Genomic DNA, 72,089 nt, shown 5'->3' on the forward strand with positions numbered 1-72,089 from the left:
TAATTTTTGCTGGTTTTTCAATTCTCTTGGGCTTTACGTTTACAATAGTTATAAACAATTTTTCTATCTAACTTCTGACAATCTGGTTCATGATTATGTTGTCGGCTACTTCTAGATATTGTAAAAGTTGCACAAATAGTAAAAAATTTCGCACTACAAGTTGTTTTATCGTCCAAAATACTTCTTCACTTTTTAAAACTTTCACTTTATAAAAAATAAAATTTTCAAATACCAATACCGCGTAAGGTTTACCGCTTTCACTTTCTATTAAGCATTCCATTTTTGTCAAAATTCCAACTGTGCCTAAAAATAAAATACTATAATTAATTAATTAATTATTATAATTATAGGTACCTACTGTAATTTAATAGTAGATAAATAATTCAATTGAATGCCTTTTAGTAAAATCTACCTGAAATAACCATTTTGGTCTTGGTGAGGAAAATACCTGTGGGATTATGACATACCCTTATAAACGCAGGCAAAAGATTATTTTGGTGAGGAAATCACACCCGTCGATATTGGCTGCGTTCACCAGAAATAATCGGTTTAAGTTTCAACTAAACAGCTATGTTGCAGCGCTTTAAAACTACGTTTAGTCTGGTGAATGGTATTTTTCTGTTTGACACTTTCATAGTTGGTTTTTTTGTGTTCCCACCTGTTCTATGCTATGTATGAACCTAACCTAAAACGAGATTCGTTGTTTTTGTTGATTTATTATTTATCGTTCAACGATAAATTGGACGTATCTTAAACAAATTTAATTCAAAAATGGATAATATACTACCTTTATTGATGTTTGATAATGAAATGAACAAGAAATAATTTTTGGTGCTGCTGGCTGTGCTGGACTTGCCAGAGCAGAACCATTGGATGAACCACCATAAATAAATAATAATTATCACGTAAATATGAGTTATGTTGAAAATATTGTTCCTTAATACACAGATTTACAATTTCGTGAGCATATACAATTATGTATCTCCTAAGTTTCAATTACTTTATAATTAAAACTATTGTAAAATAAATATTTTCAAATAATCGCGCCATTACAATATATTTCTTAAACACGTTCAATATTGAAGCGATACAAATACTACGTTCAATAAAATGGCGACCGCTTCGTCAACACGTTGAAGTTTAGCCTAAATTGACATGACGTTCACCCGAAAAATCTTAAACAGTTTCAGAGCGTTGACGTAGCGCACTGGTCTGGTGAACGTACCCATTGTTTCATTCATCATTCAGGCAACCTGCGGCTCTGTTTGCTCTGTTACTTATCTTCCACTTCTGTTTCTAGCTTTCCGTAGCGAGATAGGGTGATGTCCAGAGATTTAAACTATATAATCTGTCCCTCCAGCTCTAATTTACATCTTATTAGTATATTTGCTGTTTGTGGGGAAATTAACATGATAAATTTTCTGTTGCATAAATTGATGGGGGGGGGGGCGCCCAGGGCCTACATGCCCTGTTGAGCAAAATAAATAAATAAATTGATGGAGCATGCGTTCTAAATCATCTTCATTTTGACTTTGAGAGATTAGTATTGCATCGTATGCACAGCAGATTATTTTAAGTTATTTTTCTCTCATTTAGTTTCTTTTTTTAGTTCTTACTTTTTTTTATTATTTTATCCATAATCAGGTTGAACAACAGTGGACCCATGGAATCCCCCTGTCTTATCCCATTACCAACTTAAATTGGGTCAGTTAGTTCTTCGTTTACGTTGATTGTGTTGTTCTGTTAGATATTTTCGTTAGTTTTAAATATATCAACCTGGCTAATTGGCTGTGCCAAAGCCATTCTTTAGAAAAAAAATATATATCAACTAAACAGTTTAGTTTGTTAGTTACTAACAAATTATATACCAAGAAATTGTCGTTATTTCAGTTAGCAGTACATTATATTAAATTAATAACATATTACTTACTAATTTTATCATATTAGTAACCGTATTAGTTTATTACCATATTAGTTACTAATTAGGTACTTATAATATATTGCATAATCTGATTACCTAATGGTAAAAATTATAATTTAATATAATACACAGCAAAAGGTGAAATGGATATTGTGCATGTGCATTCCTTAACCCTAGTAGAACTTTTAACAAACAGGTAAAAAGGGATTTATTGCGCCACTTCCCAAAAACTAACAAAGGGACAAACACAACCGCTACTACCTGACTACATCAGACCAGAGCTCGTGCCAAATAATGATATACGAGGATATGTCACGTAGATATATGTGACAGCGACATACGCTAGGGGGCCTTTTACTATGAAGGGTCATTTAGTTCCTAGAAACGAGCGCAAAGGTAACTATTACCTGACTTAGGTGTGTGATTTTAGAGAACGTATGTGTTTTTTAATTCGATTAATATTTTTTATTTGAATCAGTGACGTAGCTATGGAAGGTGTCCACAGAGTCCGGACACTCGCTGATATAGTATAAAATTGATGATTTTAAAATTCAATAAAATACGTAAAAAAATATTGCACAATGTTACTTGGAATTTAACAAATATTTTGATTTTTCTGATTATTGTGAAAATGCAAATCGAATACGACATAATATTTATTCTATTCACAAAACCTTTTTTATTAGTAAGTAATGCCTCTTAAACTATTTTGAATAGTGTCCAAATACTGGTTTTCGACAGTATTTGGATACATTTTCAAATTGTGTATTTGATTGTGCGCTTAAATTTAACCCTTTTTTAATCTTTTAAATATACAAACATAGTAAAAGTATAATAATAATAATCTTTAAAAACTGATCCGATCTCCAAAAAATGAAAATCCCATTTGACTTTAAATTGATGGAAGTCAATTGAAAAACGTAATGGTAGGGAAGCCCAAGCGGGGATTTTTGCAGTAACTCGAGCGCGTCAGATTATCATATAGGGAGAAAAACCTGGTAACCTGTAGATGTACCTCGACCGGCTCTAAGGAAAGTTCGTTAAGGCGGGGGGCCGAAAAAAAAAATCTATCCTTAGAAAAACTCAAAATCGTCAGATTAAGATAAGGTGGGTTAAATACATGCAAAACAGTGTATATTTCAAAAATCTTACGTTTTGGGCGAGGCGTTAGGAAATAATTGAGTTACAAATTTCACAAGAAAAAAGCGAATATTTCGCGAAAAAATCTATCAAATGATACTAAACATGACTCCCCACGGGGAGGAGTGGGGGTAAATTTAACATTTTAAATACTAATCCCGCGACATTTCGCATAATGAACATCAGATCGAAAAACTGAAAAATACATTTATTCAATATGTTTAAAAAATCGGACTTTATTAAGTTGGAGGGTCCGAGAAGTTAGCCACATTAGATTTTCATAGAACGTTGAATTGAAGTTTGACAGTGTTGCCATGTGATTATAATGTATATAATGTATAATATATTGCACGCTTCAAATATACAGAGAAAGTTTGGAAAAGTACCTTTTTACATTATTCTATTGATTTTGATATTTTTTAATTTATGTAAAATGCGAACGAATAAATATTGTTTGTTTGTTTAGATATTAATTGCAGTTAATTACTAGAAATTTTTTTGTGGCAATTGCCCTGATAGATTCCTGGAGAGATTTGGCCACAGAGTCAGAACGTTTAAATTTGCATTTGTCAGATTGCACAGATGTTCCGCAGATATACATTTATGACTTTCTTTTTATTATATTGTGATATACTAGGTTTTAAGTTATTCGTATTTCGCGCGGTGTCACTGCCCATTGTTGACAGCAGTGACCATCCCACTACTCTGTAACAGTATATAAGACAATAATTGTAACCTGTATTCGACCTCTTGTATGTTACTTCAGCTATACAATAAAAATAGTCCGTTCATGTCCGGCTTTTATTTAAAGTTTAACGTCTCGAGCACGTGTCAGCTGAATAGGTAGTGCTGATACATTACAATATTATATATTTCTTTTTATTATTTGGAATTAATGTACCTGAATACTGAAATGCTCTTAGTTACTGAAAAGTGTTCACTTCGTCAGTACGCTATTTTTGTGTTTATTTTGTATTTTTTTAAATATTAAGATGCCTACAGCTATATTGTATCACGTGAAAGTCCTTTTACCCATATAAATAGCTACAACTTCCATTTTAGACAAATTATTTTTCCTAATAGTACTGTGGACTGTGGTAGATACCTAATAGTATATCTGTATTTTCAGTTGCATAATATGCAAGAATATATTATATTCTGGAGCCTGTTACTATCACAGCTTTCTAATATTTCTGTGGACTTGTATATCTGTGTTTTCAGTTGCATATATTCTGGAGTCTGTTATTATTTACATTATATTTAATATTTCTATCTTTAATCAATATTTAGAGTTTCTTCGATTGCGTTTCGAGTTCAGGTGAAAAGATAATATGTAATTATATTACTAGATAATCTGTAATAATTATTGTATAGGGCTTTTCATTCACAGTCATTTGTTTCGAGCTTCTGTCATGTGTCACATAATATTAATATATCTACGTCATACGTTATTGATAATACCAATGATACAAATCACAGACGTATGTCGTAGATATATTAATATTATGTGACACATGACAGAAGCTCGAAACAAATGACAATCGATGAAAAGCCCTATTGGCGACCTTATTATTTATACAAAGCTTATTTTTATATAGATAATAATAAACTAAAAGTATATACCTAGTAATAAAATCTTAAAACAGAATTTTACTTATTTTACACTTTTTAATTAGAGAAATTTAAAAATTTTTCTCGTCATTTTATCTACATAGTTAATGTTTTCCATGTTAATAAATAAATTAATGAAATTATATCACATGCTCTTTTCCGATTTATTTTAAGAACACATGGCAACACTGTCACGCCTTCATTTCCTTATATCTGTAGGTAACTTCTCGGACCCTCCAGTTTAATGTTGTGCAAAAAATCTATCGAATGGCGAGTTCTGGATAAATGGCGATATAGTCGAAAAAAAAAAACAATTTGTGGAAATGGAAAATTAAATTAAAAATGGAAAGTCCCCACTAAAATGGAAGACTTTACTTAACTTTTTTTGGTTTTAGAACCTACTCTTCACAACCCAATGGGTCCCCAAGGGACCGTTCAAGTATTACGTAACGCAAGTGGTGGGGTGGGGGTTAAAAAAATATTCAAAAATTGCGTTACGCAATAGTTAAACGCCCATTAGAGTGCGTTACGTAGGGGGGGAAGGGGGGTCAAAAATCTTCAAAAATCGCGTTACGTAATACTTGAACGCTCCCCAAAGCGCTCGAGAGACTGCACATTTAGCATACTTTCCTCTCCTACTATAAAGTCAGAAAATACCTATCCAAGAATACTAATATATTATTCTGAATCAATTAAAACAAACGTATATTTAGGCCGCGTAAGCGATTACTTAAGATACTTTGAACATGTTATGAGAGCACATACGGAAAGCATGGAAATACTTGCTTTTTCAAGGAAATGTATAAGGCCGAACATCACGAGAAAGATCCCTACAAGATGGATCGACCAAATTATAAGGATATTCAAGAGATATAGGCATGAAAATGATTCTAACATGCTGAAAAGGTTTCTATAGAAATTTAGTTTCAACTGTAGAAAATTCTAATAAGTTATACTCCAACCAAGAAGATATTCATGAAGTTTATAGAAAGTATCTTAAACACACCAGCTTAAACAACACTATCTAAAATGTTATTATCCTTATACCAAAGATTCTCAGCTACAAAACGACAAATGCAGATATGTACGTAGAAACCATCCGTCTTAGAGCCCCCGCAGACTGCAGACTTTTTATCGGCCGATAGTTTGGTCGACGTCTTAATCAGTGTATACAGTGTATATCACAGTGTATATCAGTATACAGTGTATATCAGTGTATAGAGAGAGCTATGCAGATGCGCACATTACACCGATTCAGTATCGGCCGATAAAAAAGTTTGATGAGCTTCCCGATTGCCTTTAAACTAATTTGTCGGCCAACTATCGACCGACGGTTTAATCAGTGTTGGCTAACTAGGACTTGCGCAAACAAAACGGTTGTTTATAGGCCGATAGTTCAATTCTCTCCTAGTTTTGGTGTCCTTAATTATAGAGTCTTGCGTGGTCCAATTAGCATAACTAGTTCATTGAAGCTGGCTATGATCATCCGATAAAAGGCGAAAAATTTTTTTGGGTAATCAAGTAATTTAGAATACATTGTGTAGAATTTTCCACTAATAGTGGAATAACTTCAATTATAAGTAATCTATCACTGGGAATTCATCATTAACAGCTATTGCATCCTCCGTCTGAAGTAATCCCTTAGGTGTATCCATTCATTTCTGTTTGTTGTTTTTGGGTCCATTTCTGGCCAGCCATTCACTTGATGTCATCAGTCCATCTTGTTTGAGGTCTGCCTCTACTCCTTTTGCTTATACTTGGTCGCCCTTCAAGAATTCGATTCGTCCAACGGTTGTCTTCCATTCTTCATTTGTGTCCTGTCCAGTTTCATTTCTGGCCAGCCATTCACTTGATGTCATCAGTCCATCTTGTTTGAGGTCTGCCTCTACTCCTTTTGCTTATACTTGGTCGCCCTTCAAGAATTCGATTCGTCCAACGGTTGTCTTCCATTCTTCATTTGTGTCCTGTCCAGTTTCATTTTAACATGGCAATCTTCTGGATCATATCTGTTACTTTTGATTGCCTTCTTATTTCTTCCACAGTGAGTTGGATGCACTCATTACCCTCGAAATCTCTTATTGGTTTTCCTCCTCCGTTGTATGAGAGTGGTGATAACATTTCTGGATAATTTTTGCATTGTGAGACCACACTTCAACAGTAAAATACGAACTTAAGCACTAAATCGTTCTGAGAATAATCGGTTGGCTGTTGCTAGTCTGCGCAGTCTTCACCAACCCGACTGTTTAGTTGGCTCGGTATGCGCACTAACAGCTCAACCCGACTAAACTATCGGCCGATAAAATGTCTGCAGTCTGCGGGGGCTCTTACTGGGAGCTGTCAGAAATTTGCTGCATAAACGGTATAGGTTAGTAAGAAAGGTACTCTACTAAGAGAAAGCTAAAAGTCTGAAACTTGTCAAAACCAATCTTCTCCCTTATTATTATCAATGATTCAAGGACCTCAGGATATGCCATCATTTCAGTATAATTTTTGCTACATTAAAGAAAATCATTTCAGTATTATGGCCTGTAAAGACTTTCGAATATTTGGTACCTGAATGCCTCTTCTATCAGCATCATGTCCTGTACAATTTAGCCAATACACCCTCAATGTAACAAAAGTCCGTACTGTAAGGATTGCCCTAGAAGCCAATTTATTATTGCCTTTATCCCTATATCAGGCTGTTCATTCTTTATACGCGATTAACTGACAATGTAAAATAAAAAATATAGAGCAAACAATTTTACAAAAAAATAGAAGACAAATTTCAAAATAAAGAATAGTTTTTTCAATTAAGAAATAAAACAAATTCAACAGAGATACCAAAGCTTATACTATATCGATAAAAAACAATAAAAAAGAGTTAATTAGCGAATCAAAAGAAACAATGAAGATTTGGAAACGGTAAGGGTCCAATGAGAAAAGTTACTAAACTGACAACAAAATTTGGTGGATGCGTCAGTAAACACACACCATTTTTTATATAATAGAAATTCGGAAGTTGATGATTTCAAAAAACTAGCTTTTTTGGATTTTTAAAGTGCCAAATGAACCAACATCATTTATTTACTGTAAAAGAACGGAAAAACAGCTACATGACAAAAATGTATTTTTCCCAATGAACTGCCAATTCTGTCCCATTCAAATAGTGAAGCGAGATTACCACCAACATACAAGAGAGAGGTCCTAGAGAGAGACAGAGAATGTGCTGGAAAATTTGACAGGCCGTGTAATTTCAGTTGCCTATATCAACTTAAATCGGAGAAATGGACCTCATATTTTTTAACTTGGTATCAGGGCTGATAGTCAGTATTTAAAAATTAAGTTAAGTTAATAAAATTTAAAAAATATGAGGTCCATTACCCCGATTTAAGTTGATATAGGCAACTGAAATTACACGGCCTGTCAAATTTTCCAGCACATTCTCTGTCTCTCTCTAGGACCTCTCTCTTGTATCGTGGCCGCATTAATTTTCTTCGTGCCCATTCCATCCGTATTGACAGTTCATTGATTTTTCCACCTACCTCTACCGAAAGTATACTTTTCCGGACCTGATTGTAGGGAGCAAAGTTGTACTTTTCCTCACTAGAGAGGAAAAGTAAAAGTGACGTCATGGTATTTCATTCATGAAATATAACTTGACGACCTGTACAATATCTATTTTCTATTACGTAAGTATCTATACATTTTGACGTTTATTTATAAAACACCCTGTATTTTGCAGAATGGTAAAAAACACTAAATTGTTATTTTGATTTAACAATGTTTACATCGATAATTTGACTTATATTTGACAGTTGACAGTTATATTGTAGGTACCTACTTGTTAGTTTTAGTTCTAATAAATTTTGTTGGTTAGTTACATAAATAAATGAAGTAAATATTATTAGTTACAGTTATTTGAGGAAGGTGGAAAAACCATATGTATAACATGGGAGTAAAGTGCCTTTTCCTCCCTTGAATAATTACTGCCCTCCGCTACGCGTCGGGCAGTAAACTTCATTCTCGGGAGGAAAAGTAGCACTTTCCCTCCCTTGTTATACAAATAGCTATTTCAAAACTTATATTCAATACTTATATTCAACTCGAACAAAATAACAAATCGAGCCCGAATGCCTCCTCGATCTAGATATTATATGTTTGCTATCTATCTTTCCTGGACTATTATTCCGTGTCAGCATACTTTGTTTAATACGAATGAACCATAATTTTAATTTCAATCACGTATTCTGACACCAATTTATGAAAGTGTAAATATAGAACCTTATAACTATTTTCAGTGAAAAAAAAACACAACATGCATAATCTTGTAATGAGGAAAACTATTAAAGAGCAAATGAAAAACGTTATAGAAAACCATCTAAGAGTAACATCCAGAAATAACAGAGTTGAATAACAGAACAGATTTTACAATTAAAGGACAAACGAAAAGAATCCAAAGGAAAAGATAACAAGAACGGAAAAAACAGAAAGACAAAAAAAATGTGTCAACCGAACTGACAAGAACCGTGGTTTATTCCAGCAAGGAAACCATGTTGCTATTTACGTATATAGGGTGTCAATTTGAAAAGTTGCCGCCCCCTATAATTTGGTTCCATGACATCTCGTAACGCGACAGTTCGTAACCGGACAGTTGGTACCGGACAATTCGTAACAGCGACAATTCGTAACGGCGACATTTCGTAACGGCGATAGTTCGTAACTATTCAAAATCGTAACGGACAATTCGTAACCTCCAAATTGAATTATTCTGTTTATTGTTGTTAACGTGGAAACTAACTGTTATTACAGTTATAAATGAAATTATGTTTATCAATTTAACGAATCAGTATCAAGATAAACATTTTTAAGGCATTTCATATTTCGTGTTTCAGAATATACTTAATAAAAGTAGTTAAATCAAGTATTAAAGTATTACAAGCCATCCCTCTTCTCTTATCAACTATAACCGTTGATTGAATGCCCCAAAGCTATTACCAATCACAAGGTTTATTATAATAAGAGGTAATTATAATCTTTCCTTTACAAAATGTTCATTTAAAAAGTTTGGAATGTCTAAAGACGGTTGACAGATTAAAGATTTCAGGAATTTAGTACTTCATTGTTCCTTTGTCTAGGTTAGGTATATGCAAATTTAAGGAACAGTAGGAGTGATAAAATTTTAAAAATAATGTTAAAAGTTTCTATGTATTTAAATATATTATTTGTATGTGTTTAAACACTTTTAAATATTCTGAAACACGAAATATAAAATGTGTTAAACATGTTTATCCGTACTGATTCGTTAAATTGATAAACATAATTTTAATTATAACTGTAATAACAGTTAGTTTCCTTGTTAACAAAAATAAACATAATAATCCAATTTGGACGTTACGAATTGTCCGTTACGAATTTGTATGGTTACGAACTGTAGCCGTTACGAAGTGTCGCCGTTACGAACTGTCGCTGTTACGAATTGTCCGTTACCAACTGTCCGGATACGAGCTGTCGCGTTACGAGGTGTCTGGTCACGTATAATTTGGTCCCTAGAGAAAATCTAAAAATATACAAAAACACGTCAAATTTATTTGTGAGGGGGACATTTTATAGACCAGTTTTCAACCAAATTACACTAACCCTTTGTTTTTTTGTATTGTCTTTAAATATTAAACTAATTTTAGAAAGAACAAAAAGAATACCAAAAATAAAAAAAAGGATATGATTTTGTCAGGATTCGAACAGGGGACCTCTCGAACTCTAGGCGAATGCTCTACCGATCAGCTACCACCGGTTTTGTATTCAGTCGATCATTTCTCGGACATAATTACAATCACGTTGACAGATACATTAATTGAAAATAAACATTTCCAATATTACTTATTAGGAGGAAGACAAATCCACAGACATAAAAATTATAATAAATATATTTACTTAAAACACTAATAATTTATATTCTTTTCACGCACACCTTATTTGCGCTACATAACTTAAAAGATGTAGCGACTAATACCATACTGTCGGTATGCGCATGCGCCAGGGAATGTAAAAATTTACCCTCGTGCCTAAAGAAGTATAACTTCAAAAATGTTTTTCCGACAAATATGTTGAGCATTTTATAAGTCCGACACGTAGAACATGTCAAATGACAGGATATTATATTGGTGGTAAATAGCAGTTTGATTTTTGCATGAGAATTTAATGAAAGTTCAGTTCGGCAAAATACATGGGAAGTAGTCTGACGTTCGAAACCTGTTACCTGTTCCACAATTAAAACTTCACCTGTTCCAGTGTTCCCGTACATCAAAGTTTGTCCGACTAGACACCGTTAAGCTATTAACAAATTTTCAGCTTACTGTTAATAACCTTTTTTTGGTACGCGGGATCCAGACCTACATATATTATTTAATAAAAAAAGTAAATACAATTTAGCGCTTAAATTGGAAAATCCTTTTGACACCCCCTCGTATTTTTATTCTAAACCGTTGGAAGGACCAAAAATTCACTCGAAAGATTTGTTGTGTTTGTTTAAAAATAGGTATTTGTTTAGTATTGAAATAATAAAAAATAAAGTTTTAAAAATAAATCCAGGAAGAAGAAAATAATATATAGTTGTGTGTTAAATGAAAAAGATCCAAGATGCGACGGACTATTCTGAGAGCGAGTTGTTGATGAAGATTCTCGAATCTGGAGAAAGAAGGGGTTGGCGTTTTGTTTAGCGAAATAAGAAAAACGTAAAAAAAGAGAGATTGTGTATGAAGGGTGAAAAAGAAGGGCGGCCTCGTTAAAAAGAAAACCCGCTCCTCGGCGTAGATGATTTCTTAGTGCATTTATGCAAAACAGAGAGAGAGCGCCGTCGTCTACCGCTCCTTTTTTCAAGTAATTAGTGGTCGTCAAGTCGGAGAGAGAGGGTAGAGAAGCGTGTGTGATTCTAAGTATACGCCGCCCCTTAATTTATGTCTAAGGGTAAAACAGTAAGAGTAAAGAAGTTGGAGGGGGGTGAGTCTTACATGAGGGGAAGTCGAGCGCAAGCGTTCTACCCTCTTAGTAGGCTTTGTCTAATCGGATTCATTAACAGCGATCCAGGAATTATGCGTCCATTGCTAGTCGGCATATTTTTGAAAGCAGTCGGAACCGGTTACCCTCGAAGAAAACGTTCTTCTGATGACAGGTGCGCGAAAACATCCTCAACTCTTATTTTCGAATGTGTCATGTGCATGTGTGGCGAATATGCGCCTTATATATATTATATATCTCTCTCTTAGTCTACACTCACAGCTTTTACTCGTAGTTTCCGTGTGTGGCTGCAGTGTGTGTTTCCAACTCTCCTCAACAACTCCCGCTCCCAACTTCCTGCTGATATTTTTGAGTTTCGCGCTACGACACAACAATGTGCTACTTTGCAATAATATTTCGAAGCTCGCGCGCTCATTGGCTCAAAGTTTCTGAACGGCACGTGTCTACTTTATTTTGTTATGTGCGGAAAACTTCCTGACGGAAGTTGCTTCATAACAAACACCAAAATTGCCGCCGGTATCACGTAAACATCAGCTGTAAGTAACGTTTTGTCATCTAACCAACTTGAAGACCAACTAGAACATCTCCGATAATCAATCAACAATAAAATTATTTAAATAATTAATCATAGACAAATTAAATCATTACTCAATAATGAGATGCCAATAGTTGTAATGGGTTTTTAAAAACAAATTATTAACAATCTCTTAATTTCTTAATTAATCAATCTACAGCATCTTTAGGAAACAAATCTGCTTTTCATCTTTTGACTTAGAAGAAAAATATTTTCTTTCATCATTTTAAGGTTATAAAATATTTTTAAAACTGTTTTAATAGAAAAAATTAGCTCAAAGTATATTCTGAGTTCATTTGCTTAACGTATTATTGTTGCTTTTCCTTAAGATCGCCATACAGGATTATTAAATATTTTGGTTATCTCTTTTAGCCTACTTTGAGTGTAAACAAATTGTTTAGTATAAAAATTTTGTAACATGTATTTTTTTTTATTTCTATAAATTAGAAGTCAAATTCTTCTAATAAATTTATATTTATTACACATTCTTTACATTACACATTTTTCAATCAAACACAATTTATATATTTTGTTAGTAAAATTATATGTTAAGTAACGTTTTGTCATCTAACCAACTAGATCATCTACGATATAGATCAACAATTAATCAAATATAATTAATCATATACAAATTAAATACTAATTAATAACAGTACTCAATAATGGGCTGTGAAACGTTGTCAAAAACTAATTATTAACTATTTTTTTAATTAATCAAACTGCAGCACCCTTAGGAAGATTATCTTTTGACTAAGAAGTATTTACAGTTCCTTCATTATTTTTTATTTAAATTCGTTAAGCTTATAAAATATTAAACAGATATTTTATAATAAAAAAAACATGTTCAAACACATTCTTAGATCATTTGGTTAACATTATTGTTGCTTTTTATTCAGATGTCCATCAAGGATTATACTTTGTTTATATATTGTAACCTATTCGAATGTCAAAAAGATTGTTTAAGAGGCTAGTTTGAAATACATTCTTTTTTTTTTTCGAATCCCGAGAAAAATAACAAGTAATTAATATGAGAAAAATTGTAATTTGTTATTATAAAAAAAATTTTTTTTGGGCTCTGTCAATTGGAAGTCAAATTCTTCTAATAAATTTATATTTATAATTATTACACCTTTATTAATAAATCAAACATACTCTATACATGTTTTATATCATGTTTCTATCAGTTGTAAGTGACATTTTATCACCTAATCAACTAGAACAACTAGATCATCTCCAATCAACAATTATTAAAATTATTAATCACGGAAAAATAAATAATTACTCAATAATGGGTTGTCATGCGTTTTCAAAAACAAATAATTAACTCTTTTTTAATTAATCAAACTACATCAATTTAAGAACATAATATCTGGTTTTATCTTTTGACTTTGTACAGTTCTCTCATCATTCTAAGCTTCAAAAATAGATTAAAAGTAGTTTTAATCGAAAAATATGTACTTAAAGTATATTTTAGAATCGCTTGGTATATTACTATTGCTTTTCATTCAGATGTCCATGAAAAAATATTAAATCTGTTTGTTTTTTAAATTACTTCTAGTACAAAAAAAAATTGTTTAGTATGAGAATTTTTGTAAAAAAAAAACTTAAAACCAGCCTGACATTTGAATTTAAGTTCATGAGTTTAAATTCTTTAATCTGTTATCTTATATATTTTATCATTGTCATTTAGTTTAATTTAATTACTAAATTTTAATCAGATATTTAATACCAAAAATCATCTGGCCCCCTCACTCCTTATTGTTTTATTGCAGTATCATTAATGACCGATTCTGATACATATATTATGGTTTAATCATAATTTGTGCTTTTTGCACAGATAAGTTTTTTTGTACATTGATACCACCATTATTTTGACTTCTTTTAATTTATTGTTTACCACCTACCACAATTTAAAACAAATTACTTTCAGCTTGTTTTAAATTTGTAAGATTGTGAATATTTTGTTAAATGTATATTTATTACACATTTATTAATAAATCAAACACACTTCATAGAGACTTGCTATTGGGCTTTTCTGAAAGATACATTCCTGAGATGACCTTATTATTTGATCACATGAATTTAACTTTATTTTGTGGTAATTACTATCACTAAACAATACTAACATTATTCTGTAATAATGCTACGCAATTCATTATAATTAATTATGATGACCAACCATGAAAAACTAGGGAAATCCTATTAATGTAGGCACCAAACCTAATTTTTTATTGCTATTTTCCAATTATAATAGTCCTAAATGATTTACCATCGATGTTTGTTTCTCTTGTTTCGTCAATCACTTCCCCGTTTTGAATATTAAGAAATTTCTTAAATACCACTCGTTAAGTCACACTATTATCTTCCGAGATGTTTACTACACTATTCATCAGTTACAAGGTAAAAAAGCTTCGTGGTTTTTTCAAAAAGTTTGAAATAAGTTTTAAACACCTTCTAGTTCTCATTATTTGAGCATTTTTGATTCAAATTTATTGAATTTGGAAACGGACATATACTAAAATACACTAAAATTTTCCAAAATATGCCCATATAATATTATATGCACATATTTTTTGCAAAAATATGCATAATTTTTATTTAGACATGCAAAATTTTTTTATAAAAACATCAATAATATAAATTACAACTAAATCAAAGATGAATGTCAGTCAGTAGTTGCATTAAAAACATTTACAAATAAATAACATTTTATTCGCTTAATCCTATTTAAATAAACATTTTGTATAAAATCATAAAATTTATCACAATTTTGAAATAGCTATTTGTATAACAAGGGAGGAAAGTGCTACTTTTCCTCCCGAGAATGAAGTTTACTGCCCGACGCGTAGCGAAGGGCAGTAATCATTCAAGGGAGGAAAAGGCACTTTACTCCCATGTTATACATATGGTTTTTCCACCTTCCTCAAATAACAAGTAATTTTTTCATTTGTACTTAATTTATTTATGTAACTAACCAACAAAATTTATTAGAACTAAAACTAACAAGTAAGTACAATATAACTGTCAACTGTCAAATATAAGTCAAATTATTAATGTAAACATTGTTAAATCAGAATAACAATTTACTGTTTTTTACCATTCTGCAAAATACAGAGTGTTTTTAAATAAACGTTAAAATGTATAGATACTTACGTAAAAGAAAATAGATATTGTACAGGGCGTCAATAAGTTATATTTCATGAATGAAATACCATGACGTCACTTTTACTTTTCCTCCCTAGGGAGGAAAAATATTTTCCTCCCTAGGGAGGAAAAGTACAACTTTGCTCCCTACAATCAGGTCCGGAAAAGTATACTTTCGGTAGAGGTAGGTGGAAAAATACTTTTCTACGTTAAATATATTGATATTACTTGTGCATATCTCAGGGTACTAATGAACTCAAATCTAAATTAACAGTGACACTGAGATTACAATTTAAAATTTTATCCACGTCTATTAACAGTGAATAACCAATATTTTGATTTAAATATATCGTTACATTTTTTAACAATTATTGTAGTAATATTCCCTTTTATTCTGTTTATTTCATTTTTAAATCTCTCAACCAGTTCTACAGATCCACTAAGTTGCATTCCTTGAATCTTCTAATTTGGACTTTATTGAAGCTTTTTTATTAAAATCTCGTTGACACTTTTCATGGCAATGTTAGATTCTTCGTAAAAATCCATTATTAATTTTTTTACTAAAACGAAATGATTAGAATAAAAATGGTAGCCATGTAACCCATCGTGTAATTACCGGTTCGTATGGCAGAGGAAATTTGGTAACTTTTCCCTATACATTTGAATTCTCAAAGGAACTTTAAGAAAAAGATTATTGCAATTATTTATTAACGAATTGTCATCGGAAAATTAGACTCGTATTTCTTCTACCACACTTTAGTTCTTGACCTGCTTTAACTATTTCAGGAAAAAGTCATCAAAGTTTTGTTTAAAAACATAAAATTGTAACATTGTTAATATTGTCCAGTTGCTTTCATTTGATTTTATTTTCTTTTCCAGCATTTGATTTTGTCTGATTTGATTTCATATTTTTATTTTCTAACCCATATCCCAACGCCTCCACCTCTTTTTGAAGTCGTGGGTGTAGTTTTAGTCCACTATCAAGGGAAACATAATAATTTACCAGTCAAGTATCTCCCGTGATTCTGACTAACAAATTATATTTATGAATATTCTCAAAGTTTTTAATATCTAAAGCCAGTTCACTTTTCTTGACAAGATTTCGTGACATTTTCGCTGTTTTAATTTCTAAAATTTTTGTAGACAGCTGATTGTGTTATTTTGTTGTGATTTTGTTTTTGTTTACAAAGGTAATTCCCATCGTTTTTGCTAGTACTGGGTGCTAAATTTGTTAATATAGTTTTTGTAAAAATTTTAACGTTCAGTTTTTGTTTTTGACAGGCCGGTTTTATTGGGACCGTGCAAGTTCGGAAAAGCGACACCTGATTTCATAGCTCGGCAACATTTTTAGCAGTTCTAATTATATTGGCCAATTTTATTAGTCCTAGTTACTGGATAATTGTCAAGGCCATAGCCTAAAAAAGAATAAGAAGAAAAAGTAAATTTGAGGTTATGTTATTAAAAGGTAAACATTGTACTACAAGCAAAATACCATTAATTAAATTCACTTTCATAATTGCATATCATATCAATATTGTGGAGCAACATATAATTTTTACAATTTATAACACATCATTTGCGAAATCCCATTTTCTTCAATGACAGTAGGCATGAAATATACGTCAATTTGACAATTTCAATTAACAATGTGAATTATTTAAGAAATATATGTTAAGAAAGTTGCAAGATTTGTCCGCTATACGCGCACGATCGTTTCTCGTGTCCCCTCTAAGTACTTGCACACAGCGAATATGGTTAACTGTATTTATTTTATTTCTATTTAACAATTTACATTTCTATTTAATTTGAACAATTTATAATTACATTAATTAAATCGTTCTTTTGTTTAAAGATATAGATAAATAATTTTGGATTAAACTTACCGTTATTTAAAAAATCCTCAATGACATCATAGATGCCGTTATAGGGAATTAATACATTCTAGTAAAAAGTCTGCTGAGGAAACTTAGTAGCGGAACAGCATTAATAAACAATAAAACAAGCTCAGTTGCTTCTAATCAGATAGCTATCAAAACAGTTAACTATCACAGGCCCCCTTCCATAAAGTTCATAATATTAAAGTTATATTAGAATTTAAACCTCTGAAAAGGTAATAGCAAAACATCAACTACACCTCGTAGACTTTTCGCATAAAAGAGATTGAAACTGCTATCAAAATTTTAAAAATAGGTAAATCTCCTGGATTTGATGACCATCTTACGCAACTAGTCCCTATTCGCTTCTTTAGAAGACCTCTCTTTTTAGGAATCAAATAAATTATCATTCAAGTAAAATTTAAACTGTAACACAGTTTTTTTGGTACATTTCATGTGCATTTGTATTTGACATTTTTGTCGTGGTCGTTACAAAAGAACTTTTTTTAATAAAACTGTTAAAAAACAAGAATCTTATGATTATTGCTATCTGATCATTTACTATGATCAATAAGTTAGTTCTATTTACAAAATATTACAAAAAACTTATCTATGGTCATATTCAGCAATAATTCTTAGGCTCTAATACATATTATTACTACTAGCTAACGTGTACACTTTAGCCACACTTTGCTATGCTTTTTCACTTAACGCACTTATTTAACTTTAGACTAACTCAAGCGGCTTCGTTCTCTTCTGTCTGTTGTCTTCTTATATGGTTGGTGTTGTCTAGGAGTTTGATGGCCTCGAATTCACATGGTTTAAGAGCCTTTGTTCATGACTCGGCAAACTTACTTATTGTCTGGCTAACCGTATCCATCTGTAGGTCTCGATGAAGATCACAATTTCTGAATTACCATGGAGCGTTGACGATGTTCCTTAACACTTTATTCTGATATCGTTATATAATTTAGATGTTACTTTCTTTTCTACAGCCCCATAGCTGTATCCCATATATCCATATCGGTTTAAGGATTTACTTATACAATAGCAATTTGTTATAAGTAGAAAGAGTTGATTTTTCCCATCAACCAGTACATCTTTCTGAACTTAATTTCTACTGTTTCCTTTTTTCGCTTTCCAACGTAGCTTTGAATGTCATACCCAAATATTTTGCCGTATTTGCATAAGGTATTTCGTTTGTGTTTAAACTGACTGGGATATGTTGTTCTATTTTGTTGTTAAAATTGACATGAACAGATTTTGTTTCATTCAATTTGATACGCCATCGCCTGGTCCAGATGTTAATTTGTTCAGCAGAATTTTGTAGCATGGTTGCTGCTTCCTCGTGGTTTTGTCCGACAGCTAGAATGCATGTGTCGTCTGCAAATGTCGCAATTGTGTTACGTTCTAATGTTGGGATGTCGCTGGTGTAGAGCAGGTATAGCCTAGCCCCAGGGCACTTCCTTGTGGAACTCCAGCTTTAACTTCTCTTCAAGTAAAATTTAAACTGTAATACTAATATAGCACAGTTTTTTTGGTACATCTCATTTGCATTTTATGTTGTATTGTATTTGACGTTTGTTGTGGTGGTTATAAAAGAACTTTGTTTCCAATTAATATTCAATATAGCTATTCATTTTTTCAAAATTTTTTCTTTTAAAGTAATTTTCGGCCTGGAAATCGAAATTTTGAATAATATATTCTTCTTCTTCTACTTAGAAAATGCTAAAACTTAACAGAACTCTTCAAATAAGTATTTGATCATATATGTATTTACATCATTAAGAAGACATTTTGTGTTTCTGTTAATGAGAGAATATATTAAAAATTGTAATACACAGTAACATTAGATCCCAAAACATTTGCTAAACGTTTTTAATTATTCTGCTAATTTTCTAAATTCTTTCTATAATCTTTACACAATCGAGACGGAGTAATAAATCAAAATTTTAAAGAAATTGCAGCACGAGAGACTCAAATAAAAATCCCTGTTTTAGAATGTGTCGCTAAAAATGTGAATTTAAGACTTTTACTTGTGCCCACCGTTATTGAAGAAATATACCAAATAGCTGACCCTTATTAATGATAGCCTATTTTTATTTTAATCCCGTTTAAGACTATTTTTTCCTTTTTATAGCCAATACATAATAGACCAGTATACAAGACATAATAGACCAGTAAGGATCTGTGAAAAAACGTCTATTTTTGGATGTGAGAGGTGGCATTCGGATTTTTGCAGATAAAGTTAGATGACACCTTTAGTAATAATAATTGACTTATGCTCCTTCTCAAATATGCCCGGAACATTAATAAAAAAATTAAAATATTTAAAAATTTCGAAAAACGTCGATTTTTTTTCTGCTTTCTTTGCTTATAACTTTAAAACGATTCGTTTTGGAACAAAGTCGTAGAGAAATAAAATAAAAATAATTGAATTTTGTATGATATACGACTGGTCAAAAATGTCTTAACGTATTACCTTTTCTGCAATATAGCAATAAATACAAAATAAGGGGGCAAAATACGCCTGTTTTATTCAATGTTTTTAACCACTTTGGTGGCACTTAGAACCTTAGCAATTCGCTTAGGAAATTATTTGTAACATACTTAAACCGTGTACCAAATTTCATTAAAATCGACCTAATAGATTTTGCATAATAAATTTGCAATCTAAATGTTTTAAAAAGTTGAAATTTTTTAAAATCTTTCTGAACAAAAAGTAGACCATTTAGAAACTGTCTAATTTTTTTACATATAAAGAGGTGCTCTACCTATCTAATACACTTTACAGAATTAAAATCGGATTATTTAAGGGGCCTCAGCAATGTTTTAAACTTTTTAGCAATGTTTTAAACTACAATTTTTTGGCTTATAAACAAATATTTAGCTTTGTTTAATAATAAAAAAATTAATTTTTAGCAATGCAAATAATTATAATAACCGGTATAATTTGACTTAAACTTTCAAATGCTGTCGGCAGAATTGCTATTTTATTTTTTAATCAAAAGTTTTTCGCGTTCAAAAATTGCAATTTTTCGAATGTTGGAAAGTTCCACTGCGCTTATCTCGAAAACTATGCATCCTACGAAAAACTTGTAAGAACATTTTTTGCTTAGAATTACCCAAGAAGTACAAAAAAATGTTTTATTTTGCGAAAAATCGATGTTATGTAATTCCTCAAGTTCTTTGTTTATAACAATATTATCGACATCCGGATCAACTGTTACCCAAAAAAATCGTGTTCTACGGGTCAAAAAATACATAAAAATCTTGGGTAAGTCCATCTAAATAAAGGAGCCCGTAGCACCCCCTCCTGGCCACAGGACTAATTTGTTTATAAGCCAAAAAATTGTTTATAACTTTAAAACATTGCTGAGGCTGCTTAAACAATCCGATTTCAATTCTGTAAAGTGCATTAGATAGGTGGAGTGCTTCTTTATATGTAAAAAAATTGACAAATATTTGTATGTTCTAGTTTTTGTTGTGCAAGATTTTAAAAAATTTTAATTTTTAAAAAAAGGTTAGATTGCAAAATTATTATTCAAAATCTAGTAAGTCAATTTTAATGAAATTTGGTGTACGGTTTTAGCACATTACAAAAATTTTCTAAGCGAATTAGGAAGGTTCCAAGTGTAACCTAAGTGATGGAAAATCATTGAATAAAGACAGGCTTGTTTTGCCCCCTTATTTTATATTTATTGCTATTTTGCAGCAAGTGTGATAAATTAAGACATTTTTAACCAATCGCATCTGATAGAAAATTTAATTATTTTTGTTTTATTCCTATACGACTTTGTTCCAAAATAAATCGTTTTAAAGTTATAAGCAAAAAAATTTGAAAAAAAAAACGAAATTTTTTGAAATTTTTAAATATTTTATTTTTTTTATTAATGTTCCGGGCATAGTTGAGAAGGAGCATAAATCAATTATTATTAACGAAGTTATCACCTAACTTTATCCGCAAAAATCTGAATGCCACCTCTCACATCCACCTAAAAACAGATCCTTACTGGTCTATAACCAATTAACCAGACTATTTTGTATTGACATATCTACAATCAGATGTCGAGATAGCGAAATTAAACTAAAAATGTAACTTATTTTTTTGGTCCTATTTCTCTTTTTTCCTTTTTTATTATCTATTTTTAAACTTTTTTTTGTTTTGTTTTGTAATACTGTTTTTAAAGATTTTACCTTTAGTTATACAGTCTGTTCCAACGAAAATTTGACCCCCTCAGAAACTCAGAAACCAAGAGCTTCTTCAAAATTTAAAAAAACACGTCAATTTTTAATGAAAGGGGGATGAATTTTCATGTAAAATTGCGTAAAATGTATGTAAAATTAATGTAAAAGCAAGTGTGGTCGAGTGTTACATCATTTGAAAGATATTTTTTTTTCTCTAAATGACTCTTATTTTTTTATTTACGTAATAAGTTTGAAGATAATTTTGGACTTAACAAATTTATTATAAATTAGTTAAATCCAAAATTATCTTTAAGGTTATTCCGAAAATTAAAAAAAAATTAGAGGGTCCTGTAGAGAAAATAAATACCTTTCAAATGATGTGCCATTCGACTACACTTGCTATTTAAAAAAAACTTGGGGGCTGATGCGTGGCAGAGAAAGGGTGACGAATTTTTCATGAAAATTCGTCCGCCCCCTTGATACAAATTGACATGTTTTTTTTATATTCTGAAAAAACTCTTGGTTTCTGAGTTACTGGGGTGGGGGTCAAATTTTCGTTGGAACACTCTGTATAGTTAATTACAATATTGGTATAGTTCCCAGATTACTTTCAATTTAATTAATTGTTATTATTAATAATATAGTTAGGAAATTATTTTATTTATATTTTCTAATTAACCTAAAAATATGATAATTGAAGACTTCTGTTTCTAGGGAATTAATTAATTTAAGTGAAATGCGTAGCAGACATTTAGTTTTCGCAAGGCTTCATAAAAATATGCAATATTTTCTTATTGTTTTTCACATTCTAATCGGATGTGTTAAATCTCCATATTTTCCACAGTTACAGTTTGAAGAGTCTAATACAGAGGTGGCAACATTTTAAATGTAAAGAGTGAAATACTAAATTAAAATTCATGGCGGGCGCCAACTATTTTTTGACCTAACAAATATATTAATATAAACGTATAAAAAATATACGTTTTGAATTTTTTGTCTAAATTAATAATAGTTTAAGGGCGCATTAACGTTGCCGACCTCTGGTCTAATACATTCATTTTGTAGTTGCTTAAAGGTGTTCGAGCATGGTTTAACCGTATGTTAATACTAGTAATAGTGAAGAGAAGTATCCATATTACTCAAATGTGGTCTCGAGGTTTTTGTACTTCGTTACGAGTAATAGTTTTTATAAAAATTTTGTTGTGACTCTGAATAAAATCATCTTTTTTCTGAAGAAGTTTGGATTAGCATTATTTAAAGGACGACTCTCTTTCGAATTCCATATAATTTGCTTGCCATTTTAATCTGAGACGATGTTTACTACATAAATCTACATCTGATACCGGTAAAATATGTTTGTTTCCTTTATCCCGGGATTGCCTTTGATCCAAGCAATAGTAACTTATCCAACCTTTGAAACCTCGTAATACAATTTAAAAATATCTATTAAAATATGTTGATTGCTTGGATTTATTTGCTATTCTTTCTAATGCACTTTTACTGTCTGTAAATATTACATAGTCGTTCATTTTCTTTGTCAAAACGTGAGAAAGAGTAAATTTCAATTTTCTACAGCATTTTAGCTGTGTAGATTATGTTTTCATCAGGTATATGATAATGTCAAAATTTTTAGAGTAGCGTTTCTGGGACGATTTTGGAAGAAAGTTCATTGGAGTTTTTTTACGTATTTTACCCTTACACTGCGCAGTGTTATTTTGTTTGTATATGATTTCACACAACATAGCTCAATGAGGCCTTTCATTAAATTGACTCACCAGACACTAAGTAATGAACCATACAGTTCAGAAAAGCCCTCGGTTCTAGTTTTTTTCTAATAAGTCGTTTGTTTCAATGTTAAGTAACCATGCAGATTTTATAACAACTAAAAAATCTACAATTTTTTTTATTTTTTTATTTAAATTTATGTGTCTCGGCAGCAATGGCCATTAACACAAACAATATTGGTTATACAATAATTAATTACAATAAGGACTTAAAACTAATTATTATAACAGTTAATTTCTAAATCTTAAATAACATTAATTGATATACAATCAATTAATTAAAAAAAATTGGATATACAATCATTGGATACTATAGAGACGTACAACTAATTATAAAATTGCTTCGGTCTTCTTGCGATACTTCGGACGTTGTTTAGTCATAGTAGCAGTTGCATATGAACTAGTAAGATTACTGGAAGAATTGGGTCCAGACATGGTGTTGCTAACAGTGGTGAAACATTGATTTAAATTGTTACTCATGTAGTCAAAAGTAACTTGAATTTGTTTATATTAACGCTTTGGTCTGGAAATAGGTGATAACCTTGGATACATCACTGCAATACTGGTTGCCTAACCGTTGGCGTCCGTTGGGACGGGATAGAAACAGTGAAAAACTATTGACAGTTTGACACTGAATGGGTTTAAATTGGAAGATTATTAAGTAAAACATCTCTTACTGACTGAAGTTATAACTTGTTCTTGATGATTAACACGTAACACAATTGTTATTAGTCACTATTTGAGCGAAAACTAATTTTAATTACTAGTATTTAAAGTAATAATTACAAATTTCGGCACCAATTTACAGATACATACACGTTCTGACGTTAGTTTGACAGTCAAATCTACAAATTGTTTTAAAACTGAGGATGCTTTTAAAAGGTATACAGCGAATGTATTCAATTAAATCGATGAAGTAGCTGACTTATTTGCCAACCTAAATGAAGACATAAGTGGATAAAGGTCATTAGTCACATTTTTGAGAAAATTGTTTTATTAGGTTTTTGTTCTTCTAATATGTTTGTTCCTTTTTAAAATTAAAAAAAAACTATTTTTAGCTAAATAAAAATAACAGGAAGGTATTAATAAAGCAATATGTCCCACTAGATTTTCGAATTTCGGTGGATAAAGGTATTATGTCCAAAATCGCATTTGGACATAATACCTTTATCCATGTGAAATGTGTAAATTGGAGAATTTTTTCTACTACAATGAAGATCTACTGACGGACCTCTATTTATGTAAAAAGCAAACAAACACTTCAAATCAAAAGGTTAATTTTCGTGTTACGTAAAATGGATAAGAGTGGACGAATTTGGCTTCTATCTCTATAAGACATATATACCTTAGACTACATGCCATTTCAGCAAGTAGATTTAAGAAAAAAAGGACAGCACATCTGACCACAACTGAATATAGACCAAGAAGACTAGAAAATAAAACTGGTAGTTTGAGTTCGGAAAAACTGGGAAATTTAAAAGACCGAATAAAATTTGTTCCCGAAGAGTATAGATGGTTTTATGAAAACGCGAGAGAGGAAAATAAAGAAAATGCCAAAAAGAAAAGAAGAACCTATTAAAAAAATGTTTTTAAGAATTTTACAGTTTGTATTGCAATTTTTTTTTTTTTTTGACAAATGCCCATTTTTGATACTTAACTCTTTTATCCACTTACTTTAAACCCTAACATTTTTAAATTATAATATTTACTATGTGAATAAAGGTACTGTGTCCTCAAAATTTAAAATATTTGGCTTAAAGTAACTTTTTTTAAATTCAATTTTTCTACAACCGTGTTAAAAATGCAATTTTTAGCACTCCATACGAGAGTTAAAATGCTACTTTAAGGCACTAGTGCTTTAAAAATTTTAAGGCACTGCAGTTCGTATTGACCGTATAGGCAATTTTGATGTTATGTCAAAAAATATAAAATTGGAATGTCAGTCAAGTTCAAGTAAAAGTTTTTGTAGATATTGTCCTGTAATTACGTTTGTAGAAAAAATACTGTATGATATGCGTGTTAAAAAGTACATTTTTAAGGTACTCATGTGAATTGCAGAACTCGCTATCGCTCATTCTGCAAACTTTCACATGCGTGCCTTAAACGTGTACTTGCTTATATCATAAATAACTATTAAAGTGTGAAAAAAGTACCTTCAAATACCTGTTTTAAAAAAAGTAGCAATGCAAATTTATAAAATAAATAACTAATTTGGAACAAAAGACACTAAAATGCTCATTACTCAAAAACATCTTGTGACATATCACCGTTATCCACTTATGTCTTCAAATGACCGTCTAGATCTCAGAATTCACCTGCTGAATATTTTACACTGGAAATTTCGAATGTATTTCTGTCGTCCAATTTTTTAAACATCGTGTCAATAGAAACATGTTCTTTCTTAAAGCATATTATACATAATATCTCATTTCAAACTTATACTCAGGAAGATATTTAGTCTTAGGGTATGTTCTAGATTTATATTGCAACCTTTACTTTACTATTTACACTTTTTCTCTTTTTCAAAACTGACTTTTGACTGAGTTTTGTCTTACTAATATACAATCCCTCACACAATTGGTCGCAAAGGGCCTCCACTGGCTTTTTCAGCAATAAAATTAGAGTGTAAGTTATAAATTGCTTGATTTATACGTTTCGCCATTTTCGCTGTAATACCCAAACTCTTTGCAATCACAAATACTACTATGACAAACTGATTAGAGTATCGTTAATTTGCAACCGGTTTGAGAGTATCGCTAAAGTAAAGACTAAGTATCTCTTATAACAAGTACTTGCTATGAGGGATGCAATAAATATCTACGCTAAATAGCTTCAGAACAATATTAAATAAACATGTGTTTAAATAATCTAAATCATTTCATAACTTTGGCTAATTGTCATGATCTGTACCTAATATTGACCAAACAAGGAAAAACTGCTAGGCAAACAAAAACATTTGCGCGTAATATGTTCATTGCACATGGATTTATGTTAAAAGTATACTGTAAATAACTTCTTATCATGCTGTAAACGAATAATAAAATAATTTTGTTAATTTAATTTAGAAATTACTTCAGTTCATATTTACATTAGTAGAACAATTTACTTAAGTACTTCTTAGGCTCTACAGTAGAGTGGACTATTGGCTGCCGAGTCTCTAGCGATAATCCAAAACAGTCACCAGTTCGTGAAATATACTGTATTTTCATATTTATTCATTTATTCGTTATTATAGTCTGCTGCTTTTTATTCGATCCGTCTTCTTTTTTCAATAAGCTTTTTATATGTTAACTTATATTGACAGATGTTTTATGTTGTTATGTACTACAAGATATTTCTCCAGTATCTAAAATCACTTACTATTTAGTTATTTATTTCTTCCAGGCCTATGTTTTCTAACTTTCGAAAGTCATAGTTTGTCTCGTTTTAAAAAATGGTCGTTTATACAATATAGCTTATGATCTTACGAAACAATACAAATATTTTGTTTATGTGTTCAAATAAAACAAAATCGGAACTTTTCGACATGACCGTATTACGTGATAAGCTCCAAAAATAAACTCAACTAACAATATATTCGCCGAAAATATCTAACCCATACACCAAAACAAATAAACAAAATCGGAGGAAAGTATGTATTCGTATTAAGATAATGTTAAATAGGTAAATACAGAAGTAAATAGTTAATATCTAGAAAGTTTCGGGCGGGTTGTTTACTGTTCAAATCAGTTATGTATCTGTTAAGCGTCGTTTAAACACAACGATAAGTCACAGCAACTAGTTGTGATGACAAGTTGAAACGCTGTTTAGACGCTGCGATTCAATGCGATACCACCTTCAACCCAACTCCAACTTTGATAAGTTGTGCGATGCACCGTTTACACACAGTGATAAGTTGCAACAACTCGATTGACCTTGATAAGTTGTTTGATAAATCGCTGTGTTTAAACGATCCTTTATATTACGCGTGATGACTATTTGAGCTGTCAGTTTTTGATTGTTTTTTGGATATTTGTTAGAACAGGAGTCGTAAGTTATATAATTTAAGGATTGATTTTTTTTAGGGTTTATAGTACTGTATTTATATTTTTTAAATTTTTAATGTATTCATATCCTGAAGTGGAAACCGTTTTCTAAGTGATAATTAAGTTAGCTGCAAAAGCTTTTATGTGATCAGCATTTTTATACAGGGTGTAACAAAAATGCAGGTCATAAATTAAATCACATTCTGGGACCAAAAATAGTTCGATCGAACCTAATTTACCTTAGTACAAATGTGCACATAAAAAAAGTTAAAGCTCTTTGAAGTTACAAAAGGAAAATCGATTTTTTCCAATATATCGAAAACTAGTACAGATTTTTTATTGAAAATGGACATGTGGTATTCTTATGGTAGTGACATCTCAAAAAAATAATAACAGTGAAATTTGTACACCCCATAAAAATTTTATGGGGGTTTGGTTCCCTTAAACCCCCCCAAACTTTCGTGTACGTTCCAATTAAATTATTACTGAGGTACCATCAGTTAAACACAATGTTTTTAAATTTTTTTGCCTCTTATTATTTTTTCGATAAGCTAGTTGTTATCGAGATGCGGCTTCTTTTTTAGTATGTTTACATAAAAATTTTATGGGGGTTTTGTTCCCTTAAACGCCCCAAATAATTGTGTACGTTCCAATTAAATTATTATTGTGTTACCATTAGTCAAACACAATGTTTTTAAAACTTTTTTGCCTCTTAATATTTTATCGATAAACGATTTTTTATCGAGATATTAATATGTTTCAAAATATACTTAAAAAATATTAATTTACAATAAATTTTCATATTATTACCAGGTCTCGATAATCTTAGTTACCAGGTAAACATTTGTGTTGGTTTTTACAAATGTTCAAAATATTTTGATAAAAACTGACTTATTGAAAAATTACAAAGAGAAAAAAAAGTCTTAGAAACATTTTGTTTAACTAATGGTACCACAATAATAATTTAATTGGAACGTACACAAATATTTGGGATTGTTTAAGGAAACAAAGCCCCATAAATTTTTATGGGGTTCACAAATTTCACTTTTATTCTTTTTTAAAGATGCTCCTGCCATAAGAATACCACATGTCCATTTTCAATAGAAAATCTCTAATAGTTTCCAATATATTGGAAAAAATCTATTTTAATTTTGTAACTTCAAGGGGCTATAACTTTTTTTATGTACACATTTGTACTGAGGTAAGTTAGGTTCAATCGAACTATTGTTGGTCCCAGAACATGTGATTTAATTTATGACCTGTATTTTTGTTACACCCTGTATATCGGAAGAAATATTTTGTTTTTTATTTCAATTGAGTTTTTTTACGCATTTTTTCCAGTTTTTTTTAACGTAATTTATAGTTATCGATAATTTTGCATTCATAATATATTCCATGTTGTGGTACTCCTACGTTAAGTTAAGGTTTAAGTACAGAATATACATATTAATTATCACCTAGATATATTCTCTGAAGAAATGTTTTTATATTTCTTACTTTTACTATATTATTATTTATTACAAATAGATTTAGTGTTTTTATCATTGGTCCATCAAATTAAGAGCTTATTCTAAGGCGCCTCTTACCTAAACTAACAAAGTAATGCTATATTATAGATATAATACATATACGCCCAACAAGTATTATATTCAACAATTTTGTCTTTTTCAGTATTATTTAGCCCAATAGTATCGAGGAGCTGCATTCCGTCATTATTCTCGCACCTATATAGTCGTGATTTACTTCTCTTGATGAGTCTGTATCCTCTTCCTTCATTGAGGCTCTTTATGACTTCATCCTAAATTAGATGATTAAATAATTAGATTGAAATCATAATGATCACATAGCACTTGGTAAATCTCCTTATTTTATTCTGTTGCATGAATCTATAGTTTCCATAAGTTGTCCATCTATTCTCACTTCCATCTTATTGTTTATCAAAACAACCATTTTCAGTTGTTTAATATCCACCGGGATTTCTTTATTATATAAGAGATTTATTTATCTCTGTTTTTGTCAAATGCCTCTTCAAGTTGATAAAACATAGGAATGCCGATGTATTGTATTTTAATAGTTTTTCTGTCATCTGTTTTATGGCGAATATTGCATCTGTACACGACAACCCTCCTACACACACGAAAACCTTGCTGATCTGATAAGTTTATAAACTGATTGTTTTGTTCTTGCAAAATTTTAGTTCAGTGTATTAAAAATTACATGAAACATATCTTAAAAGACTCGTAACTTACTAGACGACAAATGCAGAAGATGTCAACAATTTCTAAAGACAATAGACCACATCACTAGATGATGTAATTCCTGGCTGTTATAGACTGCAGTGCCGGCAAAAAAATCTTTACATTGCCAAGTAAATCACCAAATGTGAAGACAATTTGCATGCGTTCTGTCTGCGCTTGGGGGGAGGGTAGGGGAGGGGGGCGCATACTTGCGACGGCAATTATCTGTAGTTTAAGGACCACTTGGCTTATTTAGGGTATTCTGCGCGTTTGCATTGTAAACAGTTGGCTTTGTGTAAGTAGTCAGTGTTAAACTTCGTCTCATTTACCTCATAAAGTTTGAGATCGTCAAATTCTAAATTGAACTGACAAATATGGGTCAAAAGAAACTCGTGAAGAAAGAAAGAAGACTCTGTAATTACCGTAGCACGTGATATTGGTGCTTCAAAAGGGGCTATTTATGAACTGAAACTTTCGGCGGCAAGGTTTCAGTTGATAAATAGCCTCTCTTGAAGCACCAATATCACGTTCTACGGTAATTACAGAGTCCCCTTTCTTCAGTAATGTTAAACCACGAACCTTCTCCTCTTTTGTGAGTTTCTTTCGACCCGTATTTGTCAGTTCAATTTAGAATTTGACGATCTCAAACTTTACGCAGTAAATGAGACGAAGTTTAACACTGACTACTCACACAACAAAGCCAACTGTTTACAGTGCAAATGCGCAGAATACCCTAAATAAGCCAAGGGGTCCGTAAACTACAGATAATTGCCGCCGCAAGTATGCTATCCCCCCTCCCCTCCAAGCGCAGACAGAACGCATGCAAATTGTCTTCACATTTGGTGATTTATTTGGCAATGTAAAGATTTTTTTGCCGGCACTGTATAGTGATAGGAAAAACATAGCAGCAAAAATAATCCACCAAGAAATAGCACTAAAACACATACTCACCACAAAGCAAACACCATACTAAAAATATCAACCACAAACAATATTGTAAAATAACCACAACTATAGTGGGATACTATTTTACAAACAGACATAACAGTTGGACACAACAGACCAGATCAAACACTTACGCTAAAGAAGACAAAATTACCTACTTCCTGTAGTACGTAGCTAATTCCAACGACATAAACATAAAAAACAAAGAACAATACAAACAAGAAAAAATACTCATCACTAGCAATAGATATTCTTCTTCTTATGCAATCCACTAATGGATGTTCGCGATCACGTTTGACCATTTTTCTCGATCCCTTGCAGTATGTATTAGGTCTCCTATGTTTTTTAGTCCTGTCCATTGTTTGACATTACGGAGCCATGACATTTTCTTCCTGCCCATTCCTCTTCTTCAATTTCTTCAATTTTCTTCAATCTTTCCTTCAATTAAGGTTTGCAGAAACTGGTATCTTTCATTTCTAATTAGGTGTCCCAGGTATGCCGTTTTTCTCTGTTTAATTGTGCACATCAGTTGTCGTTCTGTACCAATTCTTCTCAGGATTTCTTCATTTGTTATTCTTGCGGTCCAGGGAACTTTAAGGATTCGTCGATAAATCCACATCTCAAATGCCTCTAGCTTATTCATTGTGTTTATTTTTAAAGTCCATCCTTCCATGTCATATAGGAGCACTGACCATATATAGCATTTTGTGAATCTTAGTCTTAGGTTTAGGTCAAAGTCAGAGTTCGTGAAGACGTTTTTGAATTTCATGAATGCACTTCTGGCTCTTTCTATTGCGACATTTAATTTCCATATCCGACATCCAGTCTTCACATAGCCAGGTTCCCAGGTACTTAAACTTTCTTACGCGCTCTACATCTTGGTTGTTATATGCTAGTCTTGAATTTTGATGTTGACATAATTGACGGCTGATTATAAGGAACTTCGTCTTTTTTATGTTGATGCTAAGTCCCATGTTCTCGCTATGGTCTCCAATTTTATTAAGAAGGTTTTGGAGGTCTTCTATATTGTCTGCTATTAAGACCGAGTCATCCGCATATCGTATATTATTGACCCAGGTACCATTTACTTTGATGCCGCTTTCGCATTCCTCAAGAGCTTCCTGGAAGATACTTTCTGAATATAGATTGAACAGTAGTGGGGAGAGAATGTATCCCTGTCTTACACCTCTGAGAATTTTTTGAACTTGCGTTGTTTCATTATCCACCTTGACGACAGCTGTTTGATTCCAGTAAAGAGCCTCTATGCAACGAATGTCTTTTTGATATCTCAATAGATATTACATATTATATAGAAAACATGAGACAGGAAAAAATCATTATCTTACTATTTTACATAAAAATTAATTTTATTAATAATAAATTAATTAAAATTATTTATTTATCTATATTTATTTACTTTTGTTTTTAATTTTAAATATATTTTTTATTATTTATATTAGAATTATATATTATTAAATTTTTGAAAAGTAGTATAAAATATAATAGTTTTATCTTACTAACTTAAGAAATAAAATTGTTTTTATTTTTTTATTAAAAAAAAATTAGTTAAATTATTAGGTTCGCTAAATTCAGACACAACTGGCTAGTGATTTTAGTAGGTAATTTTTTTGTTTCTTGCCAATTTTGCCAAAATTGGAAAAATTACTAACTATTTAGTAATTATTAACTATTTAGTAAATTTTTTGCCAATTTTACCAAATTAGCAAAATTACTTACTAAAATCACTAGCCAGTTGTGTCTGAGTTAAGCGAATATACATATTTATTAAGTCGCCAACTAGAGTCATTCTATCTTCTTTTAGGCAAAACCTACTCAACATACATACACATAGAAACACACTCAACCATTTAAAATGCGGTAATATTATGTAATTTAGTCCGAAAATTCCTTAAGAGCGTAGGCGCAAAATTTTGAGCCAATGCTTTTTAAATGCATTCATTTTTTTAATCCTGAAAAAACTAATAAATGATTTTGAAAAATTTAAACGCAGACTGAAAGATTACGTTATTACGGAGGGCTGAAAGTCCATTAGAATAAAAATAAGTTTCTTTTGCGCGGGATATTGGAAATTAAAAATCACACTTCAATTTTTTCTGCTTTATTTCACCCCTGTAATTTATTAAAATAAACATTATACAAGATTTTTGTGATTTTCTGCCCTCCGTAATAAAGCAATCTTTCATTCTGTCTTTAAATTTTTCAAAAATACTTATTAGTTTTCTCAGAATTCGAAAAAAATGAATGCCTTTAAAAAGAATTGGCCCGAGATTTTGCGCCTGCGCTCTTAACCTACCCCAATAAAAAAGAAAACTCCTGTAGTATTTTATAAACATGAATGACTTATTTGTTAAGAACAAATTTACAAATTATTGCAAAGTATCACAATGTAACTCGTACAATAATAGTAGTTTTAATTTTTGTGTTGCAAGAAAAAGGTGAGTTTTGTATTTTGTATAAATTCAAAACCTCTTGCATGTAGGTTTCGATTCTTGTACCAACAATTTTGTGTGATTTTATTGTTTTACATACTTGCAACTGTGAAGCATGCTTGATGATGTTTGTTTGTATAATTAGCTCAACAGGTTGTCGAGGACTAAGATTCAAAGATACCATTTCACTGAACCATGATTCAATCATACTCTTATACATACACTCACCGGCACAAAATTCCGCCACCCAAAATTTTTGATTAAGTTTGACAATTATGTATAACTTTATTATTTGTACTCCGATTTTCAAGATTCTTACATCATTCTATAGGTAGTACCTGTTTTTTGTCGTTTGTTATTATTTCGGTAACAAAAATTTTTGTTTATATGGCATTATACGGGGGTGAATGGAAGCGTTGTATTTTCTCCCAACTTTAAAAAATTCTGTGGAAAAATTGGAGGGTTGATTTTGTTACTTACTCCTTTTGTATTATGCTCGAGATATTCCTACGATTTTGCTTTTTGAATTATCCGAATATCTCTTTTCTTGTCAGAGCTGTACAATTTTTTGTAAATAATAACCCTGATGGACTCATAAACATAAATTAATAGCTTAAAAAATAGAGGTTGGATTGATAAGATTAGAATGGCCTGCATGCAGCCCAGATCTCAATCCTATTTAACATTTATGGAATGAATTATTGGATAATATTTGGATAATTGGATAAATATGGAATGAATTCGCCGTCTCCTAGGCATCCAAAAAATTTGGTATAATACAGTTATTGCCCTGGTAGAGGAATATTGAGCTTTTCCCCAGGCAAGGATTAGGGATGAGAAAAACCTACCGGTTTTAACTTATAACCGGTTTTTTTACTTCGCAATAACCGGTTGCACCGGTTGTTTTTTTGTCCCGGTTATAACCGGATTTTTCTTTTTAAAGTAAAAACCGGTTATTAAGTTTTTACGGTGATTAGGATTAGGTTTTGGATCCCAATCATAATTATTATTCTCAAGTAATTATTCTAAACGAAACCATAATTCAAATTTTATTTTATAAATACAGAAGCAAACTGAAAGTGCAAACTCACATCAGCCAGAAACAATTAAGTTTTATTATAATATTTCGTTGAAAAGGTATTTGTAATCATAATTTTTACATAAGAAGTGATCTGGTTGAAGTAGACGCAAACATCATCTATTTTTCACACTTGACTCTTGACATTGAAAGTGGGTGAATGACTTTTTCTGATTACCAAAAATAATAATGTTCTGACTATGAATATCGAATTACCGATTACGAATACGAAGTTCCAAGGATTTTCCTACGTTTTCAAAACGATACATCCATACAGGAAGTATTAAATGAGTTAAAATTTATTACCTATTATAAAAATATACAAACGTGTTAAAAGAAATAGATGATAAATTTTTTTTGATGGTAGTAAAAATAAAAGATAAATTGCATTATCCAATTTATTTTTAAGTAAAATATTTATGTTGATATTATTTTTTTTAAATCCCGTTTGAAAGAGTCTGGGAAATTTTTATAAATGGATAAATATATAATAATAATAAAATAATAAATAAATATAAATAGAATAATTAATAGAATAAAATGGTTTTATTAAATTATTGTGTTTTATTTATATTGATATTGATGTTCTCTCGATAGTACTAATTTTGATCATGTTGATATCGAGTATCGAGTCGAGTGGAGTATCGCAAACTAAAGTGCATTGTAAATGTAACATTGTAACCTATTAGATTAAAAAAACCGAAAACCGGTTTTTGGAAAAACCGGTTTTTTTGGCCAGTTATAACCGCCAGGTTAAACCGTAAGCAAAAAAACGGTATAACCGAAAACCGGTGTTTTGTCAAAAACCGCCATCCCTAGCAAGGATAACATATCTTTATTCGATACCAAATATATAGATTACGAGCAATCGTTGCTACGAGAAGTGGATATACCCGCTATTGAATTGTTTTGTTTTGTTGTTAATTTTGTTTTGTGTTGTTAAGTTTAGTGCGTTTGGTATTTTTAATTAAGTAAACCTTCAAAGCAGTGTTTTTATTTACAGCTTTTAAAAGAAAAGATATTCGAATAATTCAAAAGACAAAATCTTAGGGATACCTTCACGATAATACAAAAGGACTGTAACAAAATCAGCCCTATAATGTTTTGACAGAATTTTTAAAATTATGAGAAAATTCAACACTTCTATTCACCCCCATATAATGCCATGTAAGCAAAAAAATTTTGTTGCCAAAAATCCCTACAAACTGATGCAAGAATCTTGAAAATCGGAGTACAAATAATAAAGTTATAAATTGTCAAACTTAGTCAGAAATTTTCGGTGGCCGAATTTTGTGCCGGTGAGTGTATTTAACACAATTCTCACATAACCATCGAAGACTCAGTTCTTATTGAGTGCGCACCACAGAAGTTCTCTAGATACTTTATCAAACTATTTTTTAACATCATTGAATATTATATGAGCGTTTGTTTCCTCATTCCTATATTTTTACATTATCTGCCTATTAATGAAAATTGCATTTGTTGTTCATCTACTTTGCATAGGACTAAACTGATTATCGGATTTTTAAGTTTCTTCACGTATTCATCTATCAATTACTCTCCTCTATATTTTTATGGTGAATTAAGTATTTTTGATGGGCTTGTTTGTAGTTTGTTCGTTGTTGTATATTTCTCTTGTTTTTGTATATACTAATACTGCATCTCCGTTCTTCTTGTATTTGTCCCAATTCCATAATTCTGTTAAATAAACCTGTTTCTGTTTTAAGGTGTTCTTATCCCTCTAAAGCAAATTCCTGTGGCAAATTCCTAAATTTGCCACACTTTCCCAGGAATCTCATCATCTGATCTAACTGACGTTTCGTTATTTTTAATTTTTTGAAGTGATTGAACAACAGTTAATTTTTTGACCTTTGCTGTTGCTGTCTCCATTGGCTTAACTGGTTTTTTGTCAAATTGTACTTTTAATAAAATGTTCTCCACTAGTTTCATCTCTCTTTACTTCGCAATGTATTATGTTTTCCATCTATTGCGTTATTTTGCCGGTTATTAGCGCGCTCATCACTGTATATCTCACTAGCAATATCACTGTATATCTCATAGCAAGCTTCTCCTTTATTCTCATACAGATCGTCTTGAAAAACATACACACATACAATTTAGCAATCTATAGGGCATTTGCTCTACATCAAGTACAAAACATACAATTTCATACACAATATAATTTAAAAATAAAACAACATTGGAAGAACAACATTTTGATCCTAGTGTATTTTTTAGCTGGACCTTTAGTATTCAAGTATTTATAGTTTATAGTTATAAACTGCTTAATTCGTTATTATAGTTGTCGTTTCTTGATGTTCAGACCTATTTTACTTATTAGACAATCAAATACAATCCCCTTCTATTCCTAAAGCTTGTTTATTAAGCTGTCACATAAAAATTGATTTAAAAATCTATTTATAATACGACAAAACGTCTTCACATGTCTACATATCTGTGACTGAAATCGATAAAGAAAATTGAAATGTTTTGTCGACGAAGTGAATTAATAATTACTGTAACCTATTTCAGAAACTAATATTCTTTTTATAAAATATTTTTGTTCTACATTATAGAGGATTTTTGCGACCAAGTTTTTCTTTTAGAAGTGGAAGACTTAATACATGTCAGTATTTTTTGTTTTTGATTTTATATATTTGCAATTAGATATTTTCTAAGTAGGTATTATTTTTTCTAACGGCTTTGATTATTAGACTATTACAATAATTCTTTATTTAACGTATTTATTTGAAGCATATAATTAGACAACAGTTATTAAATTTCAAACCGGTGTCAATATTTCTGCTGTAACAGTATTTGCCTATTTATTACGAAACAGTGAGTTGTTTTTTAAATTTTGATTTAGTCTGGGCTGATTATCGGAGAATAGGCCATTTTTGGGAAAAGTTATTTACCAGCACTTTCATTGCTGGAATCGAAGCTTATGATTATATATATTAATAATATAGGTATGCAAAGTTCGCAGATAGTGTGCTACTTTTTTTATTAATAAAATGGCGCCCCCAAATCGTGTTTTTTTCAATTTTTGCTCCATAACTCCGAACATTTTAACTTTACATCAAAAACACCCTAATAAAAATTCACCGAAATTAAATTCTGCATAAAGATATGTTTTTCCCGATCTGCTCCGACGAAAATTTTACTCGAAAAATGCGGGGTTTCCCAACAAAATCTTTAAATTTCAAAATAAAGTTTTAGATGAGTAATTATCTACCAATAATTAAATAACTCTGTGATATAAAAGCTTTTTTGGTTTAGATTATAGTTCCAGAAGCCGGTGAAAATTAAACGAATATTTTGGCAACAATTCAATTGTTAATTAATAATTTACGGTCGCATAATAACCAAAATAATTATGATACACTGATCAAACTTTGAAATCTTATAAAGATGAGATGCCTATTTAATATTTTGTCGGCAAAATATAAATTTTTTATTTTTTTGAATAATCTTTAAATGTTAAAAAAAATAGTTATAAACAAATTAACGTTTCTCAGAAAGTTTTTATTATATTCTAATTTTAAAAAATAGGTAAAATGCGTATTTCAAAGATCTTGAAAATGAATGCTTTAAAACTTTTTGCAATCATTTACAAAAAAGTTATGAAACAGCAAAGTAAACATACGATTACTACGTTATTTATAATTTTTTTTAATTCTTTCAAAGCGTAAAAGTGAATTTAAAGTACAAGCATTGATTATAAACACACACATAGATACCTCACTCTAAGGTAAAAACGAATTCAGTGTTAAACTCCGCCTACTTACACCTCTTTACCCCTCAAGCCTAAGTACTACCTGACTGTATGGTGGCGACATTAATTGAAATCTTTGTCAAGATTGAAAAATAAATTTGAGTTACCTGCTCCAGCCATTGTCCAGTGCAATAGACGACAATATAAGGGTGGCATTCAGCATTTTCACAAATAATTTTAACGTGCTTGTAATCTATATTATGGAATTCCGATTTTACTTCAGAAAAAACGCTAAAAATTGATTAATGAAAACAGTAGAGGATTTTTAAAAATTATTTATTTATCAATACACTACAAAGGAATAACAAAATATAAAATACATAATAAAATTAGCAGTGATAAATTACATGTCATGTAAATTACTTTTTTGTAACTTTTCAAACAAATTAATTTCCAGAATTGATGCAAACTAAAATATTTCAAGCTAAGATACATAATTTATTTCCAGATTTAGTCCATTCATTCACGGTAAAATATTGCAAAAAACCTCCTAATTTTAAAGAATCGCTTGGATTGACATGAAATTTGGCTTACGCCTAACTAAGATGTCAAAGAAAAACAAATGATGTACCGATGTGTGCTTTGGCCCTATGGTTCAGTATCACCCCTTCTCGGGAGTGAAAAAATATATGTTCAAGATAAGTTCAGAAGTGCCTAAAATCACTAATTCTAAGCAACTTTTGTTCTATAGAGTTTTTTCACTACGTCAATACTTATTTCGAGTTATTGAAAAATAAGTTCTTTTTCGTCAAATTCCATGTTGAATATTTCAACGTGAAATAATAAAAAAAAATGAAGCACTTTTCGACGAAAACTCATTACAACTTTTTTTAAAGTGTTTAAAAAAGGTTTATTTATATTATTTTTGTTAAGTTTCTAGCGTCAAAAGTAAGCAAGTTATGATCAAAATATATTTGGTTCCTATTTTTTTGTTAAAAAATCGTGAAAATCACCCCCTAATTAGCATCCTAAATGAAATTAATCGTTACAACTTCACAAGATCACAACTTGCTTTACTCGTGTATGTATTGTTTCATCGGTTCAAAGTGGAAATTTTTGAAGGAGCTCTAGTTGAAAGGGCTTGAACTAGTCAAAAATCACGAGTGTATGCAAATTTTGAACAGCCACATCTTAACCAATTTTTGCCTTACAGAAAAACAAAAAATCCAAAATATTCAGAAAAGCAAAACCTACATTTTTTTTACTCTTTGTGATTTTTGGTGTCACTAATAAATTTTAAGTTATTTTGAAAAAAACATTTTTTTCAAAATAAAAAAAAAATGTTAAAAAATAAGTCCTTTGAACAAATGAAACTTACAGATCAGTATAAATAATACATAAGTAAAGTAACTTGGGAAGCGGTAACGATTAATTTGATTTAAAATGCTAATTGGGGGCTGATTTTCCCGAGTTTTTTTGACCAACTTTATTTTGAGCGTAACTTACTTTTTATGCTAGAAACTTATTAAAAAACAAAAATGAATATTTTTTTTAACACTTTAAAAAAGTCGTACTGAGTTTTCCCCAAAAAGTGTAAACTTTTTTGGTTATTTCACGTTGAAATATTTGCTTTGAAATTTGACAGATATGAAACTATTTTTCATTAGTTACAACTTTGCTTCTACTGGGTCTAGAGAGTTCATACATACACCATTTTTTTCTCTTTTTAGAAGCTATATTTTTACTGGAAACCTTTTTTTTCGGTAAAATACATATTTACTTTTTGAGTTATTTGCAAAAACCCACCTAAAATGTGTTTTTTTTTTGTTGAAAAATGAACATATTTACTCGCAAATACCTCGAAAAGTATTAACTTGCTTAGAATTACTTTTCTTCTTTCCTATATGTATTCCAAAATTTCGTGTCAACCCAAGCGGTTATTTAAAATTTGGAGTAAAAACCGTGATTCAATGGTATTATTGGTTTCTATTATAGTTTTCTACTGTAGTTTTATAAAATAGTTTTAGTTATAGTTTTATAATAGTTAAGATTATATTTAGAAAATTGTATCATGTTGTAACTGGCTGTATGGCATTTACCAATGCCAATTAAATAAATAAATAAAAATGTTATAAAACTAGACAATAATACTACTATAACTACAGCTAAATTAATCGCAATAGTTGAAGTATTCAAATATCTACATTATTAATTTACCGAAAATAAAACCTAATATATAGCTATAAATTTTTACAAAATAATTGCAAATATCTAGGAACCTGGGTAAATAAAAACGATGACCAATGTATCTATTAGAGAAATCAGGACACGCATTGAAATTGCAAGACAAGCATTTATAAAAATGAAAAAAATGTTTGTTAATCGAGATCTTCCTCTGGAGCTGAGGATAAGAGCCTTAAGATGCTACGTGTTCTCGACTTTGTTACATGGAATGGAAAGCTAGACACTAAAAGTAGACAATATAAATAAGTTGGAAGCATTTGAGATGTAGTGCTATAGAGGGATTTTGAAAATACCTAGATCTAACGAGTTACAAATGCAAAAGTATTAAGAAGGTTACAATGTTACAAAAGGATTGCGAGGTGATAAAGAACATCAATACAAGAAAGCTGGATTTAGGCCAAATTACCAGAGGAGCGAAATATGAGATATTAGGCTCATAATGCAAGGTAAAATTAAGGGTAAAAGATCCATAGGTAGAAGAAGAATTTCCTGACTGAGAAACTTAAGAGAGTGGTATAGTTGCAGCTCAATAGATCTTTTCAAAGCAGGCGCCAATAAGGTACGGATAGCTGTAGTGATGGCCAACCTTCGATATGAGAAGGAACTTCGACAAGAAGAAGAGGATATAAATGTTGTTCTGATAGTAACATTGTACTACAAAAAATTGACAATTTATCTAGAAAAGGCAATATAGAAGTCTGTGCAAAATAAGAAATTGTACAGAGATGAACTAAAATCAATATGATTTACTGTTCGATCGCATACTTTTTACATTTAAAAATTATCTAAGGACTTTCTGGAATTAAGACATCGATGTTTAAAAAAAAAGTAGTGGTGAGTACCAAATACAATAGATTATTATCTTTCTTTGAAAAAATACCACAAATTCCCAACGTTCAAAATGAATAATGTAAGTACATACATATCTTGATAAAGTGACAGGGAATTTCCAACATATAAATAGTTGAAGGCCATTTGCCTAGGAACAATAGGTAAAAGCTGGATTAAACAGACAGGATTAGAAAGTTTAAAACATCATTAATTAGATCATATTTAAAAACAAAGTAAATAAGTATATTTGAATGTTAATTCTTTTCAAACTAAGATCACAGTATAAAGAGGGAACCTCTATATACTATGATAAGATTGTAAAATTAAAATATTGGGAAAAAAAGATATATATTTATTATTTCTTTTTCTGAAGAAGTACTTTCATTGTTGACAATATTGAAACATTTTATTATTATTAAAAGTCGAGAACAATTAAAAACCACGTTAATATTTATATGAAAGTGCTTTAAAAATGAAGGTATATGACTCTTGAGAAGAATTAATATTTTTTAACAAACTTGGTATACGACTCATAATATCTGACATCTGATTCTTTTATTTTTAGTTTTGAGACATGCAAGTTTTTATCAATAATACATGTTTCCCTAAACTTAATAAAAAAGTTTTCTATATGATTCCAAGGTTTTAAGACATACTGATATTGTTTTCCTGATATTATAAAATACTTGTTAATATCTACTGTATATAGAGACTAAAGCTAATAGTGTAGTTTAACATACAGTTAAGTCCACGGTTATTTACCCGTGCGTCATTCATACCCGGCGAGATAAAACATATACTTTTTATCTAGTATCATTCTCTTCCACGCATGAAACTAAAGACAAACCAGCTACCGCCTGTTATTAAGTAAAAACACATGTTATTTTTATGAACGCACTAAACTCAGTACATTGAAAAGATCTAGGTAGAAAAAAAGACGTTTTCATATTTTAAATACAATTTGTGACGTTTCTGGTTTGTTTACTTTTGTGGCTGTCAGTCTGTTGAATTTTTTGCTGTTTATTTGTCGAATTTTTGCATTTTGATGTTTGTTTACCTTTACTTTTATCGAAAATAAGTAATTTTCTGTGAATCTTTTCCCTTTTAGTTTTCTGTTTGCTTTCATTAACGTTATACCACTGACAAGTTTTAAAAAGTTTGATTTTTACCAAAAATTTTATAATTTTCCTTTTATGGTCTTCGCAGCTTTTAAGCCAATTAGTAGTTAATAAAATATGGTTAGTCACATAGGTTTCAATTTTTTCGAAAACTGCATTATCTTCTTTAAATAAATTAAAAGCCTCGTGAAACTTTTCTAACAATATTGTAGTAATAGTAACAAACAAATCTGATAGTCTCTGAAGAAACTTTATTTCTTCATTTGCGCCATAATCTCTGAAAAGTAACATTAATTCGTGTTTCTGTAATAGAATTTTGTTGTCTTTTAGCAAGTCTTCCTGGCATTTACTACAATTCAAGTTCTTTATAATCTTATAGTAAATATAACCAGCGACATATGTAACAGCACACGTTTCTAAATTTGTTATGCTACATTTGCTGGAATTTGCCGTGCTTAAAATTTGGTTGTCATTATTTTCCTTTTGCATGTCTAAAGATTGTTCTACATGAACTGTTTGGGTTTCAATGGACTCGTCAGATATTTCGACGCTGGTTACTTCGTGGGTTAAATCTAAATTATCAGTTTGTGCTATTTCACAATTTCCATTGTCTAAAGCAATTTTTAGTTAAATATTTGTGTTATGCTTAATGGCAATTCTTAACTGACTAACACTAGGTGTTGGATTGTAACCACCCCGATTGCGCACAATAGAGAAAAAATTTTCTAGAGGATCTTGGTTCAGAAAAGATGTTAAAAGATATGACACATTATATTTTTGAAGTTCCTCCCACAAACATAAAACTGACAAAATTGTCCACTGAAAGCCGTGTAGACAGTGAATATTATTTCTCTCTTTCTGATTTTCAAAAACTTTAATTTTTTTAAAATATTCTAAACCTGCTTTTAAGTTTTCAGTTGACTTGCTTAAAGTTGACATTGGCTTTCTGTTTGGGTTACTATCACTACAATATTTGCTGTTAAGACCATCAAAAATATTATTTATAATTTTTAAAAATTCGGCAGTATGAGGAGCCGTTTTGGTGTGTAACTGGCCTACAGATTTTGCTGTTGATATTGCTGAGGCAACTGAGTTGGAAAAAATTTGGGATGCTAATTTTACACGCATTTTTTGGAAATTATTAGGGTTTATGTGAACGTCTGTTATTTTCACCATGCATCGTGCTCTCACATTGGTTCTATCGATGTTATATGTGTATTCAATATCTTGCCACGATATCTGGTTAGAATCGGCAAAAAACGTCAACTTTTTGTTAAGAAAATTATTTCTTAGACTTTTTAATAAGTGGGGTGTATCAAAAACAGTGAAAATCCTCTGATTTCCTATTTCTATTGCAGGCTGATCCTTACATGCGCCTAACAGCTTAAATAAAGCTCTATTATTAGATGCTTGATCACACACTAACACTTTTGGTATATACCCAATATTTTGTAATTTTGAAACAACTTCAACTACAATGTTTTTTAAGTTGTCGCTATGTATTGGACCACCTGTAACAAAATAGCAAATCGGAATCTTCCAGTTATGTAGCAAGCCGCGCATCATGAAAACCAGACCTGTGTTGGCAAGTTTGTTTGTTCTTCCTAAAGCACCTAAATCTTGAAACCCTTCTATAATGTCATCTAATTTATTGTACTCCAATTTTTTTTTCAAAGAAATTTCATCAAACATTAACACACAAATTTTTTCCAACTCATCCATTGTCTCTGCTTTTTTCTTCAACTTGTCAATTAAGGAAGTGTTTAAACCAGTTCTTAATTTTATGACACGCAACCAAGTTTGAATTGTTTTTACTGAAGGTAATATAAAGTTAAGAGATCTAATTAAAAATTTGTAACAACTAGGAGACTTATAATAAATGGCCAGAGCTAAATCCTTTTCATTGTGACTCCATTGTGAACGAGTTTTGTGTGAAAACTGCATATTAACAAATGTGTGCACGTATTTGCTTTTATTTTCTAACAGTACCTGTAACATGAATTTGGTTGCCGATTTTTTGTTTTTTGTTGTTCTTCTACAACGCTGACTGTTCTTCTGACGGCACTTCTTCTTTAAAGCATTTACTTGATACTCCAATTTTTTTACCTTCTCCGTCAATTCAGTTTCAAGTTTTGTGGGCAAATTAATTTCAAAACTGGAAATATCACTGAGACTACTACTTGATCTCTTAGGCGATGGAGTTGACCTAACCATACAATCGTCACTTGTAGATCTTTTACGTTTCGTACCGCAATAAACGTATGTAGAGCATACTGGTGGGATATCACCTAAAATAGGTGTAATCATTGAAATGTATGTGTAATTTTAATTAAAGCAAAACAAGCATCATCATTATTTCTGGAGTGATAGTAACAACGCATTCATATTTAAAAAAAAATCTCTTTTGATTTAATTGTATAAAAATATTTAAATCATTCAATATCCACTGATTTTATATAAAATATATTTTAATAATAGTATTCTCATTGACAAAGCGCATTAGGGAAACATAAAAATATTTATAAAATTGAGTACTCACCTAAATCAGTTGTTAACTGTGTAAATTTTAGAGGAACAGCATTTTTCCTTAATAACTTTCTTTGGCCACTTTGGTAAATATGTTCCACTGCAAAATGATGCTGGCAAATTACCCTCTGTTTAAGGTCAGTGATATCCATCAATAAAATATCAATGTTCCCGCAGTTTTTTTGCCAAATTTTTGTACGCTCTACGTCTTTCAGTGGAAATTTAAAGAAAGATATATTATTATTTGTTCCATCGTTTCTTTCAAAACATCCCGCGTAAACACACTTATGAGTTACAGAGGCCATTTTGTCTAAAATATGAGTCCTTTTTTTTATAAAATTTCGCTCTGATTTGTCACAACACCTGCCTGTCACAGATAATACACCTATAGGGTAAGTTCGGCCCTGACACTACTCCTACCTCCTCGCAAGTCAGAGAGAGAATGAGAAATCTCGATACGGTTTTCGAGTAGCGCCATCTAGTTGTTGATACGTCTTTCGGTTACCAAGAGGTGAGCTATCTATGGGTGTTTTTAATCAATGGTACAAGCTAATTACTTACAAAAAATATCGATTATTAGTGTAATGGTTATATTTTAATTAAAGATTATAAATATTTTTTTTTTTGTAATTTGCACGCGCGAAAGCAGACTAATACAGTACCGTAGCTAAAATTTTCACTCGAAGCGACGACCGCCGCGCGACTTACAGTAGTTAATAAATAAAATGATGCATTATAACCCGTCTACATACCTACACAACTCGCGCGAGTTTCATTGCGAGTGAACATTTCATCTCCGGCTCTGTATCAAGCCTACTTTCGCGCTAAAAATTACAAAAACACCATTTTTAATCTTTGATTAAAATATAACCATTGAACTAATGTTTGATATTTTTTGAGAGTAATTAGTTTGTACCATAAACTCACTTTTAAGCTTTGAAACAATTAAAACAAATTATAAACAACGGAGTAATCGTATGTTTACTTTGCTGTTTCATAACTATTTTGCAAATGGTTGGAAAAAATGTTTAAAGCATTCATTTTCAAGACCTTTGAAATACGCATTTTAAGTATTTTTTAAAATTATAATATAATAAACAATTTCTGAGAAATGTTAATTTGTTTTTAACTATTTTTTTTTAAACATTCAAAGATTATGCAAAAAAATGAAAAATTTATATTTTGTCACAAAATATTAAATAGGCATCACATCTTTATAATTTTTCTAAGTTTGATCAATGTCTCATGATTATTTTGGTTATTACGACTGTAAATTGTTAATTAACAATTGCATTTTTGCTAAAATATTCGTTTAATTTTTACCGGCTTCTGCAGTTATAATCTATACAAAGAAAGCTTTTATTTCACCAAGTTATTTAATTATTGATAAATAATTACTTGCCCAAAAAATTTATTTGAAAATTCGAGATTTTGTTGGGAAAACCCACATTTTCCGAGAAAAATTTTCGTCGGAGCAAATCGGGAAAAACATACCTCTATGTAGAATTAAATTGGGGTGAATGTTTATTTGAGTGTTTTTGGTGTAAAGTTAAAATCTTCGGAGTTATAGACCAATAATTGAAAATAACACGATTTGGGGGCGCCATTTTGTTAATAAAAAAAGTAGCGCACTATCTGCGGACTTTGCGTACGTATATTATTAATATATAGGATCCTAATATTCGATTCCAGCAGTAAAATTGCTCGTAAATAACCTTACTTTGTACTGTACTAATTAGACCAGCGTATTTTTTTTCAAAATTTAAAGATTATGCAAAAAAAACGAAAAATTTATATTTTGTCGATAAAATATTAAATAAGCATCTCATCTTTATAATCTTTATAAGTTTTATCAATGTATCATGATTATTTTGGTTATTATTGCGATCGTAAATTGTTAATTAACAATTGAATTGTTGCTAAAATATTCGTTTAATTTTCACCGGCTTCTGGAATTACAATCTATACCAAGAAAGCTTTGATGTCATTAAGTTATTTAATTATTGATTAATAATTACTTACCTAAAACTTTATTTGAGAATTAGAGATTTTGTTGGGAAAACCCGCATTTTCCGAGGAAAATTTTCGTCGGAGCAAATCGGGAAAAACATATCTCTATGCAGAATTTAATTACGGTGAATTTTTATTTGGGTGTTTTTGGTGTAAAGTTAAAATCTTCGGAGTTATAGAGCAATAATTGAAAAAAATACGACTTGTCGGCGCCATTTTGTTTATAAAAAAAGTAGCACACTATCTGCGGACTTTGCATACCTATATTATTAATATATAGGATCTTATAATTCGATTCCAGCAATAAAATTGCTGGTAAATAACTTTTCCATGAATTTTGCTAATTAGCCCAGAGTAATTGCTTTTAATCTTTAACTACTGACGTTGATGTTTCAGGACGTGGACTCTGACATACGGTATAGGTATGTCATACCGTTGCCTATTCTCCTTTGTTTTCAATATAAATTTGTCTTATATCACTTTATTTGTTTTTTACATCAACTAAAAAATAGCAAAATGTTAAAAAAGTAGTTGAAAACCCGCATTTTCCGAGGAAGAACCTGGATGAAGTTTCTGCCATAATACTAGACTGGACGAAAGAATACACTGGAGTGCTTTTAACTATAGAAACGTAAACACTGATATGAGGTACGTGATACCTCAAGAAAACTTTACGTCAACATAGCTCAAAGACCACACTAAAACTCCATGTCAGTGGATAAGGGTTAAAATATACAGGGTGTAACAAAAATACAGGTCATAAATTTAATCGCATATTCTGGGACCAAAAATAGTTCGATTGAACCTAACTTACCTTAGTATAAATATGCACATAAAAAAAGTTACAGCCCTTTGAAATTACAAAATGAAAATCGATTTCTTTCCAATATATCGAAAATTCCTAGAGAATTTTTATTGAAACTAGACTTGTGGTACTTTTATGGTAGGAGCATCTTACAAAAAAATTATAGTAAAATTTTGACACCCCATACAAATTTTATGTGGGTTTTGTTCCTTTAAACCCCCCCCCCAAACTTTTGTGTACGTTCCAATTAAATTATTATTGTGGTATCATTAGTACTTTTTCGAAAAGTCAGTTTTTATTGAGATATTTTGAATATTATTCAAATCCACCACATATTTTTAAATGGTAAAGTACGATTATGGAGACTTGGTAATCGTATGAAAATTTATTTATAATTTACATTCTTAGGCATATTTTGAACCATATTAAAAAAGAAGCCACATCTTGATAAATGGTGCCTTATCGAAAAAATACTAAGACAAAAAAGTTTTAGAAACATTGTGTTTAACTAATGATACCGCAGTAATAGTTTAATTGGAACGTACACAAACATTTGGGGGGTGTGAAGGAACAAAACCCCCATAAAATTTTTATGTAAACATATTAAGAAAGAAGCCGCAACTCGATAAAAATGCCTTATCGAGAAAATACTAAGAGGCAAAAAAGTTTTAAAAATAGTGAGTTTAACTAATGATACCACAATAATAATTTAATTGGAACGTACACATAAGTTTGGGGGGTTTAAGGGAACAAAGCCCCCATAAAATTTTTATGGGGTGCACAAATTTCATTATAATTTTTCTTTAAGATGCTCTTGCTATAAGAATGCCACACGTCCATTTTCAAGAAAAAAATCTCAGACAGTTTTCGATATATTGGAAAAAATCGATTTTCATTTTATAACTTCAAAGGGCTATAACTTTTTTTATGTGCACATTTGTATTAAGGTAAGTTAGGTCCAATCGATCTATTTTTGGTCCCAGAATATGTGATTTAATTTATGACCTGTATTTTTGTTACACCCTGTATATTTTTTACCAATAAAATCGTCATTTTTGTCTTTTTACATTTAAACGTAGATTAGTAAAGTTGATATGGTAATTGTCCCCATAACATGTGGAAATAAGACACTAACTCGAATCTCTGGCTTTCGTTTTAATTTTACCGGCTGCACTTCTGTTTCTCCACCCTCATTAGAAAGTTTCCCGAGGGAGAAGAGTGAGCGGAGAGCAGCCAGAAAAGGGCCTTTTGCGTTGTTCTTGAGGCATAAATGTTTTTGTACGTGCCGGCGAAATCGGAAAATGCCACATACGCACGCTATGCCACATCGCTCGCATGTTCGCCGGATGTTCCGTGACTTTCTCCATATGAGTTTTATTCCAAGAATTTTCAACGTTTAATTGTCATGATTTACCTTGAACGTTTAGTTTAGAACCCCAGACACGACGTTACGGCTAAATATTCATGAAGGAAAATGCGGTTTTTGCTTTTGCTGCCTGAATTTTCGCGTATACTACCAAAAGAAATTTCATTAAAGTTTTAAAGAGATGGAATGAACCTTGGTATGTTTTGCGTACTATATTTTACGGGGTGACTTTTAGGCAATACTGCTTCAATCATTGAGGTATTAACAAAGACTAGTTTCTAAAATGTGTCCCAAAAGTCACGAAAGATTTGAATTTGTCACTATTTGTCCAATTTGACAACAATGTGACAGTTTAACAACAGTAAGACAACAGCTTGACAACAGTTTGACAAACAGTTTGACATATCGCATCCTCAGTGCAAGACTGCAGTAACTCAAAATTTTATGAAAATGAAGTAATCATGGAATTCGATTGTAAACATGCATACAGTCGGAAAAATGAAAGAATACCCATGAACGAACATATAAAACACGCTGTATTTTCCTGGCACCGTGTCACAAAGAAAATTGTCCAGTGCAAGTACATGTAACAATAATTATTACATGTACTTGCGCTGGCCAATTTTTTGTGTGACACGGTGACAGGAAAATACAGCGTGTTTTATATGTTCGTTCATGGGTATTCTTTCATTTTTCCTACTGTATCTATCCCTGTAAAACTTTAGTAACTATCAAATGCTTAATGGGCTAAATATTACAACAACAACAGTTTAACTATTTTGCGTTTTTGGACATAAATTCCGTGCAAAACTGTTGTAACTCTAATGTAACAGAGTTACAACAGTTTCGCACGGAACATTGCAACGGATTCGATAACAAGCAATGAAAAAAGTAAGATATTTGTTATTTAATATCTATATTTGTAGTGTTTAATTTTAATATACAGCGCGTTTACGTAATCCATTAACGGCTGAGACAATAAACAAAGATTTTCGAGACCAATCTATTCATGTAAATTTTATGTCCCTTGTGTGATATTATATTTATTTTCCATAAGATGTGTGCGATGTCGTTTGACCATTTATTTGTTAGATTGGATTAAAACCACATAAATTAAGACTAACTATTTACGACCAAAAAGTATTTTTTCTCATGAAAGGAAAAACAGTTATTTTAAAATTTGTGTATTGACAATACTGAGAGGTCAAAAATATCTATTCTCAGAAAACTTGCCAAAGAACAGCCAAAAATTCAAATGGCCAAAAAGAAAGATTTGGTATACTTATGCCATTCGGTTATGATACCAGAAGCCCACCATAGTTTTTATAAAAATATTTTTGGCACAAGATGATGTACGAGAAGAGGACAACAACTACGGTAAAACCTGTCAGCAACGGCCACTAAAAATGAAAGAACTATTGGCCGATATAGAAAGGTGGCCGGTATTGCCAGTTTTTGTAGCCTAGATATACTTAATTGGTTTGGGGAATTTTTAAACTGGCCGTTAGTACAGGTGGCCGGTAACACAGGTTTTACTGTAAAAGTAAATATGTCCATGATACTATAAATAACATAACTTTATTTATAGTATCATGAATGTGTCTACACTTTTTAAAATTTTCTCCGTGCAAAACTGTTTTAACTTTGAAATTGTAGTGCTAAATGTGTAGTGATTAACAATTTTTTCCGTGCAAAAGTGTTGTAACTTTGAAATTCCTAATTTTTTTTGCATTAATATTATTTTATTTAAATTTCTATTTTTGGTTAATGTAATATAGGCTGAAAAGCATGCAAAATCATAATTAAATGTTAATTTTTCTTAAAACGTGTATCTTATTTCACCGATATTAGCAAGAAAATAAACAAAATCGTCTTTATCTCGAAACTTACTTATTTTGACTTACTGCAGTCTTGCACTGAGGGTGCGATGACCGATTAGGAGAAAATGTAGCATTGCACTAGAGAACAACGAATTTTTATTGTTTAACAATATTTTAGATATAATGAAAGTTTAGCGGTACAAAGTATGATCGGAATATTGATTTAACTTTGGCAAGTGTGAAAAGAATGATTGAACAATTACGTTCAAGGAAACTGGATCAATTTATGATGCTATACACAAAGATCGTCCAAAAACAAGCCGCTCAAACGTCAATCTTGAAGCATTGCGTGACAATATAGGTGAAAATTCAGAACCGTCAATTCGACGTCGTGGACAAGAAGTACAAATTTCAGGAAGCTCTCTACAGCGTATAGTCACTGAAGATCTGCATGTCCATGCTTTCCAAGTTCAATTGACACTGAACCTAATGACCATGCATAGCTAAGAGAGTTCGTTGAATGGATTATTGTGGGCATCCACAAGTGGATGCTGATTTTTCGAACAAAATAACTAGAGACCGACCGAATGTGATTTTTTTGGCCGAAGCCGATGCCGATGTTCGGCCTGTTGGATATCTTCGGCCGAAGCCGAAGCCAAAGCCGAAGGTGATTAAAAATTAAAAATATATTAAGTCGATTGTCGATGTTTTGTCATTAATATTTAGGTAGTCAAAACACCAGTAATCTTGAGTTTTAACAAATACAATAAAATTATTATAGTTTCTCAGAATTTTACTACGTGAGAAATATTTAAATGAAGATCTTTGAGACATCTTGGCCTATGGTTAAAATTTATATCCTACCTACTACCTGAAAGTTTGTAAAACGTTTTAGTATAGGTGTACATAAATATTATTCAAATTATCAAAGATTCGCGCCGAAGCACATTGTTTAGAGATTATTTATATAGTATGGGTTACTGACAGAGCATTTTGTTATTCCACCTTCAGCGAAACCTTCGGCTTTGTTTTGGCCGAAGCCGAATTTTGGCCGAAGGTTTAAATATTGGCTGAAGGTGGCCGAAGCCGATTAATCGGTCGGCCTCTAAAAATAACCCTAAGGGATAAAGCAGATTTTGACTTAATGGCTTTGGTTATCGTCAAAATTATCGCATTTGGAGTTCTGAGAACTTACATGTGACTGGAAAAAAATACATTCACAATGTGTCACTGTTTGGTGCGGATTTTGAGCTGGAGGCATCATTGAACCATTCTTCTTTAAAAGTGAAATTGGTCACTGGTCAAGCAGAGATTGTTAGTGGTGCTCGATATCTCAACATAATAAGAGAGTTCTTGCTGCCAAAATTTGATGATACCGATGTGGAGGTACCAAAACGACGGTTCCGTATGTCTAGCCCATGAAACAGTTCCATTATTACTGCATGAGGCATTTTCTGGTCGTGTATTCTCTCATTTCGGTGATTAGAATTGGCCCCCTAGATCGTGTGATTTGACACCCTGGATTTCTTTTTATTCACATACGCACGCTATGCCACAAGCTCGCATGTTCGCCGGATGTTCCGTGACTTTCTCCATATGAGTTTTATTCCAAGAATTTTCAACGTTTAATTGTCATGATTTACCTTGAACGTTTAGTTTAGAACCCCAGACACGACGTTACGGCTAAATATTCATGAAGGAAAATGCGGTTTTTGCTTTTGCTGCCTGAATTTTCGCGTATACTACCAAAAGAAATTTCATTAAAGTTTTAAAGAGATGGAATGAACCTTGGTATGTTTTGCCTATTATATTTTTTAGGGTGAGTAGCTACAGGGTGAGTTTTGGGTAATGCCGCTTCAGGGGTATTAGTAAAAAATAGTTCCTAAAAGATGTCCCAATCGTTGAAATATTTGAATTTGCTGCCGTTTATACAATAAAGTGTAAACAACAACCAAACAAAAACAGTTTGACAGCTGACAGTTTAGGGTTAGTTAAAATGGACCGTTACATGAAAGAATATTTATACAGTCGGAAAAATGAAAGAATACCAATGAACGATCACATCAATCGCTTATTTTGTATTTGCTATCTTTTTCTATAACAAACGTTTGTTATTTACAGTGCCACATACCATAGACTCCATGAAAAAAATTTTAATTACTTCATGAAACATTTGTAATCTGTCTACGATCAGAATTGGTCTTCTATATCGTGCCATTTGAATTAACACTATTGAATCTCTTTTATGGGGTTATTTGAAGTCAAAGGTCTATGCCAACAACCCTATACCCACTCGTGCATTGAACAATGAAATTAAACACTCCATCAACGAAATTCAGCCACATTTATGCAAAATAGTCGTGAAAAATTTCGAAAAACTGTGCGAATATGCCAGCAAAGCCATCGAGGCCATTTGTCTGATGCCCTATTTTATATATAAAGGCTGATTTATCTTACACCGGGACGTGGACGGCACGGCGCGTAGAACAATAGAAAGCGCACGTCCTCGGCACTTCCCGGTGTCGCCCAGTTCCATTGTATGATAAACTAGCCAATGTTTTTCATATGAGACGATTCTTCAACGTGAACCGTCCCGTCCGCGTCCCCTTCCTAACATAAATCCGACTTAAGCCTAGCCTCTTTACTTTGATTCAATAGAAAAATTACAATATAAAGATAAAAAACAGCGTGTTATCTATTAAATTCAAATCTTTTGTAAACTTTTGGACAGCCTTTTTCTCAAGTTTTCTCGGTAAGACTATGGGTTTAAGTAATTTCATCTTCGGCTATTTAGTTAATTGTCTTCTATTGTGTTTGTATGTTTTCATTAAGTTTTGCATTCTTTTATTTTCTCGTATTCAGTTAATCGTAAACGATAGTCTTTCTGTCTATTGAGCCTTGCAATGCGTTTCAGACAGTGGCGGCTCGTGATTTTTACAATAGGGGAGGCTATACCTAACTGTAAAATATCTAGACAAATTTGCACTAGCAAAAAAATGCGCCAAAAAATGTAATTTAAGGCCCCATCTTTTGACCATTTTTTATTTACATTTCATATCATCCTAATTAATAATTTCATGATATCATCATTTTAAAAATAGTTAGTCTAATAGTAAAAGTTTAATACCAAAGTTTGTGTCGTTTATTTGTTAACAATTCCATCTATTTGTAAATAGATACCTATGCATATCAAAATAAATACAGATTTGAAGTTTTGCAGTCCATACATAATAAAGCTTCAAATTTTTTAAGATACTCAACTGAATTTTTTAAATTCTAAACGCGGCCTACTGCGAATTCAAAAACACGATAAATTACCGATATTTTGCTTTGAGTTAGAGATATCGGAAAAAGTTATTTGAGCAAGTTGTTCCAAATATTATTATAATCCCACATACCAAATTTCATAACAAAATTCGCACTTTTAGATCTTTCATTATTTTTAGTCAGGACCCTAAAATTCGTTGTCCCGAGACGCACCCAACCACCCAACGGAGCTGAGAAGGTACTCTGCCTCCCTTGGTATATCTCCGGGCAGCGTGTGATGGCGCCGTTGATGCCACTGTTAGGAGACCGGGTCTCCTTAAACGCCTGCTGCGCTGCACGGAGCATTAGCAACGGAGAAGCTGGGCTTCTCGGCTCCGTTCGTGCATCTTGGGATAACCCAGGGTCCTGCCTACAATAATATGTAATAAAACTGAGACGCGATCATGCGTTCTAATGCTAATGCTCCGTACGTATGGATAATTAGTGATAATATGGAATTTACACGTTGTATAATAGTGAGAGTAATTGTTGTTTTCGCGATTCATGATAAAGAAAACAGTATAGAGTGTGTAAAAAATTTATGGGGAGGCTGAGCCTCCCTTTCCTCTTCTGACGAGCCGCCACTGGTTTCAGAGTTCATATCCATATACCGAGTAGATGTTCCATTGTGTTCAAAAGCTTTATCGTTATATTTTACACATATCTTCCGTAAATTTTCTAGTTTTTATCTCTTCCGGTAAGTACCGGAAGATTTTATTTTCGCCCTTTTATCAGTTGCTTAAGGGGATCATCCACTGTATGCAGCCTATCCAGTGGTTAGTATGTGATCAACGTGAAGTGATTATTCTTCTTTCTTTTTTAGCTTTTCAACATTCAATGCCATCCGTCATCTAACTGAATTACTTCGAAACTATTTGGCACTGAGGTGTTTTATTTATTAAAGATCTTCATGACTAGATAGAATACCAAGTGTTACATATGGTTAAACTTATATTTAAGTGAGGATTCCGATAATAATACAATATGAAGACTAATAATAGAAAAATAGTAACCCAAAGTGACTAATGATAGAGAAATAGTAAATCAGGCATCATTGATAAATATATCAAATTTGAAGTATTCATATTGCAAAATAAATTTTAGGGTAAAATAAATTCCGGTTTTTGTATAATTCGGACCCACACTCTGTTTATATTTGCTACTAAACTAAAAGAAATTACTTGAAATATAAAAACAATTTTATGAATAACGCTGTGATTTAGTTCTTCGCTATACTATTATCGATTCAATTAAATTCTAACGTTACTTGGTCGTTTCTCCTAAAATTCTCAAGCCTTGTCAACATGAATATCATACTTTAACCATAATTTTCATGCTACACACAAAAATCATAAAAGCGTTAAATTCGCTTTGGTATACAACTTTTTATTTATATTGTTGTGGAAGTATGAAATATGTCGATAGAATTCGTATTTATAGTTTCTCACGATAATTGCTGTTTCGGTCAATTTTAATATCGAAATCATCAACCTCGATTTTTGGTGAAAATCCAGTTGACTGTTTGGTATGTTGTTTCCAACAAGGTGGAAGAAGCAACAACTGAATTAGGGCTGAAGATTAATGAAAAGAAGACGAAATATATGTGTTTAAATAAAACGACACGAAGAGACAGGGTAGGACAAAATGTGACGGTCAACACCTTCAATTTCTAAAGAGTACAATGACTATTACTAGATGGTCTGAATAACCTCCTTTGAAATGAAAAATATGTTTTTTAGATAAGTCTTATTTTATTTGAAATATTCTCTTTTTAGCTCAGAACAACGATGCCAGCGATTTTCCAACTTCTTTAGTTCGTCTAAGTAATACGATTCTGGAAGCGCTGCAAAATAGGTTTTTGGTTGGTCAATAAAATTATCTCTTCGTTTGAGCTAAATCCAGATTTGAGAACGCATAATAATTGGAGGGGGTCAATTCAGGAGGATCGGCTGGATGAGAAAGCTTTTCGAAGCCCAACTCATGAATTTTTGCCATTGCCATAACACTCTTGTGAATCGGGGTCTTGAAGAAACAACACTGTTTTCTTCTGCAGATGGGGCCATTTCTCACTGAGTTCCTGCTTCAGTTTGTCCAATAATGCACAAAAACATTGACTATTGATAGTTCTACCTTTTTGAAGATAGTCGAATTCCAAAAATTCGCACGAATTCCAAAATTCGGTGGCATGACTTTTAAGACCCATTGATTGACTTTTAGCCACTTCGGAGCACTTTTCCCAGCTTCAGTCCAGTGCCGTGCATTAATTCTGTTCTATGGTGTGTAGTAGTAGATCCAGGTTTCATCAATGGTTATCAATCGACGCCAGAAGTCCGACGGATTGCGTTTCCGAAGATCCAAACATGATCATATTTTTTGTTAATGGTGAGCAAACACGGACAAATATGACTAATGCTCTCTTTCCTAATTCTATTGATCTCTGACAATATTCACGAACCTTCATTTTACGATCAGTTAGAACCATTTCGTGGACTTTCTTCAAATTTTCAGGTGTAACTGTATCGGTAGGCCGTCCATTACGTGGTTCACCCAATCGTAGTCTGAATGAGCGTTAGTCTCATAATATTTATCCAGCTGCAGCAAACAATGTTAAGATTGCTGTGATGGTAGCCAACCTCCCATAGGAGACGGTACTGCAAGAAGAAGAATTTATCCAGCTTTTTTTGTTTCTTTCGCAGTTTTGTTACTCAAATAATACATAATATTTAATAAGAGATTGAAAAACTTTTTACTCCATAAATATGCATCATTTTTCCAAACACGTCAACTTTATGCAGCTGTCAAACATATATAGGTCTGGATCCCGCGTATGAAAAAAAAGTTGATTAATAGCAAGCTGAAAATTTGTTAATAGCTTAAGGGTGTCTAGTCGGACAAACTTTGATATATGGGAACACTGGAACAGGGGAAGTTTTAATTTTGGAACAGGTTAAAAATTTGGAACGGTCAGACCACGAAAACGGCACATGTATTTTGTCCGACAGAACAGACTTGAACTCTTAGAACAGAGATTAAACTCTCATGCAAAAATCAGACTGCTATTTATCACCAGATGGGCGTTTTGATTAGTGGAACATGTGGAATATGTCAAGTGACAGGAATTATGACAGGTGATAAATAGCAGTCTGATTTTTGCATGAGAGTTTAATCTCTGTTCGAAAAGTTTTAAGTCTGTTCTGTCGGACAAAATAAATGTGCCGTTTTCGTGGTGTGACCGATTTTTACCCTGTTTCACAAATAAAACTGCCCCTGTTCCAGTGTTCCCATATATCAAGGTTTATTCGACTAGACACCCTTAAGCTATTAACAAATTTTCAGCTTGCTATTAATCAACTTTTTTTTCATACGCGGGATCCAGACCTAATACTAATAACCGTATCGCATTAAAATTTGACAAGTACATATGCCTAAAAAATGGTTAGACTTTCAAGAACTAAAGTTACTTATTACAGCACCAGATATAAAAATATTGGAAATCTTTTTACGTTACATACCACACGTAGTTTTCTGAATATGTTACTGTTCAAAACACTTCCTTAAAAATGTAGACTGGTACAAATAGTTTCGATGAATTACTTTTAAAACAGCAAGTTATTGATTCGCATGTGTTTCTTGTTCCAGTTGTCATTGTAGAAATTTCTTCTCATACATATGCATGAAAATAGTAATTTTTCATTTGTTGTCCTTCCTTTAGTCTATGCATATACTTAGAAGATTATTGCATGAATGGTTTCCTTTTGTAATAAACAAAATATTTTGTCCGTAGTTTCATGGTATTGTTTATTTTTAACAATTCAGCTAACTTTAAATTTAATCCAAAATTTCATACTAATCAAATGTTTGTTTCAGGAATTCAAAATTTAAAAAACGGAAAAGAATGACCATCGCATAACACCCCCAATGAAAGAGTCCACCGACGACCCAAAGAAAATGACACAGTCCCATTACTCTCTTCGATGGAATAACCATCAGACCCACATACTGGCAGCATTCGAGGCCCTCTTACAGGCCGAGACTTTGGTGGACGTCACTTTGGTATGTGCGGAAACGTCAGTTCGGGCTCATAAGGTTGTCCTCAGTGCTTGCTCGCCGTTTTTCCAGCGAATCTTTTCGGAAAACCCTTGCAAACACCCGGTGATCGTGCTGAAGGACTTCAATGGGTGGGAGGTACAGGCTATTGTAGATTTTATGTACAAGGGGGAAATATCTGTGATCCAGGAACAGTTGCAGAGTTTGATCAAGGCTGCCGAAAGTCTGCAGGTGCGGGGTCTGGCCACCCAGGACCCGTTCGATAAGGAAAGTACTTCGATAATTAATCAGACACCAACTCCTTCAGCTTCGCCAAATGATTTTGATCGAAACTACTACAGTAATACGAGGTGAGGCTTTTATTGTATCTACAATTTTAGATAAATATGGTATTACACTAGTACCAGACCAGAATAGGATTAGCCGTGAGATGCGGTCAAAACGGAGGGGGGTGCAGGGTTCATTTGGTACCTCAATTACAGAGTTGCCACATTTTTAATCAAAATGTGTTGCGCATAGAAAGTGGTAATGTTACAGTAAATATATTATGATGGTTTAAAACTGTTACACCTACCCCATATAGTGATTATTTCCATCGTCTGCCGTACACCGTCCACCATATTATAAATTATAAAAAGCATTATCATCATCATCATTCTCTTTGCCTTATCTCTTCATATCTATCACACAATTATATCTTGGGTCATATCAATGTCAATCCCCTTTACCAACATGTCCTGCCTTATCGTCTCCCCCAGGTCTTCTTTGGTCTTCCTTTCCTACTCCTTCCAGGAATCTACAGTTCAGCTACTCTTCGTATTGGGTGATTAACGTCTCGACGTTGAACATGACCAAACCATCTTAACCTATGCTCTCTCATTTTGGCATTAATTGGTGCCACACCTAGACTTCCCCTAATACTCATTTCTAATTTTATTATTCTTTGTCACTCCACTCATCTATCTAAGCATTCTCGTTTCCGCCACATGCATTCGTTGTTCCTCTATCTTTTTCACTGACCAACATTCAGTTCCGTACATCATAACCGGTCTTATGGCTGTTTTATAGAATTTTCCCTTCAGCTTCATTAAAATTTTTCTGTCACACAACACACCACTCGCTTCTTTTCACTTCATCCATCCAGCCCTAATTCTACTGCATGCATCTCCATCTATTTCTCCATTACTCTGTAATACCGATCCCAAGTACTTAAAACTATTGCTTTTTACAATCAGTTCACCATCCAACGATACAATTTTATTTGTAGTAACTCCATCTTTAAATGAACATTCCAAATACTCTGTTTTTGTCCTACTACCTTTTTGCTCCAGAGCTTGCCTCTACTGTTCCAGTTTTTGTTCTCTTTCATTATCTCTTTCCTTATTTTTCGTTCATTATTTCCCGCTAACACGACATCATCAGCATACATTAAGCACCATGGAATGTTACCCTGTAGTTTCGCTGTTATCTGGTCCAAAACTCTGGTGAGTGCCCACCACAGAATCTCTCGAGGAACTCTATCATATGCTTTCTCAAGGTCAATGAATACCATATGAGCGTTTGTTTCTTTACTCCTGTACTTTTCCATTAACTGCCTTACAATGAAAATTGCATCTGTTGTTGATCTGCCCTGCATAAAGCCAAATTGATTCTCGGATATTTCGGTCTCTTCACGTATCCGTCTATCCATTACTCTTTCCCATATTTTCATGGTGTGGCTAAGCAGTTTTATAGCCCTGTAGTTTGTACATTGTTGTATATCTCCCTTGTTTTTGTAAACAGGTACCAGTATGCTGCTTCTCCATTCGTCTGGCATTTGTCCAACTTCCATAATTCTATTAAATAGACCTGCTAGCCACCTTGTTCCTGTCTCTCCCAATGCTCTCCATACTCCCCCAGGAATATCATCTGGTCTTACCGCTTTTTCTTTCTTTATTTTTTGAAGCGCTTGAGCCACTTCATCGTTTGTTATTTTGGTGACCATTGCTGCTACTGTCTCCGTTGACTTTACAGGCTGTCTGTATAAATTATAAAAAGCACGGATTCATAATAAAAAATAGAATTGGGAATTAAATCCTCATCGCTCTCGTCAGTGTCTGTGTCTGAGTCTGGAAATATATCTTCGCTATCATAATTTTCAACTAAATAAATAATAGGTACATGATTCCATTTTTCTTGCGAAAAAAAGAAAATTAAAAATTGTTTTACTATTCCTAATAATTTGGCCACCCTCCTTTGCAATATTTTTGATGCTACACACAAAAACTCCTAAAAATGCAACCCAAAAATATCAGATTATTTCATATTCTTTTTATTAGATTGTTTATCAAATTACCTGTCACACTAGCCACATGCTATTGTACTTTTTTAAAGTTAATTATAGATTTATCAACGCTGCTTCTCGTTGAACGAGTTTTAACACTGAATGTACCTATTCTTTCACGAGTTGAGTATTCAAAATGTATCGCTTTATTTTACATTGTTGATCCATTTTTAGATTAAATGAACAATTTACAAGATTGAAAATTACTATCAATACAAATCCTTTAAAATGATGTTTTTCACAAAACTTGTCAACGTCGCGAATCGCTTCTACAGTGAAACTATACATAAACAGCTGAGCGGTTCTCGATCGACTGAGCCGTCAGTGCCGTAATTTGAAATCTGCTAACGCGCATAGTATGCTCACGTCTATTCGTATTCTGGTTAACTTGCAGTACAGTGTTTTATATAACAAACGTTAATACTTATTAATGCTATTGGTTGACAAAACATTTAACTGTGTTTGAAACTATTATAAGATATTTTTTCTTTTCTAGATTTCCAAATACAGGGGTAGCACCCAAAACCCCCTCGGAACAGACCTCACCGTTTTCTCCGTCTTCAGCGCAAAACAACTTCGAGACCCCAATTAAACTGCCACACATGCCGCGTCTATCCTTTCCAGATACTCTCCTGCCAAGGCCAGAATGTCAATCGCCGATACCGAGAAGAAAACAAGCAAGGCCGCGAAGGCGGTCAGGAGAGATGTGCGGCCCCCAAGACCTGTCCATTCCACCCCCAAAATCGGAGTCCCCAGCCGAAGAGACTGCTGAAAACTTGTGTATAAAAAAGCAAAGTAAGTAACTTCTGAAAGACTGACGTATAGTAGACTCGGAAAATGGGCTAGAAAATTTAAACCGAATATAACAAAATTCAGTTTGGCAACTTCGTGTGAAGACTAAGTTTTTTCGGATATCATCAGGCAAGTGCTTATCTAAAGCAGCGACTCGAATTTCTTAAACATGTATACCAAACATTGATACCGCCACTTTTTTGAGCGTTCTGACCGAATTTGGTTTCTACTATATTTTTGTTGTTCTGAAGCTATTTCCTTGTGGCATTTTTATAATTACGTATTTTTTATGGGAAATAAGCCACAATTTTACTAAAAAATGAATTTATTAACGTTTCGTTATTTATTTATTTTATTTATTATTTATTTATTATTTTTTTTTTTTATTTAATTTTTTACTATATTTTTGTTTTGTTTAGAAGATAGTCTCATTTTTTTTTGGCTAATTAAATACCCCCTATACCGTTTCTGGTTAGTATCTTTTCATATATCCCTTGTTCTTCCTCTCCAATTCCCGTACGCATCTAAACATTCCGTATATGTATTTGGCACCTAGGAGTTTTCTATTGGTTCTTTGCAGCACGCGATCATATTTCAACCAATAGGCGGCGAGGTGCCAAACGCGTATACGGAATGATATTCGGTGCGAAATTCATATACGGAATGTTAGATATTCGTAGATCTAAAGACAATTTTATATTATAGTCGTTTAAAAGGAGATTGATTAAAATAATTGTTAATGTATTATTAAATAAAACTAAAACAAATATTATAGTACCTATTTGGAATGTTATTTGGTGCGAAATTCATATGCGGAATGTTAAATATTCGTAGACTAAACAAGATGAGTTTTTATTAAGTCAGTTAAAGAAGACTGATTTTGAAATAATTTGTTAATGTATTATTAAAGAAAATAAAACAATTATTACCTATATGGAATGTTATATGGTGCGAAATTCATAAATGGAATGGTATAGATTTGAGAGACATTATTATTTCTTTATTTGACTAAGGTTTCGCTTTCGAAGAATTTTTAGTGACTTGTTCGTGTTGTTTAGTACATTTAGATATGTTTCAGCTATTCAATTCTGTTGAAGTTTAGGGCTGTGTGCTACCAGACGAAAATAGTCGTCTTTTTTTTATCTATGAACATTTAAAATTCCGTATTATTACCAGACGAAAATAGGCAGTTAAAAGTAGATTGATTTTAAATACTGGTCAATGTATTATTAAATAGAAATCAAACAATTTATAGTATTTGGAATGTTATTTGGTGCGAAATTCATATGCGAAATGTTAAATATTCGTAGACCAAAAGGACAACTTTTTATTAAAGTCAGTTAAAGAAGACTAATTTTAAAATATTTTGTTAATGTATTATTAAATAAAAATAAAACAATTATAGCATATGGAATATTAATTGGTGGGAAATTCAAATACGGAATGTTGAATGTTTGTAGATAAAAAAAGACGACTATTTTCGTCTGGTAGCACACAGCCCTAAACTTCAACAGAATTTAATAGCTGAAATATATCTAAATATATACTAAACAACACGAGCAAGTCATTAAAAATTCTGCGAAAGCGAAACCTTAGTCAAATAAAGAAATAATAATGTCTCTCAAATCTATATCATTCCATTTATGAATTTCGCACCAAATAACATTCCATATAGGTAATAATTGTTTTAATTGCTTTAATAATAAATTAACAAAATATTTTAAAATCAGTCTTCTTTAACTGACTTAATAAAAACTCGTCTTTATTACTCTACGAATATTTAACATTCCCCATATGAATTTCGCACCAAATATCATTCCAAATAGGTACTATAATTGTTTTAGTTTTATTTAATAATACATTAACAAGTATTTTAATCAATTTCCTTTTAACTGACTCTAATATAAAGTTGTCTTTTTCGATCTACGAATATTTAACATTCCGTATATGAATTTTGCACCGAATAACATTCCGTATACGCGTTTTGCACCTCGCCGCCTATTGGTTGAAATATGACCGCGTGCTGCAAAGAACCAATAGAAAAGTCCTAGGTGCCAAATACATATACGGAATGTTTAGATGCTTCCCGTACCAACAAATGGCTGTTTTATGGCTCTGACTTACCCCATCTTGATAGGAATGTTCTATCATGATGTGAAATGTTTGTTTGTTATTTTTCTTAATGTGCTTGATCATTTAAGGACATTGGTTATCATCACGACCCATTCTTTCTGTCTGCAGTGGTTCTGAATGATTCTATTGTTGTTTTTCACTCCAATGCTTTAACTTTTTCAACCAGGAAATGCCTCGTATTCCAGGTCCCACTTTTCCTTTCACTTTCCCTTTTATAACCAATCGCAACTCAACTCTACAAGAAGTATTGTATCATTTTCCTATCTGAGATTATTCACTAGTGTTCCATTAGTTGATATGCCTTCTTTGATGTCTTCTAATGCCACCTTAAATATCTCTTCTGAGGTCATATTGAAAAGTAGAGAGGATAATACACATATTTGTTGTACCCCTCTTCTTATAGGTATCTCTTCAGATTTTTGTTGATCTACTTGTATCTCGTATGTTTGGTACACTTCTTTTTATTCTTATACTTTAATCATCTACCTTTTGTTTTCTTTTTGTATTTGACAACATCTATCATCCTTTACCTGTGAGTCTTATTGTATTGTATGAGCCTTTTGTGTTTGACCGCATCCTTTATATGTAGCCTTATTGCCTAATCAGTTTTATTATCTAGTTTCATAAAAGTTTTTATTTTCCAGTAAAAGAACAAAAACGAGAAATCAAAGAAGAGAAATCGAGGACGCCGGAGATGAGTATAGGAAGTCCGGAAATGGACTTGAGCCTGCCCAGCACCAAGGATTTTCGAACTTCTCCCATTAGTATGCATCCCATCCTGAGTCTCAAGCAAGAAATTGATAGTCACTCGCCGCTGCCCTTTCCGCCCATGCCGTCGGTTTCTGCCTTGACCATGACACCGCCCCATAGTAAATGTAAGTCAATATATTTATTCTCATTTAAACTGATTGGAAATACTTCCTTTTATTAACTGTGTTAGTATTGTCAGTTTCTCATTGTTTCGTATTGTCAGTTTCGTGAGATGGAGTCGTAGGCCTGTCTAAAATCAATAAAGAGCCCATAGAAACCTGGATGTTGTTCATAAGTGTTGTTTTGTAATAATTTTAGACAAACATTTGGTGGGTTGTTTTCTTCCCTATCTGAAACCAGCCTGTTATGCTTCTATTATCTCTGTTTCGTAGGTTTCTATTAACTTATTTTTTTGCTAATTCATTATATGCTACTTCTAATAGTTCGATTCCTCTGCAATTTTGACATTGTTTTATCACCTTTCTTGTGAATTGGATGGATGAGTGCTGAGTGTCATTGCTCTGGCATTTTTTCGTTTTCCCATATTTTTATAATAAGTCCAGCTATGCTTTGCTATAGTATATCTCCTACTTTTAATATTTCCGCTGGCACTCCGCTTTCTCTCGCACTTTTATTATTTTTAGGACTCTTATTACTTTTATTACTTCTATTTCTATCTTTTCTTATGTGTGGTATTGTTCTGTTTCTTATGTTCTGTATTTCTGTTTCTGTTGCCTTTATCGTTTAATAATTCGTCAAAATAATGTGCTCATCTGTTCAAGTTTTCGATGTTGTCTCCTAGTAACATACCATCTTCATTTCTACAAAACATTATGCTTTTATTTTGCGTCACTCATATCTTTTTGACTCTTTGATAAAAACTTCTTTTTGGACGTAGTTCTCTTCTTTATTTCTAGTTGTTTTACCAGTAATTTTCTCTTCTTCTGCCAGCATACCAGCTTCTCAAGCTTTTTACCAGCTTCTCTGGTTTTGATTTTATAACGTTCTTTACTATTTTCTGTATTTTGCGTTGTTCCTCTGCGCTAGGATTCTTTTGCAGCGCTCATCAAAATGTATCTATCTATATCTGATAATATCTTCATTATTTATACTAGTTTTCATATCCTCAAAGAAAAGAATAGTAACGAATATTCGTATATTTAGATTGAGGTGGCTATGTAATATTCAGACAGAACACGATATATAATGATGTTGCAAAAAATGGTACAAATACAAATTTATCGGATGAGAAATCGGGCTGCAACAAAAACTGTTCTACTGTTGCAATTGTCTTCACTCTTAGATAATTACTCGATTCTAGGAAATGCAAATAGTCACAAATACCGCAAACTGAACGAGTTTTTTTTTAATTTGTTATACTTAAAGTAAGGATAATTAGCAAGAAATTATAATGAATTATATGTTTCGTTTTAGTTGATCGATTTTATCATATCATTTTCAGAGAAATTTTTATGTATACCGTAAAATGATCATTGTTTTTTATTTTCAGCAATTAATTTTTCTCATAGTCTCTCACATACATATTATCTCTAATTTCTACTTGTGACTACCTGTGATTTTTTTGTGATTTAAATATTAAAAAATAATTTTATAATGAGCACACTTTATCTGTATCTACTAGACGATGTACGAATTTCGTATTCAGCATATTTTCATAATTTTAGTTTTTGGTCTGGATTCTCCCCTCGGACTATTTCCCCCAGGACTTGAGGGATGTAGGAATCCTTTATTTGACATGCCAGATCCGAGGACGACACCTGATTCCCAAATGTTCGTTAAAAAGAAAAGTGAGTACCCAAATATTCAACAAACTAGATTTTCTAATTTATGTTTTAATATTGAATTACATATCAACTCCAATATAACAAAAAAATCTCTTGGTCTATTTATGAGCAACAAATACACTGATCAAAACTAAAAAGAAGTCACGTATAAAGACGTTCATAGTTTTTAACTAATATTTTGAATGATTATATTATTTTTATTTAATTACATCTAAAGCTTTTCGCTATAAATACAGAAAAGTTTTTTTTACTAAACTGTAAATTTTCTCGTTTAAAAAAATAAGTGTTATGTAAACGTGAAAAATTTCATTTTGTTGAATGTAATGTTGAATAATCATTCAATGTCACATACAGGCCAAATTTAACTAAAATAATACAACACTCTATGCAATTACATTATAAAAATTTACATGTTATTAATGACAGCATCTTGTCTAAGTATATTGCCGGTGCCGGTAATGTGTTGTACGTAACCACGACATACTTGATTCTAATAATTGGTAAAGTTTACAAATTAGAAAATCTTTAAATAAAAAAATGAAGGGAGATAGGTATAGGAAACTATAATAAAGATTTAAAGCTAATTAAATTTTCTAATAAAACAGGGTATTTCATTTAAAAGTACGTTATTACAGCTTGACTTTGTTAATAGAACAAACCAATGTTTTGACCATCCTATACAACGATAGTTATAAGTTATAAAAAAAAACCCTGATAGAAATTGAAATCTTATTAAATTTTCCACACGACAGACTAATAAAATACAGGGTGTTTTATTTAAAATAAGTACGTTATTATAGCTTGAATTTGTTAGTCGAGCAATCTAATACTTTAACCACCCTGTACATAATTTTGCTACAATAAACATATATTTAAATATGCTGAGTAGTCTATTATCAAGATCCAGAAAAAAATTGTCATTGATTGTTTGATTCGTCTTACAAATTAGAAAATCTTTAAATAAAAAAAATGAAGATAGATAGGTATAGGAGACTATAATAGAGATTGAAAGCTAAGTAAATTTTCTAATAAAACACAGGGTGTTTCATTTAAAAGTACGTTATTACAACATGACTTTTTTAATAGAACAATCTAATATTTTGACCATCCTATACAACGATAGTTATAAGTTGTAAAAAAACCCTGATAGAAATTGAAATCTTAGTAAATTTTTCACACGACAGACTAATAAAATACAGGGTGTTTTATTTAAAATAAGTACGTTATTATAGCTTGAATTTGTTAATAGAGCAATCTAATACTTTAACCACCCTGTACAAAATTTTACTACAATAAACATCTATTTAAATATGCTGAGTAGTCTGTTATTAAGATCCAAAAAAAAATTGTCATTGATTCTTAGAGTCGTAGATATTTATTTTTTTTTAAAACCTTAGATTTTTATAAAAATTAAAATAATCAAAACACCCTGTATTTAGGTATAGGAAACCCTTGTAAAAGTATAGCTTATTTTTAAGGCCAATTCAAAAATGTTATATAGGGTGTTCCATAAGAAAAACTACCACTCTTTTTTGGAGCACTCTGTATATTTCACATTATTTTTAGATTGTAGTGTTAATGGCCCTATATATTTCTGTGAAGAAATTTTTTTTTAAATATCAAGTCGGTTTCCGTACAGAGACCGAGGAGGATAAGATGAACCACCCTGTATATAGTTAATATTTTTTATTCACTTCAGACGCCTGTATTGAGACATATTATAAAGTAAAGCCAAATAATATACATAAAGTAATATTCTATTAATTAGAAACTATTCAAAACACAGTTTCATTTGTTTGTGTCCTTTTTTGATTACAGTGGGGAGGCCAAAAGGGCAACATTCGGCACCCAGAGGCGGCCCACCCCGTTCCTGGACCAACGCAGAGTTAACGGAAGCCCTTCAGCACGTGTGGAATAAGAAAATGACGACCAGTCAAGCATCCAGAATATTCGGGATTCCCTATAATTCTCTCCTAATGTACGTTAGGGGAAAATATGGTAGGTAAATTAAAACGAAGTTGTTTATTCTCAATAATGTGGTGTATAAATGAAGAAACTGAATGAAAAGAAATACTGAGAAATCTTTACAGAAGACTTAGACAAATCAGAAGGTAACATTGCACTAAATGATCAACTTATAAACAATTACCAGAGAACGGCAGTTCTCGTCAGTGGCGCATACCAAGACCCTCCTACACGCGACACTATATATACACGAAATTTTTGATTTTCTAAATCTGATTGAATTGAAAATTGGGCCAACTCCCATCTTAAAGTTCAAGAAAAGACTCACCCATTGACACCCATACGGTGTATACCCCATATCCGGGAAAATTCGAATTTTTAAGTTGTAGGCCTCATAAGTATGATCAAATCTATTTCCTATTGGAAAAACGGTTTTTCAAGCTCAATAATTTCTGTAATGGCTTCAGTTATCATACTTGACCTTATATGCATCAGATACTACTTGTCAGTACGTTTCAATCTCATGTTTATTGATCAAAATCGGTTAAGCCGTTTAGAAGTTATTAAGCTGCAAAAGTATAATCCAATTAATAATTACTCTTGAAATGGTTTATGTAGTTGTAGTGGTTATGACGCTAAGTTTGATCTGGCAACGGGCAATCAGAATTCATTTACCGGCCATCCCAATATTTTTTTCAATCTATTTTGAATAGAAAAAAATCTAGTGTACATTAGATGGACACTAGATCATTTGGGAGATAATTCGACAAAGGCGACCATTTATAAAGCTTAATGTATAATCGAGAAACATTGCATTCTTTAGCTTCATACATTTAATTTATAACTTTGAAAAACTCCTGATACAAGAATAAAAAACCGCTAAACGCCGTAAAAATGAGTGGCGCATACAATATTCCAGCTACAAAAGATCTGATATGAATATTACGTGGCGCAAAAATGTATTTTCATTTTGATGCAAAATAAAATTCTAGTTTTATTTTAAAAGATTTTTCCATAATATTTGCTAAATTTGAAGTAAACGCGCCACAATAGAGTTTCAAAATTCAAACTGTATCAAAGTTACTCTTTTGTGGCGCGTTTACTTCAAATTTAGCATATATGGAAAAATCTGTTAAAATAAAACTAGAATTTTATTTTGCATCAAAATGAAAATACAATTTCGCGCCACGTAATATTCATATCAGATCTTTTGTAGCTGGAATATTGTATGCGCCACTCATTTTTTCCGGCGTTTAGCGGTTTTTTATTCTTGTATTAGATATACATTAGGGTGGTTCAAGATCTTATGTGAAAGACTCAAGTTGAATATAAAAGCCAAGGGACCCCCCAATTCTTTTCTAATTGATAAAAGAAGTAAGGAGCCAAAATATGAAAGCTATGCGTCACTTGGAAGACAGTGCTCAATACTGTTTAAATAATGAAAATGGGAATATTTTTATCGATTTTTGAAAAAATTACAAAACATGTTAGGATACAAAAACTTAATTTATTTGGTTTTTTTTACATTGGAACCAATGTTTAAAATAAGTACATTTTATTGTGAAGACCATAATAAAAATAAACTCTTTAAATTTTGTCTTTGGAAATGATGGTTTCTGTAGGCTTTCTAGAACGGCCTTCTTTGTTGGCTCAGTCAGGACTTGTTTTCGATTAGCCTCTACAACCTGCAGTAACAGCTGCTTTTCGTCTCCATCATTTGTTATAAGTTTGTTAAAATCTTGAAATAGTTTTACACCTCTTTCTGCGATGTCATTGACCATTTTGATTTTATTTACTGTATTTTTTGCCTCCTTAATCTCTGGGTCCTATTCCCATTCACTTGGGTGCTTGTTTAAAAAGTTTTGCATAATATTTAGCTTAGTAAACAACAACATTGTTCTACTATTAGCAAAATCTGCCAATTCACATTCATCACTTAGGAAATCGGCGTTTCCTCTAATCATCCTTGGCGGTGCCGAGACAGACATCTTATTCACTATGCTCACTTTGTTTGCAAGGCTCACTTTATTGGAAAAAAGTGATAACCCGACCGTTTCGTCAGACAGGTACCACAAACGTGGCTGTAAGGCTTTTTTGGTAGCTTTAGCTATATCTTCATCAATGACGCTGTATTTCCCAGCTTCTTTCCAAAAAATTAAATCGTTGAAAGCTGTATTGGCGCTGATTGGAGCTTCAATCCAGTTTTTCACATACAAAAGTGCACCGAAACGGATAAATCAATCTGTCTAAATTTTCTTTCTCCTTGTTTGTGAGATGGTAAATTCCTTGACCTAGGAAAAAGTACAAATTATATCTTATATGCATAAATAAGCTTAGCCATCCACTGAGCGTGGTGTATCCCAGGTGCTCTCCAGTGAATTTTTTCTCTTGGTTGGCCCAACACCAACAGCGTCAGTTCAATAAGTTTGAGGTAGTCATCTCGAAGCTGGTCTTTCTTACTAAGATGATGTAGCAAGGATTCAATGGCACTGTTTTTTAACTCAGCTTCTCCAGGGAGAAAAATTAATGGTGTGTAATCCGATCGATCAATTGCATTCCATGATTCCTTCAACCTTTTAAATATGGGAATTTCAGGAGAGCTTGAAGGTCCCAAACATAATGCAAATACTTTGTTCAAAAAATTATGTTATGGCGACACAGTAACCATAGAAGTTCTTTATTCAGCTTATTTTCAAGGAAAGTGCATGCACCACTCTTAAGACCGGTATTGACGGCTGTTGTGTCAAAGCCCATACCAATGACTTTATCATCGAGATTCCATGTTTTAAGAGTTTTAATTACTGCATCTCCAGTGTTCAAACCTGTTCCACTAGCCAATTTTGGCACCCCCAGTAGTTTCTTATTTCCACCAGCATAGGAAACATAGCACTGGTAGTCTATCTACCTTTTGTGAACCTAAAATGTTGGGCAGGACAGCTGTCTCAATGAACAACAATTGGTTCCTTGATGTCTAAGTTTAATTTAATCTCTGTTGAAAAATTCTGTCTTGCTGCTTCCCGTTTCCTTTTTACAGAACTTCTTGAAAGCGGTAATTACGCAGGATCATGTCCAAGTGCGGCAGCAATAGGAATGATAAGCCTTACAACTACACGATCCGAAACTCTGTTCCTGTCTAAAACCGCTGCCATACTCATGTCAAAAAAGCTCTTCTTAGGCTTTGGTTCAAAAACGTCTTCGCTTTTGCCGTGTAAAACTTTGTTTAACTGTTTTTCTAAACTTAAGTGTTTTACGGAAATTTATGAAAACTAAATGTTGTTGAGCACTGCCTTCCATATGGTCTAGAGTGTTAAGATTGAGATAGATTATTCTTTTATTAGATATAACAAAATGGGAGGGTCCCTAGGTCTCTAAAAAAACTTGGAATTTTTTGGACCACCCTAATATACATACATACGATACAGTTTTGCTCGCTGATAGTTTGCAGGGGTTCCAAAGAATGATATTGTAGGAACATGTAACAAATAAGGCTTAAACTAAATTTTAAGATGACAAAAGCAATGATCATTAGTAATAACATCAACCTAAATGACCAAATTACAATAAGCGATATACCGTTAGAAAGAGTGGAGAAAATATTCTATTTGGACTACAATATTAAGGATAACTGGGAATATATATCACGAAATAAATGCTCGCATTGAAAAAGCCAGAAGATCTTTTAATGGCCTTGGAAGATTACTATTATTCATACTACTTTAAGAATGAATATGCGCATAAGATTTATATCTTATCTTACGCGTTAGATGTTACATCTTTAGTGTCCTCCATGAAGTAGAAACCTGCAATCTTAAATAAGGAGCTATAAACCGCTTGGAGGCATCTAAATCGTAGTGCCACCAACGTATGTTAAGGGTCTCACCACACAACTCACATAAATATTCTTCAAAAGCTAAGAAAAGACAAAAAAAATATGAAAGAAACGCCGTAAAGAATAGAAAATTGGCTTATTTCGGCCACATTATGCGCAATAGTAAATACCAGCTTCTAGGGAGAGGCCCTGTATATAAATGTATATCCTGGCTGGCGAATTTTAGAAAATGGACTGGACTGACGTCAACTGATCCATTTCGAGCTGCTGTAAATAGAATAAGATTCGTTAATGTGGTCACTAGCATTACTTTAGAAAAAGAAGGAGAACAAATCAGCAAGCATTCGAGATGTGATGATATATTAAAAAATATTTAAATTTTTCTTTCTTTGTATATGTATATCTTTCTATGTTACTGTTTTTGATGTTATAGGAAAAAGCCTTAAACTTGAGCAACTGCGAAAAGACTGCATCGGGGGTCCAAATGCTGCCATGGATATCCTCAACCTTGGAAGCAACAACAACACCAACAATCCTTGCAAGCCTGAGAGAGAGCCTGAACCGATCCAGCCCAACACGAGGCCACCGAGCACGGAAGACCAACACCCCCAGCACTCGATGTTCAACCCCTTCACTCACAGCTTTTACCCAGACTTCGGATCCGCGTTCCCCATTCCAGTGAGTATGATCCATTTGCTGCCGCAGAGCGAGAAGAGCAGGGAGCAGTTTTCGCAGCA

The 72,089-nt window shown here is 32.0% G+C and overlaps 2 protein-coding genes across 2 annotated transcripts in view; one reads left to right on the forward strand and one right to left on the reverse strand.

Annotated features, from left to right (window-relative positions):
• Positions 1–28,848: 28,848 nt before the first annotated feature.
• Positions 28,849–44,746, reverse strand: LOC126888031 (uncharacterized). The gene is made up of 4 exons (XM_050656036.1): positions 44,415–44,746; positions 42,931–44,163; positions 42,005–42,486; positions 28,849–29,055 (listed from the first exon to the last, which is right to left on the reverse strand). The coding sequence occupies exons 1-4, from the start codon at positions 44,704–44,706 to the stop codon at positions 28,849–28,851; spliced, it is 2,214 nt and encodes a 737-aa protein (XP_050511993.1). The 5' UTR covers positions 44,707–44,746.
• A 12,835-nt stretch (positions 44,747–57,581) lies between these two features.
• Positions 57,582–72,089, forward strand: part of LOC126887763 (protein jim lovell-like) — a 19,601-nt gene continuing 5,093 nt past the window's right edge. Inside the window, exons 1-6 of the mRNA XM_050655568.1 lie at positions 57,582–58,105; positions 60,575–60,873; positions 63,648–63,878; positions 65,439–65,561; positions 67,377–67,556; positions 71,786–72,089. The exon at positions 71,786–72,089 is cut by the window's right edge and continues 5,093 nt beyond it. Coding sequence (XP_050511525.1) covers positions 57,627–58,105; positions 60,575–60,873; positions 63,648–63,878; positions 65,439–65,561; positions 67,377–67,556; positions 71,786–72,089 — 1,616 coding nt within the window. The 5' untranslated portion in view covers positions 57,582–57,626. The remainder of the gene's footprint in view (positions 58,106–60,574; positions 60,874–63,647; positions 63,879–65,438; positions 65,562–67,376; positions 67,557–71,785) is intronic.

Source organism: Diabrotica virgifera, chromosome 7, assembly GCF_917563875.1.
Source record: "Diabrotica virgifera virgifera chromosome 7, PGI_DIABVI_V3a".
In the NCBI taxonomy this organism is placed as follows: Eukaryota; Metazoa; Arthropoda; class Insecta; order Coleoptera; family Chrysomelidae; genus Diabrotica; species Diabrotica virgifera.

Bases quoted from the DNA above. Each gene is read 5' to 3' on its own strand.
- LOC126888031 (XM_050656036.1), bottom strand. From the start codon at position 44,706: ATGGCCTCTGTAACTCATAAGTGTGTTTACGCGGGATGTTTTGAAAGA. The intron at 42,487-42,930 runs GCCAGTTACACA...AAATTGCTTTAG, and splicing joins ATCAACAGCAAAATCTGTAG to ACAATGGAAATTGTGAAATA. The intron at 29,056-42,004 runs GTGACTAACCAT...CATCTAATTTAG, and splicing joins TCGAAAAAATTGAAACCTAT to GATGAAGTCATAAAGAGCCT.